General features: G+C 37.7%; 1 protein-coding gene across 1 annotated transcript; it reads right to left on the bottom strand.

Moving 5' to 3' along the window:
- Positions 1-4404: 4404 nt before the first annotated feature.
- ATERDJ3A (DNAJ heat shock N-terminal domain-containing protein) lies at positions 4405-52035 on the bottom strand. Its single transcript, XM_090015525.1, has 7 exons — positions 51815-52035; positions 44856-44911; positions 44647-44720; positions 6100-6641; positions 5658-5999; positions 5222-5575; positions 4405-4981 (listed from the first exon to the last, which is right to left on the bottom strand). Exons 1-7 carry the CDS (start codon positions 51902-51904, stop codon positions 4703-4705), a joined length of 1737 nt encoding a protein of 578 aa, XP_089871651.1. The 5' UTR covers positions 51905-52035; the 3' UTR covers positions 4405-4702.
- Between the last annotated feature and the right edge of the window lie 20054 nt (positions 52036-72089).

Consider the following 72089-nt stretch of genomic DNA (forward strand, 5'->3'; position numbering starts at 1 on the left):
CCGCTGGATTTGAGTATGGTTAAACACTGTGGACACATACCAGTTAACAGCTGCAAATGAAAAACTGGTTGGCTACAAACGGGTCGGGTCTTAATTTGATTCAAAATTTGAGTTGGATGTAGATATTACTATGTTTGCAGACTTGTAATAGGTTCAAGTAAATTAGCTCGCGTATAAATGAGTGGGTTTGTTTAATGCAACTAAATTCATAAGGATTTTCAAGTTTTTAGAGTTAATAAGAGTTTTTACCATAAAAGGAACCTGTTCGATTAACTAATTATATTTAAATTTCTCATATTCGGTATACATTAGGTTCGGGTTAGGATCAATGTGAATATTGGGCCCAAGATTGATTCGGGTTTGGGTCAGCTTAGGTACATATTGGATAGAACCATTTGAGTCGGGTATGAAAATGAGTCCAGTACGTACCAAACAGAACTGTCAAGGTCTGGTATAAAAACTGGGTCTAATCAGATTGGATTTATATTCTTTTCTCAGAACCAACTCTTTTTTAAACGGTTCTAGATTTTAGACCCAACCTGAACCCACGAGTCTTTCAAAATCGGGTATCAGGTCATGCTGAACATGAGCGTTTTTGCTCAGACGGCCACAATGTGCATGAGCAAAAACCCTCATGTTCAGCATGACCTGATCTGCTTTCGTGTATATATATATATATATATATATATATATATATATATATATATATATATATATATATATATATATATATATATATATATATATATATATATATATATATATATATATATATATATATATGTGTGTGTGTGTGTGTGTGTGTGTGCGCGCACGCGTGCATGGTTCATCTAATATTAAACATTCTTATATAGTTGTTAACAAGCACTACACCAAAACTGGTCTTTAGCCACAGCTAAAACCTTGGCTAAAGACCAGAGTTTGTCCTGGCTAAAAGGTTTCAACCACAGCAGCAGCCATGGGCAACACGACCCAAGACGTATCGTGGTTATATCCTGTACGGCAGATGGACATTATGTGATCTTTAGTCCACTGCTGTATGCCATGGCTATATATATATATATATATATATATATATATATATATATATATATATATATATATATATATATATATATATATATATATATATATATATATATAGAGAGAGAGAGAGAGAGAGCATAGGTGCTTGAACATTAGGTACTTGACACGTACTTGAACATGCTGGCCATTCATCACGTGCTTGATTGATGGTGAGCGTAAAAAATGAGTTTTTTCAGCAAACTAGAAATAGCGGCGACAAAAGTTGCCTCACTACTAAAGGTCAATAGCGGTGATTTTTGTCGTTGCTATTGCTCATTTGGGCAAAGAAACTTGTTTTTGACGTTAGAACTTGTCGGTACAGTGAAATAGAAAAGTATAGGTCAAAAATGAATTGGATTTAGCTTAGGTCCAACTGAGTTCAAACCTACCTCAAGTGAGCTAGACTAGGTCAGGTGAGTTAGACCTAGTCAAGAAAAAGATAGAGGAGGTCAAGTTGTTAAGGCTAATGGGTTTTGACCCAACTGAGTTCAGTTTAAGTCAGATGAGTCCAAGCTCACCTCAAGTGAGCTAGACTAGGTCCGGTGAGTTAGACCTAGTCAAGAAAAAAATAGAGGAGGTCAAGTTGTTAAGGCTAATGGGTTTTGCCCTGAGTTCAGTTTAGGTCAGGTGAGTCCAAGCTCACCTCAAGTGAGTTCGATCTAGGTCAAGTGGGTTTGACCAAAGCTAAGACCAAAAACAAAAGAAGAGAAAGAAAAACTAACCTGATAGGTCGAGTGGTTTAACTCAAGTGAGTGCATTCTAGGCTAGGTAGACTCAAACTCACCTCAAGTAGGCTTGGTCTAAGTCAATTGAGCTTAACCTAGGCTAGAACCAAGAGAGAGAAGAGAAAGATGAGAGAGAGAGGTCTGGACATTTTTTTATAAAAAAAGAAGGTTGTTCTTCTCTATTTATAGACTTTTATATGGGTCTTGGGTCGGATCCAATCCATCTACATCATTTGATTCAGATTCAAACTTAAGGCTAAAGTAATAAAATGATATGTATATCTCTGCGAGGCCCACTAGATATTTTCATGGGATATTTATATGAGGCCTACAAAATATTTATGTGGGGCCCGCATATTTTCAGAGTTTCGTCAATATTTTTGCAAAAAAAAGTGATTATGTCATTCTCTTTGTCTCAACAAGATGAAACAGATTAACTTTGTGAAATTCTCTTTGTCTCAACAAGATGAAACAGATTAACTTTGTGAAATTCTCTCATTTTGTTCAATGAGTGAGATATAGCTCCCTAAGTGTTTGAGCATATAACCCTTAAGATATACATGTCCTAAGTATAATTAGTTCTGCGAAATTCCTTCATTTCACATTCTAGGTCAATATGAAGAAATTACATAAAAATACCTTTTATTGTTATTCAAAAATTTAACAAAAAATGTGAATCTTACAAGAGCATCCCTCCCCTCTCACATTCGACCCATCATCTCCCTGCATCGCCTAATAATAGCTGCCGATAAGCATCGTGGAGGTGACGATGCCAGGACACAACAAGACTCGAGCAGCAAGATGGGGCAAGGTGTGAAGCCAGCGCTGATGACCAGCAGCATCATTCGGAGCACGAAGGAGGTCCAATCCTAGGAACGTCGGGCGATGGTGGCTAGAGAACAACCTTATCGACCGGATGGCATTGCCAAGGGGGGGGGGGGGTTGAACAACAGAGCCGTGTCTCGATTTTGGAGGACACGATAACTCACAACAAGGAGAGGTGATTCCCAACGCTAGGCGGAAATCCAAAATGAGGTGATGTGATGGGTCAGCCACATGACAGCAACAAAGGCAGCCCACAAGCCATGACAGCAATCAGGAAGGCTTATGCTCCTTTTCAAGAGTACCAGGCACATGGGAAACTGTTGACGTTAGCATGGGGAGACGGTTCACCAAACCAAGATCTAATGGAGCTAGTTCCTTATCAACCGGAGAAAACCAGCAATCCAAGTCTGAAGAACCTGAATTTTGAACAGTGTCATCGAAGGTCACCAAAGAGATATCTTATCATTCGAATTTCAACCCGAGTTTTGAAAGAAATAGAGCGGGTCTAAACTCAAAATGAAAGATACAGGTAATAGCCCCCCGATTAGAAGCCTAACATTAAAGAAAAGAAATGTCTATCCTCGATTGGAGCACCTAAGAGACAAAAGTAGCTTCAGAGAGAACCAAATTCAAATACATAACTATGTTATTCCTGGTAAGAAGGAAGGGCCTGAAGCTTAGTGGAGGTGACAGGCAACCTGGCTCGAAGTATGGGAGGATTAGGAAGGCGTTGGGCAAGAAGGCAAATCGCATGTGACTTTTAGAGAAAGTTGTTCAAGTGACTCAATCTCAATCTGTCTTTAGCTTTTTTGTTCAATAGAGTCAATAGCTTTGTATTTAAAACTTGTTATACTTTAGATTTTTGGGACAGACACCTAGCAAAACTCGCTAGGTCGGAGATGACCAGAATTTGGAAAGGATGACCCTCTCGACTGGCACCTTTAAGGGTATAGCTTTACTGTACGAAGCTTGAATTTAGTGGAATGAACTGATCATAGCTTGCCTTTCAAAAAAAAAAGTTTTAATCAGAGACTCAGATGAAGAAGGGCACCTCTACCGAATCCAAATGTGATTACCCATTAAAATACCCTATTTGGATACACGTTTCAGGTCGGATTTATTTTGTCTGATCAAAGTCGCTCAAATTTGATTTTTGATGCAGAACAACAGCAAGTCCAGATCCAGTTAGAAATTGGATAACAAGTTTCATTACCGAACCTCAAAGACGGATTCATCAGATACCTGACTTGAACCCAAACATCCCTATCCAAGTGGTTGTCGTGATCCCTTAGCACAAATTGATTTTTACATCTAAGATCAAGGTGTGCAGATAAGGATGGTAGTGGACCGGGACAGAGGACCCTCGTTCCATCTCAAAATTCTGCCTTCCATCCCCACACGGGTTTTGATTTTAACCTCCATCTCCACCTCCATCCCCGTTTTATGTCCTCCATCCCCGGTTCAAACGGGATGAGGTGGGGTAGGGCTCCATTTCTCCCCCAGTCAACTGTCGTCCCCAAAGATATTTTAGTTATTTTACTAACTCGGGGACAGGGTGGGGAAAAGTGTAAGTCCATCCCCGCACAGTTTTGATTTTAACATCCATCTCAGTTTTTATGTCCTCCATTTCTGTTTTATGTCCATCCCCGGTCTACATGCAGGCATGAGCACAAAGGAGAAAGTAACACGTAACATGCATCTGTTGTGACGAGAAGCTATGTAGAACCCCCCCCCCCCCCCCCCCAAAAAAAAAAAAAAATGCCAAGAGAGTTGAGATATCAAGGCATCATTTTTCTTGTTTATTACACTGAAACCACACTCGGGTTCGGAAACTTGGCTGCGCTGGTCTTACACTGCCGTGCCTACAGTTGCCAAGGAAGTGAAGTGTGTGACTTCCTGATCAGCACAACCAGCTTCTCATCTTACCAACTTCCCTGAAAGGTTCTCTCATTAATCTTTCAAATATATAGTTTATATACATGCAACGCATACTTTTGCAGCCAATTCATTTGGCGACAACATTTTGCATCTGCCAGACCCTGACCATCATCAGAATCAGCGGCACTGGTACAAAATGCCACCACCACCTACTTGAGTTCAGCTTCCCCAAGGATCTTTTTAAACTGTACGTCCCCACTAAGAACCAAACTGGCAAAATTCTCTACATTCTCCAGACTTAAATTGCTGGAAAATACTGCAAACCTTTCTTTCCGAGGCTTATAAGCCACCAGGATCCCATCCGAGGACTTGAAACCAGACCTGTCAAACGAGTAGAGAAATGAAGATTGCTTCCTTGCATCCAACAAAGAATAGGAAACCATGTCATGTGTTGAATCCTGGTGTCGGGTCATCCTCTTATGAGAGACCTGCAGGTAAAATGGCCATGGTAAGTTGAGCCCTACTGGTTCAATCAACTGAAATGGCTCTTGATAAATAGAAGCGCCTGACAACCAACTGATGGGTTATGCACCATTTCGGCAATGTCGTTCTATGATTGTTCGAATAATTTGCACAACCGCACATTTTTTGAAGAGCATGAACAGGCTATAACTGCTATAGAAAAGAGTAGGTTTCTTAATGTTTTTGCACATAGAAGTCATACTCACATTGGAAATGATGGAGAGTAGCTTTTCCTTTGTCTTTGGTGTTCTGAAAACACCAATTATGCACACAGATATCTTCTCTCCACAAAGGTCATGCAGGCTTGCCTTTGTAAGCAAGGGAACACGTTCATCACTGGAGCCGGAAGCTGATCCTTTTTTAGTTTGACTGGCAGCATTCTTGTACTTCTTTTCAAAACTCTCTAGAAGCTTTGCAATCTCTTCTATTCCAGATTTCACATCCTTGACAACCACCCCAGAACTCAAGACATGCTTTTCACCACTTGGGAGGATCCCAATTATTGCTGGAAGTAAGTTCACTTTCAACCTTTTCACAACTGGATCGGAGACATCATGAACCTGCACAAACAGCAAGCCTGCACGTCTGAACCATGTACAAAGGAGAAACAAAGAAGCAAAAGGATGGCCAGATGTTTGATACCTCTGAATCATAGAAAACCAAATGTTTACGACACAAGCCACTAAGTGCACGCCATATTACAGGTGTCTCCTTCTTAGTTGAAAGTAAAAGAACCTGAGGCATATTCTTCCCTTTTTTGGGAGAAAAATCAAACGTGTTCAAATTCACCCGTCTTGAAAATTGAGGAAGTTGTTCCTGACAGAATTTTCTCAGTTGTTTTGAGTCCCAGTCACCATTGTATTCGACCAATGTGCCTTCCTCCGTGCTCCTATAGGAATAGATGAATATACGGGGTATTTTGGAAGGCCAGACACCAATTTTTTTGCAGAATACTTGCTCACTTTGGCAATTTATGCTACCAGCCTGCACGAGAATGTACACATCGTTTTCATTCAAGTACAGATGACACAAAAAGGAACATTATGGATGACAATTTTCAAAAAGGGAAAAGATTAGAGCAGACCCTCAATGCTCCCTTCAGAGAGCCTGCAACCTCCTCCGAGATGGATTCTATCATTTGAAGACCTTTCATATTAGGTGTGTGGAATAACAAAAGCCAGGTTAAACCTTGAGCTGATACTTCTTTTTCAAATACCCTTCTATTGATGGGCTGGATATTTTGAAAGGTTTGAGTTCCTGAATTGGGACCATTTGAGTTACCAAAACTGCCAAAGCGATTCTTAGGGTTCTTGCTAAAAAAATTGTTCATGAGGTCAGAAAAGAAATCCCCTGAAAAAGTTGAACCTCCAAAATCAAAGCTGAAAGTGCTGCCGCTTCCACCTGGATTTCCAAAAGTGAAAGGCTCCGAATATCCATCTTTTCCCACTGTATGCCATTGACCCTGCCCAAAGTTAAATCCGCTGCCACCTTGGCCTCCATAGGTGAAATGTGCTGATCCTGACTGAGGACCTCCATAATTCATACCACCAAATGTTGGAAGACCCTTTTCATCACCATATAAATCATAATTTTTTCTCTTCTCTTCATCAGATAAGATTTCATATGCTGCAAACATAGCACATTAATATTACTGAGCACGATATTCATTTGAGACCAACAGTATCATTTGAAGATCTATGTCACAGGGACACGCCACTTTCCCCCATGACATGAGCAGATGTGGACACTGACATGTGCAGCTAATATTTTAATATTATTTTAATATTTTTAATGGTTTTAAGTATTATTTCAATATAAACCTATTTTCATATTAAAATATCAAAAAAATAGTTTTTTATTGATTTTAAAAAAAAAAAACATGTCCTAGTGTCCTATTTTTCAAAAAAAAAAATCAAACTTGTGCATGGAATCCATGTCATGGGTCCTCGTGTCTTTGTGACAGTTGAAGATCCCATTGTGACTACGCAAAAAACAAGAGGAAAAATCTTATGACCTAGCACATTAAAACAAGCTAAATACCAGCAAAATTAGTCACACGCAAAGTTGGACCAGAAATGCAATTTTAGTAATTAAAATAGATTACCTTACTTTTTCTTCTTTTACATCAAATTATGGTCAACGGCGAGGCACTAAGCTTGCATAAGCATTACTAAATTCACGTGTTATATATATATATATGTGTGTGTGTGTGTGTGTGTGTGTACATATTTGATAATAACGAAGCCAATGAAATGGAGTAGAAATCACCTTTTTCGTAATATTTTTGTAGATCAGGCACTATAGATGTGATTTACATGTCTTTTTAATTAAAATAGGTTTTAAAACATGTGATTACAACATGCAAACAAGTTTGCAATGGATTAAAAAATCAATAGCCTACAATGTACCAAAACTTCATGGTTCCAAAAATCATGTACTTCCTTTTAAGTATTCAGTGGTCTTCCTCTTTTCTTAGCCCTTTCTACTTGTACCATATCAACCTCTCACAGGCGCCACAAGAGATCTTCGTGCACCAACGACATTCACTCATTTTATCTTTTATTGGTCTGACTCTTAAATGCATTCTAATATATTCATTTCTAATTTTATCCTTTCTTGTAACCACAAACATGAAAGTTTTTCACTTGTAGAGAAAAGAGAGAGAGGGAGACGAAGAAGGAACTCAAGTTTTCTTTCAGCTGTTACGTTTTTTTTTTCTCATTACCTAAAATCGTGACCTAAAGGATGTTTTATAATGTTACAACACAATGATGTGGATCCGGGTCTGGTGTATCCAAACCCGATAGTTTAAGTGGGTTATAATACATGACTATGGATATGTGTACATGGCTGTACACAATCCATGGATCGACGTGGATCGGGTCCACCTTTTTCACCCCCCCTCAAGTTGATCATGGTTTTGGACCATGAACAACTTGCCTTTAAGCATCCAAAAACGATCCTTTGTTAACCCTTTGGTAAATAGATCTGCAACTTGTCTCTCAGTATTGACGAACTCAGGTTCAATCTCTTTTTCTTCAACCTTCTGTCTCACAAAGTGTTGGTCGATCTCAATGTGCTTTGCACGACTATGATGTATTGGATTGAATGACATGTTGATAGCACTTTGGTTGTCACATAGCAAAGTAGTATGGGAAATATTTTCTCCTACTTCGGTTAGTAGGTGCCTGATCCATGTGACTTCGGCAGTAGCAGCAGCCATAGATCTATACTCAGCCTCAGTGTTTGATCTAGCGATGGCCTTTTGTTTTCTACTGCTCCAAGAGACTAAATTTTTTCCGATGAAGACGCAATATCCTGATGTAGATCTTCGTTCATCAGGATCTCCTGCCCAGTCTGCATCACAATATACAGTGAGTCTGTGCTCATCTTTGCCATATGACTGTGGTGAATATATCAATCCATCTCCAATAGTCCCTTTCAGATATCTAAGGATCCTCTTGACCGCTTCCATATGTCCAGTACGTGGCGCATGCATAAATTGAGACACTTGATTGACTGAATAAACAATATCAGGTCTGGTGAATGTGAGGTACTGTAACATTCCTATTATGCTTCGATACCTGGTGGGGTCATCACACAGATCTCCATCCTGAGAGCTAAGTTTTTGATGAAGCACACTCAGAGTTCCCAGAGGTTTGCAGTCTTGCATGCCTGCCTTGCTGAGAACGTCTACGGTGTATTTGTGTTGAGTGAGTATCAAGCCATGAGCCTGGTTATCAACTTCTACGCCAAGAAAGTAACGTAGAACTCCAAGATCCTTCATTTTGAACCTCTGACCTAGTAAATCTTTTACTTCTTGGATGTGGGTCGCAGAGTTTTCTGTGATGACAATATCATCGACATAAATTAATAACAGAGTGCTCATAGTCTGACTTCTAAAGATAAATAATGAGTGGTCTAGCATGGAACGTGAAAATCCATGTTTCTGAATCTCTAGCGAGAAGCTATCAAACCATGAGCGAGATGCTTGCTTCAGACCATAGATAGCGCTTTTTAACCTGCACACATGAGTTTTACAATTTTGTTCTTGATACCCAGGGGGTTGCTCCATGTATACTTCCTCCTTTAAGTCCCCATGTAAGAATGCATTTTTTACATCAAACTGACTCAACTTTCATCCATGTTCAACAGCCAGGGAAATAATAATTCGGATTGTTCCCATTCTTACAACCAGACTAAAAGTCTCATCATAGTCTTGTCCTGCTTCTTGAGTGAATCCTTTTGCCACAAGCCTTGCCTTGTACCGTTCAATAGTTCCATCTGGCTTGTGCTTTATTTTGTAGACCCATTTACATCCAACAACATTTTTGTAAGGTGGTCTGGGAACAACTTCCCAGGTTCCACATTCATGCAAGGCTTGCATTTCATCATTCATGGCTTCTACCCACTTGGTAGAAGTGGTTGCCTGGTAGTACATAGTGGGCTTTTCTTCCTTATTGAGAGCAGTTAAGAAGAGTTGAAAATCCAATGAGAAGTTGTTATAGCTGACCCACCTGTCAATGGGATGTCGTATGCGGTTTGATTTTCTGACCTCAAGAGTACGAGAATGAGTCGGATTGCCGTCTGAGACATGATCTGAATGACTTTATGTTGTCGGTCTCTGTCTAGAATAGACAATGCCTTTGTATCTGCCTGGTACTTCTTCTGTATTCTGTGATCCCGACGTCCCAGTGTCTTCAAAACTCTCTTCTTCTTGCTGTACACAATCTGAGGAGCATGCTTCGTTGGAGTCAACAAAAAGTTCTGAACTCAACCACGGATAATAAACTTCAGTTGGCATATTCGTTGCATCAACTCCGTCATCAAAATTTTGTTCATCAAAGACAACATTTCTTGAGATTCTGATACGTTTGTTGATGGGATCATAACACCTATATCCTTTGTAGTCATCTGCATATCCCAGAAACCTACATTTCTGGGCTTTGTCCTGAAACTTGTTTCTCAGGGACTGATCAATATGCACATAGCAAACACAACCAAAGACACGCAAATCATGATAACTAGGATGAGCTCCAAAAAGACAGTGATAAAGGGACTTATTTTCCAGAACAACCATGGGTAGCCTATTTATCACATGCACGGCAGAATGAAAGGCTTCTGTCCATAGGTTGATAGGGAGATGACTGTCATGAAGCATACTCATGGCACTTTCAACAATATGTCTATGTTTTCGTTCAGCAATCCCATTTTGTTGAGGGGTGTGGGGGCAGGACACCCTTCTTCCTATTCCATTATTTCGAAGAAAAGAAACAAAATCACGGGATGAGAATTCCCCAGAAAAATTGAATGGACTCAGAAAATTGTTTTTAACCAAGGAAAGAAAATTTTGAAACAAAGAGAAGACTTCCGACTTATTCTTTATGAAATATATCCAAGTGTATCGAGAATAACTATCAACAAAGATTAGATAGTATATGCTCTCAGATCCAGAGACAATTGGGGCGGGTCCCCATACATCAGAACAAATAATCTCAAAAGGTTTTGAAGCTCTCTTATTAATGGAATGGAAAGGCAATACATGACTCTTACATGAAAGACAACTGGAACACTTATGACTGCTCTCATTCCCATTAAGACTTTCTTTTGGAATGAGATTATTAGAAACAAGTTTCTTAATGAAATGACTCCCACAATGTCCTAACCGACTATGCCATAAGAACGGCTTATTACATTCAGAAATACTAAAAACACTGGCAAAAGAAAATGAACACAACTCTAACGAAGGCTTTGAATTCAGATGAGCAGGGCAGACAGCATGACATGGAGCTTCTTCAAAGACATACATATTGCCTCGTCTTTTTCCTTCAGCGAATGTTTCCCTCGTGCGTAGGTCATTGACCTGCACAGAAAAGGGAGTAAATTCAACTGAAGCATTATTATCATCAATAAGCTTGGAGACAGAGACAATGTTTTTCTTAATGTCAGGAGCATGAAGAACATCAGAAAGAGTAAGAGTGGAATGTGACATGGGAATGACAGTTTTTCCAACATGAGTAACAGGATGGTGGGATCCATCTCCAGTAACAATCTTGCTTTTTCCAAAATAAGGAATAGGATTAGAAATCTTACCTGCATCACCTGTCACATGAGTCGCTGCTCCTGAGTCAACAAACCAAGTGCCTTCATCACTCTGTTTCAATTTCAACTCGGACAAAGCAGATATTAGTAGATCTTTGATGTCTCCACTATCTCTGGTATTTGTGAACTTTCTTTTCATTTCTGTCTGTGGGCCTTTTCCTTTATTCTCTGGATTGTGCCAACAATTCGCCTTGATATGCCCTTTTTTGTTACAAAAGAAGCAAGTGGGGACGAATCTTGATCCCTGCGCATGGGCAGACATATTTGGAGTGGGAAGCAAACCACGCCCTCTGTATCCATTTCGCCCTTGTCGTCTTCATCCTCGTCCTCTACCATAAGTCACTCCTGTGGCAAAAACTTCTTGAGAATTTGTGTGGATGTGAGTTTCTTCAGAGAATCCCTTCAGAGTCATTTCATACTGAATCAATTTCGCCCGTAACGCATCGAAGGAAGGAAGAGCAGGAAGGCACAATAGTGAAGCGACTATCATATTGTAGTCAGATCCCAATCCACTCAGAGTTTGTTGCACCATGTCGTTGTCGCTTACGGCACATCCTATAACTGCAAGTTGATCTGTGATGGTTTTTATCTTGTTCAAATATTCCATGATGGCCATGGATTCTTTTCTTAACAACTGAAATTCCCTTTTAAGGAAAACCATCCTTGCTTAAGAAACCTGCGAATACGTCTGAACCAGTCGCTCCCAGAGTTGTAGCGATGTACAATTGTCGGGAATGGCAACTAGAACTTCTTGAGACAGGGTTGAGGTGATGTATGCAACAACTGATTGATCTTTCCTTTCCCAATTGAGAAATTCTACATTTTTGACGTACACGATCGAACTCACCCCTTGATCATCTTTCTCTTCTCTCGGGACAAATTCTGGTGGAACAAGAATGGTTCCGTCCAGGTGACCTAAGAGACCTTGACTCCTTATAAAAGGAATAATTTGTCTCTTCCAAATTAAGAAATTGGAGGTATTCAACTTTTCAGAGACGAGTTGGTTGAGGAAGCTTGAAGAAAGATTTGATTGAGAGTGATAAGGGTCCATTTGAAAAGAAACAACGAGAATGTCGACCAGAGTGTTCACAAAAAGTTCAGCTTTTTTTTTGGGGGGGAATCGCAGGCTGTCGGATGCAGGGAACTCGGTTTCTGAACCTTTTCTGTGCAGTCCAGAAACTGAGATTAATGAGATGAAGGATGCCTTCACACGTTAAAGGAACTCCTTTTTTTTTATAAGAATAGAAATCGATAATCAAAGGATAAGTTTCACAGTATAGCAGTAAAGAATAAAAAAATCGAATGTGCAAAGACAGACTTAGAGGGGATTAGGTAGGGCTGATCAAGAAAAGAAATTAAGGAGATACTGTGGGTGTCTGTGTTCACGTAAACGTGAATCATAGATTCACAAAAAAATGAAACCCACGTGAATAGAGGTCACGTGGATCACGGTTTCACCAAGGGAAGAAACCCACGTGAGGTGTGGGTACACAGTAAATTTCAGAAAGAGGGGAGGAAATGGGGAAGAACACAAGAAAAAAAAAAACACGTGAGGTGTGGGTACACAGTAGATTTCAGAAAGAGGGGAGGAAATGAGGAAGAACAAAAGAGAAAAGAAAGGGAAAAGGGGGAACAGAAAAAAAAAAAGAGGGGAAAAGAAGAACCTCGATTTTCCGAACTCGCTCTTGCCGGAATCCTTCTCAGCCTCAGTCGGATCTATGCTCTGATACCATGGAAGTTTTTCACCTGTAGAGAAAAGAGAGAGAGGAAGAGAGAGGGAGACGAAGAAGGAACTCAAGTTTTCTTTCAGCTGTTACGTTTTTTTTTTCTCATTACCTAAAATCGTGACCTAAAGGATGTTTTATAATGTTACAACACAGTGATGTGGATCCGGGTCTGGTGTATCCAGACCCGATAGTTTAAGTGGGTTATAATACATGACTATGGATATGTGTACATGGCTGTACACAATCCATGGATCGACGTGGATCGGGTCCACCTTTTTCAAAACATCCATTTACAACATGCACTCTATCTTCTTGTCGTTTTTTAGTCGCCCAACATTCCACTGTATATAATAGTGTTGGTTCATAACAGTCTTGTAGAAACATCCTTTTAATCATAGAGGTACCCTTTTATCATATAACATGCCACTAGTCTGTCTTCACTTAACCAACCAGCATTGATCCTATTAGTGATATCTTCTTCAAATCCCACATTCTGTTGTAACATAGACTCTAGAAAAAAGGGCGGGTGTGAATGACTTAGGCATGCACTCCCTAACGGGTGTTAGACACAGTTTTTTGGTGATTCGATTGTATGGCTATGTCACAAGGGCATGCCATTTCGGTGGTGTGTCCCTAGTGACACGTACAGAACGCCCAGACACGTGGACACGTATGGTTAATATTTCAAGATTATATTCATATTTTTATTGTTTTAAGGTTTTATTTCAATAAAAATGCATTTTTAACATTAAAATATCAAAAAATAGTTTTTTATTGATTAAAAAATTATAAAAGTTTATGTCCTCGTATCCTATTTTCCAAAAAAAAATTGAACTTTGCGAGAAACTCGCATTATGCTTCCTTGTGTCTTTGTGATATAGTGGTATGGATGTGTTCAACATCTTTCATTTGCTAAGAATTGGCTCTTTGGTTATGTACTTTCACAAAAAAAAACATGATTTTATAACATTTTAAATTTAAAATATTATGGGTTGTTGATTTTCAACCCTTAAAAAGACCTACTCAGAATCAAATTATTCAAAAAGCCAATCCCTAGTTATTTGATTGTGTAGAACATATTTGTATGGTCAGAATTTTAAAAATATAAAAAGTCTTTGGTGAAAACTTGTGTGCATTTCTGTGCTCACAAATGTATATATATATATATATGGGCAAAGCTACGTTGTAGCTAGGGTGGTAAGGGGGTATCGGGTCAAGGTGGGCAGTGCCCACCCTGACCCACTATGTGCATGAGAGGCCGAGTTAGGGTAGGCCACCACCCTGTTCGGATCCACATTATAAAAACAATGTACCCCTGCCCAACCCTGACTCCCATATCTCTCTCCCTCTCTCTCTGCTGATTTCTTAGGGGTCAGGGCAATAAGCATGCCACTTGCTTATTGCGGCCTCTCCGACATATCATTTGTTCTTCTTGTGCTTTTCTTATTCTAGGGTTTAGAGTTTCTCGCGTTTTTTTTGTCTAATTAGCATTTGGATTTTTTATTGTGGTTTTTCCAATGAGATAAATGTTTAATTAGGTATTTTTATGGGTTTTTTTTCAATCAACATTAGATATGATTCCACATGCTTCACTTTAGTTATAATTTTAGGGGTTTCATTTTTTTCTCAATTAGCATGTACATATATGAATGATTTTTGTTAGTGCATAAGTTTTTGATTTATTTTTTTAAATAACATAAATATTTAATTAGGTTTTAGGGTCTTTTATTTTTTTAATTAGCATTTAGGTTTTTTATCTTAGTTTTTTAAATGCTCAATTAGCATATATATATATATATATATATAATGTTTGTTAGGAAATAGGTTTTTGATTTTTTTAGCAGCATGAATATTTAATTAGGTTTTATGGGTTTTTTGTGTTTTTTTTTCAATTAGCATTTTAGTTTTTTATTTTGTTTTCTTAATGAGTAGAATATTTAATTAGGTATTTTTGTTTTTTTAAATCAACATTAAACATGATTCCACATGCTTGTTTTTAGTTAGAGATTTAAGTTTTTTTTTATCAAATAGCCTATAAATGAGTGATGCTTGTTAGGATTTAAGGTTTTGATTTGTTTTTTTATAAAATGGCATAAATGTTTTTATGATTTCAAGGTTTTTTTTGTTTTTTTAATGGTAATTAGACATGAATCCATGAATAAACAATAATAAATGCTTGATTTTAGTTAAAATATTAACGGTTTTTTAATATAAATGCAAAATTATGATATTTGTAGGAATCAGGGTTTTTTTTGTAAAAGTTATGATTTAGAATAATTGATTTTTTTAGAAATTTTGTTAGTATAGATTATTAGGATTTATTTTTCCTTTTCATTGTGCCTTCGTGCCCACCCTAGTTTAAATTCTTGGCTCAGGCCCTATATATATAGATATACTATTGAGTAAAAATCACCATTATAACATATTTTTCATTTTTTACTGGATCATGTTAAAGAATGTAATGCCTATTTCACGTGTTATGTAATAACCTACTTTTCTTGTATATATGTATTTTTGTAACATAGCTGTAAAGTTATAGTTCATTTTTGTCTTTTGTGTAACAAGAGGGAGTGACCCTCATATATGGCGCAACCCTCGTTCTTTCAAGATTAACGAAGTTTCTTTCTCTTGCATTAAGTTTCGTTATGGTATCACGTGAAATAGACAAAAATACAACTGAAAGGAGAATTGAAACTGTGCTAGGAGAGGAAGGAAGCTTCACTTTGGTGTGGTGTGCAGAACCATCGCCTCGAGAATCATGCCAGAGGAGGCAGCGTCTCTAATGGTCTGGTACTGGTACGACTGTTTGGGTTTTACTTGATTGGCTTAGGGATTTGTAAGTTCTTGATTTTAGAGAATCGTCAAATCAAGAATCTTGCATTTTGAAGCCAGTTTGGATTTTCTATGAATGTTCGAAGATTTTCTGTGAAATAAGTATCATTCTGTCCAGATTTGATGCTTTACCTGTTCCTGATCTTATTTGGGGTTTTTGACGACTTGGATTGTTTGTATCTCGGTCGTTTTTTAGTATGCTAGATATTAAAATCAGTTGGGTGAAGAATCTTGAACTTTTGAGGAAGTTTTAAGGTGTTTTTAGTGGTTACTAATAGGCGGTACAGTGTTTTCCTTGAATCAGAAAATCGTGTGACCTGTGGGTTCTCCATAAACTGCATATGGATGTTGATTTTGGTTGTCTGCCATCATATCAACCCTGCTGACTTGGTGTTTCATTGATTTTGCCTCGGTGTGGTGTGCTTTCAACTATTTTATTCTATTGGCAGCATAGTGTGTGTGCTGGTCCTTGGCTTTATTGCAGAGAATATCTTAAAGTCGGTGATATCTTGCTAGTTTTGGGACTGCATATTGTGTATTTGGTTTTGTTGTGCTGTGTTTTCTGTTGTGTATGAAATAATTGTAATTTGAGGGATTGGGTGTGAAATGGAGAAGGGTGACCCTATTCAGCTCACTCCAGTGAAACTTGATGGAACCAACTATGCTTGTTGGTCTGATTTTATGACGGCTGTTATTGATGGAAAAGGCTTGGGAGAGTACCTTGATGGTACCTGTGAAGCCTAAGGAAAGTGACCCAAACTTTGATACTCTGATGGAGTGGAAAATGAACAATGTGAAGGTTAAGTCATGGATTTTGGGTTCTGTAGAGTAGATGGGGATGAATATCTACAAGTTTCAAGAATCAAAGGATGCATGGAGATAATTGAAACAAGTCTATATGCAGGAGAATTGGGCAAAACAGTATCAACTCATGCAAGATTTGAGATCTCTGAGGCAGGGGAATAAGTCCATCCAAGACTTTCATTTCGTGATGCAAGGATTATGGGACTCGCTTTGATAGAAAGTAGCATGAAGTGAGATAAATGCAAAGATTTTAAGGCATGTGTGGATGCTGAGAATCAATCTGAGACTGTGATGTTAATTGAGCCCCTTATGGGACTTTGCCCTGAGTATGATAACGTGAGAAGTGCAATTATTTACAGGACTTTCCTCCCTCCGATCACTCGGGCTCTCTTTGAGCTTATTGCAAAAGAGACCAAGATGAAGTCCCATCAGTCTTATCCTGCTGGAGACTCTGTTATGGTGGCATCTAAGCAAGGAGGGAGTTATGGTGGTGCAAAGGTTGGGACACCCAAGTTTGATATGAATAGAGTAAGGTGTCATGACTGTAAGGAGATTGGGCATATGAAAAAGAATTGCCCAGTGTTGAGAGAGAAGAATGCTAGGGCAGGTGGGTGTGTTTTTGTGTCAAATGATGTGAGTGGTGAGAAGAGCACTAAAAAGGATGAGGAAAGTGTGGTAGCAATGACATCTGCTTCCACATCTAACACCCAAGCATTTGTTCACTCAAGGTTATACCAATTGCAACAACAAATTCAGCAGCTCCTCTCCTTGTCAACTTCCTCAGTTGCCACTGCTTATTTGGGTTCCAATAGTTGTGCCTTGGCAGGTATCCCTAGTGTGAGTTCTGGTTAGTTAATAGATTCAAGAGTGTCATCTCATATGAATGCAAATGAATCCATATTGACCAATTGTAAACCATGTTGTAATACATTTCATACAGCAGATGGATCCCTTATGAATGTTTCTAAAGTTGGGTTGGTTACTTTTACATTCAATCCTAGTGAAAAACTTATTCTTGAAGTATTCTTGGTTCCCTCTCTTGCCATGAATTTAATCATTGTTGGCCAAATTACCCAGTTCAATTGTGATGTTTATACCCCTGATTATTGTTTTGTGCAGAATCGGTCGCTAGGGAAGATGGGGACTGGGCATAGGCAAGGCCACCTTTACTTCTTGGACGAGCTAGATCAATGTTGTGGAAGTATAGATAATCATGATGTTAGTGCTGCAGTTTTGGAGTATTTAGTCTTGTGGCATTGTAGATTGGGTCATGTGTCTAGTTCTAGGTTGAAGTATATGTTATCATCTGGTGTCTTGGGTAGTGACATATAGTTGTGAGGTGTTTGATGAAGTCAACTGCAATGAGTTAGTCATCTCAACGAACTGCATGCTTTGTCGAAGCCATCCTACAATGTGGCCAACCAATGGGAGGCCAAGGCCTTCCAGCCCAGATCTCGATTATGGAACAAATTCTCTTACCGGGCCACTTCACAAGTCCATTAGGCTGGCAAAGGCTAGCACAAGCAAGCGTCCCTAATTCCATTCCACCGGAAGATTTGCAAGCTATGGTGGGAAGTCTCTTTTCTCCCCAACCAATTACCTTCACTCATCATTCTTTGCCTGACATTCAACAGTTGTAAGTTGTCTAACATTCAAGCCCTTTCACTTGGTCTTAGAGAGGTTGAGTCTGCTTATCCTTTTGATTTGATTCACTCTGATGTTTGGGATCCATCCATGTTGCATCCAAAGGAGGGTTGACTTTTCTAGATATACATGGATATATTTTATAAAGACATAAGTGAATTGTTCAATATCTTTAAGAAATGTGTATGTATGTTGATAGTCTTGAGACTCAATTTGCAGTTAAGGTGAAATTTCTTTGCTCAGATTCAGGGGGAGAGTATACTTGAAAGTTGAAACCACTAGAACTCTTTGTTTAATAGTGGGATGCCCAAGGAATTTTGGACTGAAGCTGTAGGAGCGACAATTTACTTGATAAATTGGATGCCTTAAAGGGTTATTAGAAGGATATCATAATATAAAAAGTTGTTTGGAAGAGAGCCTGATTATGAGTTGCTAAGGGCCTTTGGCAGTACTTGTTTTGTTCATGTCCCTACTCAATTTAGAGATAAGTTGTCTTCTAGGTCAGTTAAGTGTTGTTTTATTGGGTTCCCTGAATGACAACAAAGTCATAAATGCTTTAATCGAGTAGGAAAGAAAGTCTAAACTTCTAGGCATGTGGAGTTCTTGGAGCATATACCATGTTATAAGGATGAACGCCAAGTTGAAAAACCTGAATCTACCTTCTCATTCCTTGTCCCCTTCCAAGAAGATTCTGATAAAGATAAGGAGTGGATTACTTATGGTAGAACTTCAAGGGTTCTTGCAGTCTTTCCTTAAGCAACAGGATCAGGAAGGTGAAGCCTCAACTGAGTCAAATCCCAATACTTCTCAGACCGATCTTGATCTAGAAGCACTTGTGCCTTCTTCCATTGCCTAGAAACACTTGTGCCTTCTTCCATTGCTCAGGTGCATAGGATTACTCGTCCTTCTGTCCCTCCTACTCATTTTGTTTCATATGAGTCTTTTTCTGCTACTCACTAAGCATTTTTAGCTATAGTCCAATTTTATCATGAACCTAAGTCCTATGTTGAGGTTGTGCTAGATCCCGAGTGGTAGAAAGCTATGTGTGAAGAGCTAAAAGCACGGGAAAGGATAAAAGCTTGGGAGTTGCTAAAGTTTCCAGAAGATAAAAACGTTGTTTGTTGCAAATGAGTATCAAAAATCAAAACAGGATATGATGGATCAATAGAGAGGAATAAAGCTAGTCTTGTAGCAATTTGTTATAGTCAGCAGTATGGGATAGATTTTACATAGATTTTACAGAGACTTTTGCTCAAGTTACACATATGACTCCCATCAGAACCTTGTTAGTTGTGGCAGTTGCTAAGAAGTGGGACTTGTGGCAATTAGATGTCAAGAATGCTTTCCTGAATGGTGACTTGGAAGAGGAAGTATACATAGAGTGGACTCAGGGAGTTGATAAGAAGGGAAGAGTGTGAAAATTGAAGAGAGCCTTGTATGGTTTAAAGCAAACTCCAAGGGCATGGTTTGATAAATTCAGTAATGTAGTTATAAGGTTGGGCTTCAAGCAAAGCTTTCATGATATTGCATCATGTGTCATCCTCCACTCAAGGGCAATGTCTATTCTTGTTATATGTGGATGATATGATAACTGTGGGAGATGACAAGGGTATGATTGAGAATGTGAAGTGTCGGTTGGCAGATAGTTTTGAGATAAAGGATTTGGGCAAAGTGAAGTACTTTTTGGGGCTTGAAGTTGCATATTCTCAAAGAGGCTACTTGTTGACTCACATAAGTACTCAACTGAGTTGATTAGCAAGGCAAGATTGGTAGAAGACAAGAAACAAGTTGATACACCTATGGAAGCCAATTGCAAGTTAAAGCACTTAAAAGGTGAACTTCTTTATAATCCTATAGTATATAGGCAGTGGTAAAGAGTTTGATTTATTTGACCATCTTTAGGCCTAACATCACCTTTGTTCTGCATGTGGTGAGCCAATTCATGAGTGCTCCTAGATCACCCTATTTGGGGGCAGTATTGAGGATCATTAGATATATTAAAAGTACAATGCATTATGGTTTATTCTTTTTTGCATCTTCTGCATTAGAATTAAAGACTTACTATGATGTAGACTTTGGGGGAGTGTCGCAGGACAGACATTTTACCACTGGATTCTGTGTATTTTTGGGAGACTCTTTGATATCATAGAAAAACAACAAGTAATAGAGAGTTGCTTTGTCCAGAGTTGAGGCAAAGTATCGTGCTATGGCCCAGATAACAACAATAATTACTTGGTTGAGATGGTTATTGCAAGGTATGGGTGTTTATTGAAGAAGCCACTACATTGTACTGTTACAATCAAAGTGTTATTCATATAGCTAAGAACCAGAGTTTCAGGAGAGAACTAAGTTACTAAGCACATTGAAATTGATTGTCACTTTACTCGTAGAGCATACTCGGAAGGAATCATATCATTGTCTTACATTGGGATTGCTAGTCAAATAGCATATTGCTTCACAAAGAGTTTACCTTTGAAGACATTCCAGCCATTTCTCTTCAAACTTAGAATGATTGTGTTTTCATCATCCCAAGTTTGAGGGGAATGTTAAGGAATGTAATGCTTATTTCACGTGTTATGTAATACCCTATTCATCTTGTATATATGTATATTCTTGAAAGGTATTTTTGTAACATAGTTATAAAGTTATAGTTAATCATTTTTTTGTCTTTTGTGTAACAAGAGGGGTCGACCCTCATATATGGTATAACCCTCATTCTTTCAAGATTAACAAAGTCTCTCTCTCTCTCTCTCTCTCTCTCTCTCTCTCTCTCTCTCTCTCTCTCTCTCTCTCTCTCTCTCTCTCTCTCTTGCATTAGGGTTTGTTAGATCAAACCAAGGTTGTCAAACTAGGAAGCAGAAGCGGGAAACGATACGAAAAGCGAGAAGCGAGGCATTTTGAAATTTATAGGAAGCGAGAAGTGAACTATCAATTTGAAAGCGAAATATAAATAAAAAATAAAGCAATATAGTAACTGAATAGGAATCGAACAAGCAAATAAAACCTAAAATAAAATTGATTATTCTTATATTTCATGATTTTTCAGTAAAAGAGTTAAAATTTTGTTAAAATCTAACAATGATGGTTACCAATTTAGAGAAAGTACATGAAAAGTGAGTGAAAGCATGAGAGAAAATACATGAAAAACATGAAAAGAAACATGAGAAAAGCATATAGGAAACATATATCATGTGTGTGGGAAGCATAGAAGAAGCGTGGGGGAATCGAGATTCCCATGAAGTGAGGAGTATCGCGCTTCCGAAGCGAGTTTCCGGGAAGCGTGCTTCCCACCTACCTAAGAAGCTTCCAGTAACTCTGATTAACCCCTATAGTTGTGATCTACATGGTCTGTTTAGTGGAAAACAGGTTTTGGATGATATGTTTGTGATGAGTAAGGAGGTTTTAGGAGGGCTTCAAAAATCAACAGCATGCAATATGCTAAAATTTCACAAGTCTAAAATGTGTTTTTACATCAAAAAGCACAATCAAAAGTGCAAGCCCCTAACAAATGATTCATTCTGAAGACATATGAGGTCAGATTGATTGGATAGAGCTTGGACGCAAGATTACCAACTAGCAGTTGACCGTGCAAGTACCTATGTCACATATATTAGGTCAGATTGATTGTAGGTGCAGGTTCAGGTGCGAGTGCGGGCACAAAGGGTGTGACGTAGGCAATTTCAAAAAATTTGGGTGTCGGGTATGTGGATATATATAATGAATTTAGAATTATACAATTATGTTTCCTTTGGTTTTCAAGTTTTATTTTACACTTGGACAATTTTGGATGTTAATGCACCCAGCCATGTCCAATGCCACACCCACACCCGACAGTGTCGATGTGGGTACTTTAAGGGTGCAGAAGAACCCACCACACACACACATTAGTTTTGGAACAATTGCTTGTATGTACAAACGACTTAGCAAAACACTCTTTTTGTTTAGGTTTCTTTTTTTCCTGCATCTCGACAGTGTCGACCTGGGTGCTTTAAGGGTGCAGAAGCACCCACCACACACACACACATGTATTATTAGAATAGTTTTGCAACAATTGCTTGTATGTACTGTTGAGATTAAGAGGTTTTAAGTTTTAAGTTTATTTGATATTGTTGAGAATAGGTGGTTTCAAGTTAAGTCTTTTTATATTAGAGGCTATTTGAAATTATGTTTTCATAATGGGCTTAGATGTAATTATCCTTTTTAGCCTCTCTCTATTTAATATAGAGAGAAGCCCTAATAAAGTATGTTAACGTGTTTTCTCTGTGCAGCCATCTCTCCCTCTCACTCTCACTCTCTCTTCTATCTTTCCCTCTATCTCTCTTTCTCTAGCTAGGGTTTGGAGCTTCTTTCAACATGGTATCAGAGCCAACGATCGTGGGAGCGTGATTGATCGTGATCAAACTATCGTGGGAGCGTGATCGAAAAGCATCTGTAAATAAGGTCAGCTGGTTAATTCCTGCTGAGATTTCCTGTTGCCGAGTTTTATTCCTGCCGAGATTTCCTGCCCTGATTTTCTGCCCTGTCGAGATTTCCTGCCTTGATTTTCTGACGTGATGCCTTGATTTCCTGCACTGTATTGTTGCCGAGTTCTTTTATTGTCGTGGTTTCTGTGATTTGGTTGGCTGGAAATCACGTGTCGTGATTTGGTTGGCTGAATATTAGCAGCCCAGGTTCCCTGCTATGTCGTGATCTGGTTGGCTGGAAAGTGTGTGTTGTATCTCAGATTCTATTTGGTGAGCAGGTGTCGTGATTTGGTTGGCTGAATATTAGCAGCCCAGGTTCCCTGCTGTGTCGTGATCTGGTTGGCTGGAAAGTGTGGGATGTGAAAGCAGCATGTTAACTTTTTTTTTAAGCAGCAGGCGTGATTCCCTGCAGTGTGGGAAACTATTTTGTTTGTGGGATTTTTTTTTGTCGAAAGATTCTCTGTTGAGTACTGCTACTGGATGTCTTAGTGGCTGATGCGTGATGATAACACACGTTATTCCCTGTGTCGCTTGAAGCCTGTCCAGATTTTATCTCTGGTGTGGAAAACTGTGTAGTCGCGGAAAACTGATGTGTGATAGTCTGAACAACAGACCTCATTGCTCTGCTTCATACTGAGGCGATGTGGTTCTGACAGTCGGTTTTCTGATAAATCGCATGCCGTCAAGCTCTGTAGAAGACCAGATCCCTATTCAAATTCTTCATCCAGAGGCTCCTCTCTTTCCTATCCCCCCTAAAGTTTTTGGATGTGTGTGTTTTGTGCATAAGCTGGGTCCGAATCGAGATAAACTTGCTGCGCAGTCTATTAAATGTGTTTTCCTTGGGTATCCTAAGAACCAAAAAGAATATCGTTGTTACGACCCTATATCTCATAAAGAGTACGTTAGTGCGAACGTTACCTTCTTTGAGTCTATTCCTTATTTTTCAAGTACTACTCCCAGACTACAGGAGAGCCTTGGTGATATCCTTCCTCTGTCGATTCCTCCCTTTCCGTTAGAGTCGCTTCCTCCTCAGTCCTTGGTTCCAGTGTCGGGTGTGTCTCGCTTCCGAAACCCTTCCATAGTATACACGCACAGAGTGCCTCCTACCTCCATGCCGCCATCACCACCTTCTCCTCAGGTAAGTATTTCTGAGCAAACTGTTGCCCCTACATCTGATGTTGATCTTCCCATTGCTCTGCACAAGGGAAAGAAACAGTGCACTCTTTACCCTATCACGCAATTTGTATCAGAAGCTAATCTTGGGGCATCTATGAAGAATTTTATTTCTGCTCTGTCTGCTTCTTTTGTTCTGCTTCATCACAGTCAAGCTCTAGTCGACTCCAACTAGATGCAGGCTATGCGTGATGAGATGGATGCCCTATGGTCTCGAGGGACTTGGGACTTGGGACTTGGTTGATCCTCCCACAGATGCAGATATTGTAGCCTGCAAATGGGTATATAGCATTAAATATAACTCGGATGGGTCGATTGAACGGTACAAAGCCCGGTTGGTTGCAAATGGCTACACTCAGACTTATGGGGTTGACTTTTTTGAAACTTTCTCCCCAGTTGCTCGTCTTGGCACTATTCGTCTCGTTCTTTCTGTTGATGTGCACCATGGATGGCCCTTGTTTCAGTTGGATGTCAAGAATGTCTTTTTGTATGGGGATTTGCATGAAACTGACTACATGCAACAACCCCCAGACTTCGAGGTTCAGGGGGAGTGTCAGAGGGTGTGCAAGTTGAAGAAGGCTATTTATGGCCTGAAGCAGAGTCCGCGGGCATGGTTTCACAAATTATTTGAGGTAATGTCGAGCTTTGGATTTGTCAGGTCAGCTTCAGATCATTCCTTGTTTATCAAGAAAACCAGTACTGGAATTGTTGTTATGGTGGTATATGTCGATAACATCATATTAACAGGGAGCAGTGCCCAAGATATTTCTGCAACAAAAGATCATCTTCAGAAGCACTTTGTTACTAAAGATCTTGGTCACCTTCGATATTTTCTGGGTATCGAGGTTGCAAGAAACAGAGAGGGCTTAGTGTTGTCTCAAAGAAAGTATGTGTTGGACTTATTAAAAGAGACTGGAATGCTAGGAGCTAAGCCAGCTAATATTCCAATAGATCCCAAAACTCACATGTTCGATGAGAAGTCTGACTATGTGGATAGTGTCAGCTTTAGATCCTTGGTGGGTAAGTTGCTATATGTGACTGTTACTAGACCTGACATTTCATTAGCCGTGAGTAAAATCAGTCAGTTCATGGACAAACCTACAAAAGTTCACTGGGATGCAGCTATGATGGTTCTTCGATATTTAAAGTCATCTCCTGGTAAAGGTTTGTTGTTTAAACGAAATCCATCTTTGGATATGGTTGCTTACACTGACGCAGATTACGCAGGATCTGTCGAAGATAGGAAGTCAACATCTGGATTTTGTGTGTTTGTGGGAGGAAATCTTGTTATCTGGAGGAGTAAGAAACAAACCATTGTAGCCAGGTCGAGTGCTGAATCTGAATACCGAGCAATGGCCCAGACTGCAACTGAGATTATGTGGGTAAAATCAGTCTTGACCGAGCTTCAGGAGAAAGTATCCATACCTATGTTGATGATGTGTGTGTTAGAAAGTGACTTGAAATACCTTGGGTTCAATAATGAACCCATACTTATGCACGTAAAGTGCAAATATACCCATTAAAGGGAAACAACACACGCACATAATGTGCCAATACATAAAACCCATAAAAAGGGAAAAATATGACTTAAAGTCATAAGTTACATATCATTGAAGAATAATGGAGAAGGGGTGAAAACCCCATTACAATGGAGCATAAGCTCCCTCAAGAATTAGAAAATACAAAGGGGGAGACCCCTATTTATAACACAAGAAATGAGCCACTTAGGGGGCTCCCAAAGGAGTCGTTGGGAGCCCCCAACGGTCACATTTGTGACCGTTGGGGGCTCCCCAACGACTCTTTGGGGAGCCACTCGAGGTTGCGCAAACCACGAAAAAAGGAAAAAATAAAAAATAAAATAAAAGATAAAATTACAAACATATTCCAATTGGAATATGCGTAAAACTGGAAATGTCTAAACTACCCCTATGCCTATAAATAGAGAAATATATATTTTATATATATAATTAGGATAATACATATGCATATATACCATATATGAATATGTATTATACTTTATATATATATATAATATATATAATATTACAAATGTTGAATGATACATTTTAACACCCCCCTCAAGCTTTGCGTGGGGGAACGAAAAGGTTGAAGACGGCAAGAAGAATCTCAAAGCTTCAAGAGCCTTCAGAACGAATGCCATAGTAAATATCTTCCTCCAATGTCTTTATCGATGAGCACCTTCTATCCAAGGGACTTCCTTTTCTCTTATCTTCAAGATCCTGAGAAAAGAAAACAACAAAGAACAAGTAAAAAATACCTTTGCACTTTACTCAAAAAGGAACATTCCTAACAAGGTGCAAAATTTATGTATAATATGATAGTTACTTTAGCATGAAACGAAAAATTTAGAAAACCAAAGTTTCTAAATCATACATTATGTTAAAACAAAAATGAGCGGAAGCACATTATGCAAAAATAAATTGCAAGAATGCATAATGCATTCATAAGGTCCAACATTGGACAAATATAACCCCATAATGAGGAATAACAAAATGATCCACGAAGGGATACCACAAGAAGCCTACGAAGAGGCATAAAATACATATGCTTTATTGAATGAGAGCCCAAAAAAGGCCATAAAGAGCATATGCATATACTTATCATGAAATGAATTAATACTCAAAGAACTCATTAATGAACATGCTTCAAACATGCAATGAAGTGCCAAACAAGAGAAACAAAGTCTCCAAGCATACTTTAGGCAAAATAAACCCAAGAGTTTACAAGGTTTTAAAATCATTTATGAAAGACATACTTAATACACATTTTGCATATAAGGGTGGCAAAAACCATAAGCACTTAATATATAGATTAAATGCTAAGAAATCAACTTGATATGCATATCAAAAATATGATTTGCTTGAAAAACACAAGTCATGAATGAAATTTTGCAAATTTCAACAATAGTTTATCCATTACAAACATCTTCCTCATTAGTCCTCCAAAACCCATAAATCAAGTGTATAAGCTACTAGATCAAGAATATAAAACCATTAAAGGCCAAAGACACACACAAAGATGTGTAAAAGAACTTCTTGTCTACATATAATAATACTTAAAATAAGTGCATCTACGACAAGAACAAGAGAATACATGTCAACATGGACTAAAAAGTATTTCTTGTCTACGTAAAAAATACACTTAAAACCAAGTATGTTCAGCTACTAGAACAAGAGTAAAAAAGCCAACCATGGGCTAAAACATAATACATCTCTTGTCTACATATGATAGCACTTGAAATGAGTGAAATAAGCCAACCATGGGCATACATCTTAAGCGACTAGAACAAGGACACAAACGCCAACATAGGCTAAAAATCACACACCATGGTGTGAATCAACGTGCCTTGTCTACATATAAAAACACTCAAGACAAGTGTGTTCAGCTACTAGACCAAGAGAGCAAAAGCCAACAAAGGGCTAAAAACACACGAAGGTGTAATAAAATTCTTGTCTACATATGATGACACTTAGATAATGGGCATACAAGGAAAAGACTTTTGAGGCAATAAACTTGTAATGAAAATAAACCTCGAATGAAGCAATATTCCTTTTAAAACATGAATACTCATAACAATAACATTTTGGAATAAATGCATGTAAAAGTATCTTCAACAAGATGATAAAATAATATTCTTTTAGAACAAATGTGTGAACATACACACACCAAGAACACTTGTGAAAAAACACAAGAACACATGTGCACAATAAGCACAACATTCAGAATCACAAATGTGCAAATGCACTCATAAGATTCATAAATAAAAGGTTGGGCTATAATCCCATAACACCTTGATTTTAAATATACCTTAAAGCATTTAAGGTTTCAAACACCATATGTCCATCACATTTACATAGAAGCATCCATAATATCAATGGCCACAAGAGAAAAAATGAGTGACCCACTCATAATTATAGATCAAATAACAACTCATTTTAGAGTCCCAAGGTGCCCATAACTCACCTCAACAACCATCTATAATATGGAAGGTGGACAATCTAAAATGATACAACACGAGGTGCCCATAACTCACTTCGACAAACATCTCTAATATGACAATAATAAGGCCAAATAAACGATGCATTAAATAACATGTGATGGACAAATATAAATGCCACAAAGGGGCAATAAACACATAAGGAATCATTTTCCAAAAACTTTTTACAAAGAGGACCGATTAACAAATTGAATCAAAGGTCCAATATAATCCATCAAAAACAATTTTGCATAAACACGAATTATGCCTAATCTTTAAAAGAAGTCTTGTATCAAAAAGACCACAACATAAAGAATTCATCAAGACAATCAAGCTTTTAATCAAAGAAATCATAAGAACCGTAATGGTTCACAAAGAAGGCTTTAACACAATACTCAAGGAAAAAGTACTTGAAAATTTATAGATTTGGGATTAAATCCCATACAACAAGTTTTAAATATTCTTTGATTGAGATGAGATATGCGGAAACGTACAAAGTGCTATAAGCACTTACAATGATTTAAAAAGGACTCAATATCTAAATTCACTATGTTTTTCACAATAAGAAATGTGCATAAAGGCTCCATAATGCAAAAATGTCTACGAAGAGACAATACACATGTAAGCACACAAGGCTTTATAAAAGATGTGCACGAAAGCACTCATACAATACTTGAACAAATACACACCAAGGTGTCAACAAACATGCACTAAGGCATGTATATCATAAAAAAGAGGGAATGCATACAAGCGCAAATATTTTGAGAAGCAAATGTGCACAAAATACAAAAATACACAAAAGTGAGCAAGTATGCACTTTATAAAAAGAGCAATGCTTGAAATTCTCAAGTTTTAATTATGTAATTACATGCTTGACAAGTGCAATTGAGGACAACTAAAACTATATTATGGCCAATGTAGGCATTTTTAAAGATATTATTAAGAGATTTCGAAACCTTATGAAAAATACAAACCAACAAGTTTATAAGGATGAAAAATGAAATCATTTATACCAAAAAAGGATGCAATAGATGAACTATGCATTCTATGTGGGAAATTCCCTTTTAAAAACAATCTTTCCTAATGGTTTATCATAAATAATTTTTCAAAAAAGAAACATTGAAAAACTTTTTAGGAGTTCTTATAAGTTATCATTAACAAGAACTACTTTAGGATTCAACAAAGATTTTAGATGTGAGAGATTCTCATATAATGATTATATCAAATTTTTCAAAAATGCACTAAAATCCATAATCAAGAGAGGAACTCAAATCAAATTAGGGTTCATATGAGAGTTAAGAAATTTTAAGCAAAGATCATTTTTTTTTGGCAAGAGATCATATATAATTTTAAAAGTTAACTTATAGGTCAATCATGAAATACTTATTTAAGAGCTATAAATCTCACATAATTGAAGGTAATTTTTAAAAACATAAATTACTATTATATGCTATGAGTAGTTCGATAAATAGACACGAATTTTATATTTGGACAACAAACGATTTCACCAAATTTAGAAGGAGATATTTTCAAAATATATGAGCACACGAAATGTGAAAATAAATAATTCAACTATCATGACCATCAAACGAACAAACTATATGCAAGAAACATACTTTCAAATGCATAATACTTTTTGAGAAAAGGGATACATACCGAATAACTTCAAAAGCATAATACTTTAGGAAGAGCAATGAATACTTCACCATTTCTTGAGCGACACGCTTTCCGTTGCACCAAGAGACAACCCCATCGTAACCTTGCTCTGATACCATGTTAGAAAGTGACTTGAAATACCTTGGGTTCAATAATGAACCCATACTTATGCACGTAAAGTGCAAATATACCCATTAAAGGGAAACAACACACGCACATAATGTGCCAATACATAAAACCCATAAAAAGGGGAAAATATGACTTAAAGTCATAAGTTACATATCATTGAAGAATAATGGAGAAGGGGTGAAAACCCCATTACAATGGAGCATAAGCTCCCTCAAGAATTAGAAAATACAAAGGGGGAGACCCCTATTTATAACACAAGAAAGGAGCCACTTAGGGGGCTCCCAAAGGAGTCGTTGGGAGCCCCCAACGGTCACATTTGTGACCGTTGGGGGCTCCCCAACGACTCTTTGGGGAGCCACTCGAGGTTGCGCAAACCACGAAAAAAGGAAAAAATAAAAAATAAAATAAAAGATAAAATTACAAACATATTCCAATTGGAATATGCGTAAAACTGGAAATGTCTAAACTACCCCTATGCCTATAAATAGAGAAATATATATTTTATATATATAATTAGGATAATACATATGCATATATACCATATATGAATATGTATTATACTTTATATATATAATATATATAATATTACAAATGTTGAATGATACATTTTAACAGTGTGACAATAGGGTTGCTACATATATTGCCAACAACCCAGTGTTTCATGAAAGGACTAAACATATTGAAGTTGACTGTCACTATGTTCGTGACCTGGTTCAAGCTGGGTTTATCTACACCGATCATGTATCTTCTGAAGATCAAGTAGCAGATCAAGTAGCGAGACCAAATTTCTCAAAATGTTGTGACAAGCTGAGCATGATTGATATCTATGCTCCAGCTTGAGGGGGAGTGTTGAGATTAAGAGGTTTTAAGTTTTAAGTTTATTTGATATTGTTGAGAATAGGTGGTTTTAAGTTAAGTCTTTTTATATTAGAGGCTATTTGAAATTATGTTTTCATAATGGGCTTAGATGTAATTATCCTTTTTAGCCTCTCTCTATTTAATATAGAGAGAAGCCCTAATAAAGTATGTTAACGTGTTTTCTCTGTGCAGCCATCTCTCCCTCTCACTCTCTCTTCTATCTTTCCCTCTATCTCTCTTTCTCTACCTAGGGTTTGGTGCTTCTTTCTTTCAACATGTACAAACGACTTAGCAAAACACTCTTTTTGTTTAGGTTTATTTTTTTCCTGTATTTTTAACCCTAGAGATTTGATCAACATGGTCCATTTAGAGTGGATTGGTGTCTAGACTGCTGGAATCCAATTTGTAAGCATGATTCATTGACGATGCAAAAAATTGACATTTGTAAATGCACCAAAACTTGTTGACAAAAAAAAACATGATCCAAAAGTCAGCCCCTAACTAATTGACCATGTTGAACTCATCTATGGGGTTGAATTGAGCCAAAACAACTAGAACCATGAGATCCAACATCTTCTCTACAAACAAATGATTATAGCAAATATGTCTCCCGTAAATATTTTTTTGTCTTACCATTTGCAATACTACAAATATAAGCCTGGGTTAAGATAAGCTGTTTCAAAATGATAAGTTCATGGTAGTTTATGGACATCGTCAAGTCTATTGTAAATTGACTATTTTATCTATCTATTGTTAAATGGTAAAACAATCAATTTTAGTGAAAGTGAAAATTATTCATCTAGAAATATCCATCTCTGATTTGGTGAGAAAAAGAGAAAGAAAGAAGGGTTTAATCGATTACCACAAACATAATCACTGACCATCTACGGATTTGATCCAGTGAAGGCATCTAAATTTATGTTCATCTAACTATGATCATGGTGGGGATGATGAAATGGTAGATGGGCATCACCAGAATTTTATGGCTTTGTTGAACAATAAATATTGGTAGAAGAGGGGCACATGTCTTTGGATCATTTCCTGGCCAGAATAGCCAAAATGGCGGCCAACCAGTTTCCTCTCTTTTGTTGTCGTTTCCACTTTGAAAAGAGCAAACTTCTTTCTTCTTGACATCATCAATGCCAGATTTCATTCTTTCTGTTATTGCCATATCCACATTGAAAAGAGAAAACTTGCTCTCATCTTGACATCACCACCACCAAGATGGTGTTCTACATCTGCTTGATGTCAATGAGCTGAACTGTTTTCACAAGGATCCAGCAAAAGATGCTGGATTTCTTTCCTTTGAACCTCAAGTATATGAAGCTTGTGAATCTTACTGCTTCCTACTAAGCTGTATAGGACACCACCAGAAAATGTGAAAGCTATAGAGAATAAAGGGAACCCAATGAAGAATACTGAAAAGAGGGGACAGAGATTAATGGGTAAATTTTTTTGTAAATCTAACCTGTAATAACCTTAATTTTTAGGTTTTTATTTAAATATATTATGATATATATTTCATAACAATGTGATTTGGGCCCGGGATCCAAGTCGCGGATCCGGGGCCCATAAAGGGATAATTATGCCTAAATATTTGCATTATACTAAAATAATATTAATATTAGTAATAAAAGGGAAATATACATAAACACATATGTATATATATACATGGATCCGGCTTGCGGATCCATGGGGGTCAATTGGTATGGATAGGGTAAATTTTAAATAAAAACCAATAAGAATAATAAGAATAAGAAGAATATATAAATAAAATTTAAATTTTTATTTTTTTATCCGAGGATCCACGGTTGGATCCATTCGGATCCAACTGATGGATCCATATAGTTTGGGGGTCGGGTTACGGGCCTCGGGTCCGGACCTGAGCCGCACCCCTGTGTAACCCCTTTTAAAGAAAGGGGCAACCCGATAAGGGTTGCCCGATAGGTTTGTAACAGAACAGAAAAGGGGCAAGAGGGGGGGGTTACGCAGGCGTAACCGAAACCCCACCCATCTCGGCAAGAAGGGGGGGGGGGGGGGGTCGGCGATAAATGGGAGGTGGAAGAGGGGGTCTCACCCTCTTCCCTCGTCTCTCCCTTCCCTCATCTCTCTCTCCCTCGATCTCTCTCTCCCTCTATCGCTCTCTCTGTCGAGTTGGGTGAGAGGAAGTCGTCGGCGAGCTGCGGCAGCCCACATCCACCACCGCCGACCTCCAGCGACCTTCCTTCATCACGGTTGTGAGAGGAGCATCACCAGCCGGCCCTGCTTTGCGTTCCCAGCCTCCGATCGCCGGAAAAACTTAAAAAGGTATGGGCTCTCTCTTTTGAAATCGGGTGAGAAAGGGGGTATAAACTGGATCTTATGTAAAAAATTTTGGGAAATCTCATTTTGATATTCTTGTGGGTTTTTTTGGCTTTCGGTGGGACGAATCACAGGGAGTTAAAGTGCGAGTTTTTCACATGCTAATATTTCACATGCTCGAAGGATTTATTTTCAGCAAGCAAGGGAAGTTTCACCTCGAATGGGTTTAGGGTTTCAGGATGGCTTTTTGAAACCATTAAGAATCGGGTTCCTGGGTGTAAAACTGATTTTTAAATTCGATCGGTGATTTAATATGAGTTGGGTATCACTTGTTTTGTTGGGAGTTCATGATTAGGTTATGAATACATTGATTTTTCTTGTTGTATGATGTCCAAATTTGTGGATTTACCCTGATTCCAATTTAAAGCTATTCAGATTTTTTTTTAGCATGTCTCAATATACTTGTATGGGTTCACGATTTGAGGTGGTTCAACATACTAAAATTTTATTTGTTTGTTCACCTGTTAGTTTGAATCCCTTGTGGCATAATGGACTTAGGGTACGTATGAGTAAGGTCTGCCAAGAATGTGAAGTAATAGGATGCACGCATGGTAGGATCCTGTTATGACAGGATATACTGATTCTTTTTATCTCATGTATTTGGTACCAAGCTCTTTACCCAGCAGGGTGATCTGTGGTTTTGGTAATGGAGCGATTGTTGTCATAAGCTCTCTACCCTAGCAAGCTACAGTGACTGTTTTATCGAGATATGCAGGTTTATCATACTTAATGAGCATCCGTAGGATTTAAATTATGCCTTCTTGCTAATACCTTCATTTTATTGTTTAAGATGCATACAGATCTATTTATCATCTTCATATAAGGGGTTCTCCAGTAGGTGTTATTTAACACAAGCATGTAATTAAATTGATTCTGAACTTTTGTCTATGGCTATATACATTGACGTGGAGTTTTGAGGGGATTTCTTTTTCTAATTATGCATAAGCATCCCTCATGTTCTGAAATTTTTCTTTGGTCTTTCTGTTGGTTGTGTGCCAAACCCAGCTGATCGGGTTGGCTGGGTCATTGCTTCTCAAATAAGACTACATTATACATGTGTTAGTCCAGCTTTGTATGGTTATATTTTTTTTTATATACTCATGTGTAAGTGGTAATTTGCTTCAAAATTATTATATTGCTTAGTAGCATGATTGATTACTGTCATGTATCCTGTCATACCTATTTACAAGGTGATTAAGAGGCATATGGACATGCAAAGATTGTTAGGCATACACCCATGTAATTTGTATGACGCAAACGTCATGGATGTTATCATAATTTAGCTAAACATGTAAATGTTTTCGGTTGTTGTCGTACAGGCTGTTTTCCACGGCTTAAACTAAATATTATAGGCTGAGTTAAATTAGCTTGTGTAAGGTTCAGTTCTTCTTGAAATTTTCATATTTATGCTTACCTGATATTCAGACCTATGTGTGTAAGAGCATGATATGTTTTGTTTTTCTGCATTTCACACATTAAGCCAAAATCAAAGTAGTTGCTGCAAAGCTACATCTTATGCATATTGTACACTAACTTGATGTATTGACACTTGCACCACCACTTGAAGGTTCACATGCTGATTTAGATGTGTAATTTCATCAAAGTGTGTATGTGACATGAGCATGTATCAGTGTTGTTAAAAGCGCGCCTCAAGGCGCAAAAAGCGCGCCTCGCCTCGAGGCGAGGCCCTTTTCGCCTTGAGGCTCACTTAAAAAGCGCAACTGCCTCAAGGCGTACGCCTCATGCGCCTTGAGGCGTACGCCTTGAGGTGAGGCGCGCATTAAACATCGGATGGCTCTGCCAAATTGTCGTTGCTAAAATATGTTTTTCAAATGTGGTGTTGGGAATAGAATTGCTGAATGGTGTGCAGAGGATGTTGGGGAAACCGCAACACATCTCTAGTTCAAGGATCCCAAACACAGCATTGATGGTTAATGAGATTCAGGATTTATGTTTCGTATATACTGTGAAATAAGAGCTCGCATCCTGTTTAATCGCAGTTTGGTTAGATTTTCCCTTTGTTCAATTGTATATCCACAATCTAAAAGCTTTTATGGATTTCTGTGGATCCCCACTTAAATCTTTTCCTTCTTTGAATTGTCTTGCCTATTTTTATGCAAGCCATCTGAGCCATGTTTCAAATATCTGGCCAAGACATCACTGAGATAACCATATTCCAAGTTATAATTTGTATCATAGAGATTATTAAAGTGTTTGGCTTGCAAGTAATAAGTTTTAGCGTTCAAATCTTTTTGGTTTTCTTTTTTTTTTATCTCCATCTACAGAAATAGTATCCAACAATTTACACAGCATCAAATCAGGCCGCTTCTTCCATAAACAACAGTGCAGCATTAAGAGTTTTTGAACGATCTCACTCCTAAGAGCACCCGTGTCCATTCATTGCTTCCTCCATATAGGCAAGCCAAATAGAATTGTTGGACAACACCGACAAATGAACCAGCCGGATCCTCATCATTTAGCATATCAGACAACACATCAGTCTCAGGCAGAATGATATCAAATGGGCTCTGCATTACACCAGCCACCCTGATAAAACTGGCAGCATCATGAAGGGCATAAGCAACCCGAATGCACCCGAACAGACTACGCTACCTGAAACTCTAACTGCAAAATGTCGGGAGGCTCCCAATCTGATGGAAACTCTACCTGAAACTCGTGTTGGTTGGCGCTTCATCAATAAAGCATTTCTTATTTATTTATAATTTTAGATCATTTTTATAGTTTTTTTTAAGTTTAAAAAAAATATTTTTTTGAGGCTTACGCTTTGCGCCTCGAGGCTTACGCCTCGCCTCAGATTTTGGTGGAGCGCCTCGCTACCCCTCAACGCTTTTCACAACACTGGCATGTATGTTAAAGCATGCATTGACAGGCTAAATAAAATCATACATGGGATATGAGCATGTGTATAGAATGAAAGCATGAAATTTAAATTAAAGTTGTGAACTCATGCATATGTATATGTATGTTATTGTTTCATGCACACCTTTAAATTGTCCTAAATGAATGCGCATTGAAAAACATGTGAAAAGAATGCATAAGTGACATACTCTTTATGATTTTTGCTTATGCATGTGGTAATGATCAAATTGGATCATCAGGGGCTGGGTGAGCCTCGAGAACTAGTTGTTCTCCGTTTTAATTATTTTTGATGCATTGCAATAAATCAAATGTGATATTGTTATTTTACCGCACTGTTTTATGTTGTCACGGACTGTGGTCCCCTGAAAAGCTTAGCATGCTGATGTGCAAGCTTATGTTATTAATTCTGCATGTAAATTCGCAAATGTAAAAGAAATAAATTAATAACCAGATAAAAGAAAGTAGAGAACAGTGTAATTCACTTTCTCCTTGATGTCCCAGCTTTAGCGTGGGAATCTTGGATATTGCGGTTTAGGGAAAACCGTGAGGATACAAAAACTCCGTGTGCGTTTTGTTGCCCCTGAACCCGATATTGAGGTTCCTCTCCTGGCCACGGTTTTAGGGAGAATCTGCCACTTTACCCGGGAGTGGTGTGTTAGTCACAGCTGTGAGTTTGTTTTGGTATACCAAGAAAGTGGCGCCAGTGGATGTTGTTTTCCCTGGTGTCCCCGACTTTGGATGTTGTTTTCCAAGATTCCGATGGATGGTGTTGTTTCCTGATATCGGTCGAGGGCTAAGTTTGGAACCCGGTAATAAAATACAAATTGTGTGTGAAGCTACCTCAGGAACCCTACTTGACCTCGGGGATTGTACCCGTTTGATGTATCCCCGAGCAATGATAAATTAAAAAGAGTAACTTAAAAATTGTGTGCATTTAATAGGTCATGCATATGGAAAGAGGGGAGCTTTAATGAAAGATAATAAGGGTTCATGCATCACACATAAATCATGCATATTCTTGCTATGCATTAGTTCATGCATGTTTACCTATTCACTTGATTGTTTCATGTTGATCATTGCATAATGTTATCTCTGTTGCATTTAATTTCCTTATTGATTAAGTTGTGATTAATGTTAATTACTTTGTGTTCCCTTATGTTCAATTCTGCATGAATGGTTAATTGTCTTATGAATTGATTATAACCATATTCCTCAAAATATTACATGGATCTTATTTATGCTCTTTTTCTTATTTGATTCATTAGGGAAACCTGTACGCAGAATTCTTCGGATTTCTGACCCTCTTATTTTATTGGTTTTTTCCAGACACAGGTGATCAGTGAATTGGACTCGCTTCTGAGGGGATACGAGGGCCACATTTGTTTCAGACAGCTTCACTTACAGACAGAGTGGCTCTACTTGTGTTTTCTTTTAGTTCTTCTTAATTCCTGCAATTTGATATTTCACTTTTGACATTGGATATGACTCTTATTGATTCATTAATAAGAGAGTTCAGTTGATTGGTTATGAATGATAAATGTAAGTTGGTTTGTGGTTTGTGGTTTGTGGTGTGTGGTTATCCAACTGAAATTAGAACTGTAGGGACCCCAGGTCTCTGGGAAGTTTTCCGCAACTCTTAGAAAAAAAAAATTCCGCATTTTTTAAAGGTATGAGTTGGGGTCGTTACATAACCACACAGATGTGTTTAACATGATTTATTTAGTATATTAGAAGGTCATGTTTAACTCACCATAAGATTCTATTTTTTGAGATGGTGAAAATGAATGGCTCAGAATTCATGAAAATAAGGGTGGTTTAAAAATTGTATAAAACATCATATTTGAGTCAACTTTAACACATGAAAATAATAAATAGAATATGTTAAACATGATCCAATGGTCAGATTTTGCTTTTGGAGATTAGATACATATAAATCAAGTGTGCACTGTAAGTTTTTCTCTTGTACCTGTCTTGTGAGAAAGAGAAGAGAAGAAGAAAAGAGAGGCTGCGGCTGTCACGATTTCAATTAAAGAAATCGTGACCTAAACATGTATTTAAGCTTATATTACATTATGGGTCGGGTCTGGTATATATATCCAGACCCGATAACTAAAATACATCTTTACATACATGGACGGTGACATGGATCGGGTCGGATCCTGCACCTTTTTCACCCCCCCTCAAGTTGATCATGGTTTTGGACCATGAACAACTTGCTTTTAAGCATCCAAAAGCGATCCTTGGTTAACCCTTTTGTAAATATGTCTGCAACCTGTCTTTCAGTACTGACAAACTCAGGTTCAATCTCTTTTTCTTCAACTTTCTGTCTCACAAAGTGTTGGTCGATCTCAATGTGCTTGGCACGACTGTGATGTACTGGATTGAATGACATGTTGATAGCACTTTGATTGTCACAGAGCAAGGTAGTGTGGGAGATCTTTTCTCCTACTTCAGTTAGAAGATGTCTGATCCATGTGACTTCGACAGTGGCAGCAGCCAAGGATCTATACTCAGCCTCAATGCTTGATCTAGCAATAGCCTTTTGTTTTCTACTGCTCCAAGAGACTAAATTTCTTCCAATGAAGGCACAATATCCTGATGTAGATCTTCTTTCGTCGAGATCTCCTGCCCAGTCTGCATCACAATATACAGTAATTTCGTGCTCGCTTTGGCCATGGGACTATGGTAAATATATCAATCCATCCCCAATAGTCCCTTTCAGATATCTAAGGATCCTTTTGACCGCTTCCATATGTCCAGTACGTGGCGCATGCATAAATTGAGACACTTGATTGACTGAATAAACAATATCAGGTCTAGTGAATGTGAGGTATTGTAACATTCCTATTATGCTGCGATACCTAGTGGAGTCATCACACAGATCTCCATCATGAGCACTAAGTTTTTGATGAAGTACACTCGAAGTTCCTAGAGGTTTGCAGTCTTTCATGCCTGTCTTGCTAAGAACATCTACGGTGTACTTGTGTTGAGTGAGTGTCAATCCATGAGCCTGGTTGTCAACTTCTACACCAAGGAAATAGCGTAGAACTCCAAGGTCTTTCGTTTTGAACCTTTGACCTAATAAGTCTTTTATTTCTTGAATGTGGTCCGCAGAGTTTCCTGTGATGATAATATCATCGACATAAATTAATAATAGAGTGGTCACAGACTGGCTTTTAAAGATAAATAATGAGTGGTCCAGCATGGAACGTGAAAATCCATGTTTCTGAATCTCAGATGAGAAGCTATCAAACCAAGAGCGAGATGCTTGCTTCAGGCCGTAGATGGCTCTTTTTAACCAGCATACATGGGTTTTACAATTTTGTTCTTGATATCCAGGGGGTTGTTCCATGTATACCTCCTCCTTCAAATCCCCATGTAAGAATGCATTTTTAACATCAAGCTGACTCAACTTCCATCCATGTTCAACAGCCAGGGAAATGATAATTCGAATCGTTCCCATTCTTACAACTGGACTAAAAGTCTCATCATAGTCTTGCCCTGCTTCTTGAGTGAATCCTTTTGCTACAAGCCTTGCTTTATATCGTTCAATGGTTCCATCTGGCTTGTACTTGATTTTGTAGACCCATTTGCATCCGACAACATTTTTGTCAGGTGGTCTGGGAACAACTTCCCATGTTACACATTCATGCAAGGCTTGTATTTCATCATTCATGGATTCTACCCATTTCATAGAAGTTGTTGCCTGATAATACATGATGGGCTCTTCATCCTTATTGATGGCAGTTAAAAACAATTGAAAATCCAAGGAGAAGTTGTTATAACTAACCCACCTGTCAATAGGATGCCGTATGCGGTTTGATTTTCTGACTGCGAGGGTATGAGAAGGAGTAGGATTGGCGGTTGAGACCTTATCTAAATGACTTGATGTTGTCGGTCTCTGTCTGGAATAGACAATGCCTTTGTATCTGCCCGGTACTTCCTCTGCATTCTGTGACCCCGACTTCCCAGTGTTCTCAAAAACCTCTTCTTCTTGTTGCACGCAATCTGAGGAACATGTTTCATTGGAGCCAGCAAAAAGTTCTGAGCTTAGCCAAGGATGGTAAATTTCAGTTGGCATACTCATTGTGTTAGCTCCGTGATCAAAATTTTGTTCATCAAAGACAACATTTCTTGAGGTTCTGATACGTTTGTTGGTGGGATCATAACACCTATACCCTTTGTAGTCATCTGCATATCCCACAAATCTGCACTTTTGGGCTTTGTCTTGAAACTTGTTTCTCAGTGACTGATCGATATGCACATAGCAAACACATCCAAAAACACGCAGATCATAATAACTAGGATAAGTTTCAAAAAGACAGTGATAAGGAGACTTATTTTCCAGAATAACCATAGGCAGTCTGTTTATCACATGCACAGCAGAATGGAAGGCTTATGTCCATAAGTTGATGGGAAGATTACTGTCATGAAGCATACTCATGGCACTTTCAACGATATGCCTGTGTTTTCGTTCAGCAATTCCATTTTGTTGAGGGGTGTGAGGACAAGACACCCTTCTTCCTATTCCATTACTTTGGAGAAAAGAGATAAAATCACGGGATGAGAATTCCCCACCTCCATCACATTGGAAAAATTGAATGGACTCAGAAAATTGATTTTTGACAAGGGAAAAAAAATTTGAAACAAAGAGAAGACTTCCGACTTATTTTTTATGAAATATATCCAAGTGTATCGAGTATAGCTATCAACAAAGATTAGATAGTATTTGCTCCCAGCTCCAGAGGCAACTGGGGCTGGTCCCCATACATCAGAACAAATAATCTCAAAAGGTTTTGAAGCTCTCTTATTAATGGAATGGAAAGGCAATACATGACTCTTACATGAAAGACAACTGGAACACTTATGACTGCTCTCATTCCCATTAAGACTTTCTTTTGGAATGAGATTATTAGAAACAAGTTTCTTAATGAAATGACTCCCACAATGTCCTAACCGACTATGTCATAAGAACGGCTTATTACATTCAGAAATACTAAAAACATTAGCAGAAGAGGATGAACACGACTCTAATGAAGGCTCTGAATTCAGGTGGACAGGGCGGACAGCATGACAAGGAGGTTCTTCAAAGACATACATATTGCCTCGTCTCTTTCCTTCAGCGAATGTTTCCCTCGTGCGAAGGTCCTTGACCAGCACAGAGAAGGGAGTAAATTCAACTAAAGCATTATTATCATCAATAAGTTTGGAGACATAGACAATATTTTTCTTAATGTCAGGAGCATGAAGAACGTCAGAAAGAGTAAGAGTGGAATGTGACATGGGAATGACAGTTTTTCCAACATGAGAAACAGGATGGTGGGATCCATCTCCAGTGACAATCTTACTTTTTCCAAAATAAGGAATGGAGTTAGAAATCTTACCTGCATCACCTGTTACATGAGTCGCTGCCCCTGAGTCGACAAACCAGGTGCCTTCATCGCTCTGCTTCAATTTCAACTCTGACAAGGCAGATATCAACAAATCTTTAATCTCTCCACTGCTTGAGAACTTCCTTTTGTTTTCTGTCTGTGGACCCTTTCCTTTATTCTCTGGATTATGCCAACAATTCGCCTTGATATGCCCCTTTTTATTACAAAGGAAGCAGGTAGGAATGGATCTTGACCCCTGCGCATGAGCTAACATATTTGGAGTGGGAAGCAAACCACGCCCTCCGTGTCCACTTCGTCCTTGTCCTCCTCGTCCGCGTCCTCTACCATAAGACACCCCTGTGGCAAAAACTTTTTGAGAATTTGTGTGAACATGAGATTCCTCAAAGAACCCTTTCAGAGTCATCTCATACTGAATTAATTTTGCTCGCAACTCATCAAAGGTAGGAAGAGCAGGGAGACATAATAGGGAAGTGACGATCATGTTGTAGTCGGATCCCAATCCACTTAGAGTCTGTTGTACCATATCGTTGTCATTCACCGCGCATCCTATAACTGCAAGTTGATCTGTGATAGTCTTCATCTTGTTCAGATATTCCATGATGGTCATGGAATCTTTTCTCAACATCTGGAATTCCCTCTTGAGAAAAACCATTCTCGCATGTGAAACTTGTGAATATGTTTGAACCAATTTTTCCCAAAGTTGCAGAGCAGTACAGTTGTCGGGGATGGCAACAAGGACCTCTTGGGACAAGGTGGAAGTGATGTATGCAACCACTAATTGATCTTTCTTTTCCCAGTTGAGGTAGTCAACATTCTTGACATACACAATTGAACTTACTCCTTTGTCGTCTTTTTCTTCTCTCGTAACAAATTCGAGTGGGACGGGAGTGGTTCCATCAAGGTGACCTAAGAGACCTTGACTCCTTATAAAATGAATAATTTGCCTCTTCCAAATCAAGAAGTTTGAGGTAGTTAACTTTTCAGAAACGAGTTGAATGAGAAAACTTGAGGAAAGATTGGATGAAGAGGAATGAAGATCCATGAAAAAAAAAATTTAACAGGAAAGTATTCACGAAGTGCCCAGTCTACAGCCAGAGAGATTTGTTGATCGCCCTTTTTTTTTTTCGGCTGTGCAACTTTCGAGAAACTAGTGATCAGAAATTTTCAGATTCAAAAGGAGAACCAGATCCAAAAAAATTTGTTATATTTATGGGGTTTATGATTAACACGATAACAAGTTCTGAACAACTCACGTTGAACTGAATTTAAATTTGACTGTGTTTTCAGACAGAACACAAATGAGCATGATATCAACAGAGGATGGGATATACGAATATCAGATTGATAAAAAGGAGGAATGTCTTGCAGCCACTAGATGGATTAGATGTAGATCAGAAATCTGATATAAAAAAATTGGACAGTATATAAAAGGAAAACCAATCAGAGACTTAATATATCAGATTTGATGCAATCTCACGCACATATCTGAATATTTCGGTTTAAGTGAGAAAATAAGAATATGCAGAGGTGGAGTATTTCAGACGAAGAAGATGGGTCGGTTTTGGGGATTCAAGTGAAACTAGGGATTCACGTGAATACAGAAGGTGAAGTGATTCAGATCTGGTGCAAAAACACAACCAGATCTGAATGTTCCAGACGAAGAAGCAGATGGGTTGATTTTAGGGATTCACGTGAAACGTGAATCCTTCCAAAAAACTAAGAGAAGAGGTGGAAGGAATAAGAACCTTTCTTGATTGAAATAGTCAGGTCGCACCTTTTTGGAAGCCACTTCAAACCCTACGTGGATCTTGGCTCTGATACCATGTAAGTTTTTCTCTTGTACCTGTCTTGTGAGAAAGAGAAGAGAAGAAGAAAAGAGAGGCTGCGGAGAAATCGTGACCTAAACATGTATTTAAGCTTATATTACACTATGGGTCGGGTCTGGTATATATATCCAGACCCGATAACTAAAATACATCTTTACATACATGGACGGTGACATGGATCGGGTCGGATCCTGCACCTTTTTCATGCACCACCATAAGCTACGATCATACAGTATCACCATAGAAGCACTCATATATATATATATATATAGAGAGAGAGAGAGAGAGAGAGAGAGAGAGAGATGCAAAACATGTTAAATTGGTTTTTGTTTTTGTTTTTGTTTTTTGTTTTTTGTTTTTAATTCTGAATGTACAGATGTGATTTACATACTTGATTTCACAGGGATCAGCTCTTCGAGCATTCTATTCCAACACATGGGTGGGTTTTATAAGGTTCGAAAAATCAATGGTCCAAAATATTTATAAATTTTCAAGTCTCCAAATATCGTTTTTCATCAAAAACACATGATCTTGGTTTCAATTCCTAGTAAATTGACCATGCCAAACACATCTATGGGGTTGGAATCGCGAAAAGAGCAACAGAAAAGCCAAAAACCATTTTAGCATGTATATATATATAGATATATATATTTTACTTCAGTTAACCACAAGTTACCCAAGGTTAACTTAACAGAGATGGAATGAGGCAGTAGTCTTTACATGGAAGCAAACTTAGACATGTAATTGTAATATTTCACAGGTTGTCTTCGCAAATACCCCATAAGTTGCACAAGTATATGTAAATCACTACATTTTATGATAGTTTTCTGTGTTTTTTATTTGTATAGTTATTTGTCTATTTTTTTCTTAATAATGTTCGTATATAATCCTTAATACATATACTTACCCTTAAGAAATGCATTTTTACATATTAATATATCAAAATATATTATACTAAAAATAGGTGTCCTCATCAAAATTTTCATAAAAACCATGTACTTGTGTCACGAATCTGCATGGCATTGATATCTGTGTAGCTGGTTTAGAACCCTGACATTCCCCACTATATACGGAGATAGCTGGTTTAGAACCCTGGCATTCCCCACTATATACGGAGATCGAGTAGCGTAAATGAAGGATAGGAATTCTCTTCACATCAAGCTTTTCTTTGTTCTTCCCACCTTTTACAACCAACCAAAATTGCTTGAAGCATCCATGTGACACAATCACTTGAAGATCTCAGCAAATAATAGGTGACGGGATAAACCCTCAAGATAGTTATCAATAACCACTAACTGCATTTTATTAAATGCATAAAGCATTCTGAGGTCACCAAAAAGGTCTAGAATCTGTTGAATGCCGCAGTCAATATAATGTATAATATTTTATATATCTTATTGGAACCTTTAACAGATATCCACACTAATATGGGCATTATCTCTCTTTCTTATATAAAAGTAATGCAGTGGTCCATCAATACCATTCCCTCTGGATACTATCAAAATAAAAGATGTATAAAAATAAGTATACTTGCACTTTGTTTGACAGCATGCTTTCCCAACTATGTATCATAATAAAAGATGTCAAAGTTGACCGAGTTCATTTTGGAGAAATATAACTCGGGGTGCGGGTTGACCGCACTCAGAGGTATTTGACTGCACCGGGTGCCGCACCTGCACCTGCGTCATGTCGACGCGATAGCAGCGGCCTTTTTAACACATCTGTATGACATAGATGATCATACTGAAAAGTGAAAAACAACCAACCAACTGTAGGATATACCAACCATTGCTTATTTCTGCGAACTTTGCTTGTGTGTCCTTATCTTTGTTCTTATCAGGGTGATACTGGAGGGAGAGCCTGAAAACAGGCACATATTAGATTTCATAAGGAAAAAAAAAGTCCAGGAAGAGACTTGCAACTTATGCATATGCAATTTATAAGCTCTTCTTGAGGAATAAAAGTGTAGAGGTGGGCTTTTTTGGCATCACATACTTATGAAAAGCTTTCTGAATGTCACGCTGACTTGCCTTCTTGTCAACACCAAGAACCTGAAACAATATTTTCAGATAATCAAGTTCTCCTTCTAAGCATATCATCAACATGGATACAAGAGCACCAGTACAAGTCACCAGAAGAACAAGATAAACTGATCAAAATAACACATCAACTTTCTATTTGAGTCATAAGGAAGTTGTAGCATATGCAATACAAATATCCAAATACATAAAATATTCTCATTGCCAACCAGGAACCCTTTGAAATTACTGGAACATTTCAAAGATATTTCTTTTTCTTTTACATTCTAATTCTAGTTTTCTGTACATGTTCTATCTTTTAGACAACTTTGCCTATAAACAGAAGCCCAGTTGACTCTCTTCATGTCCAGTTTTACTCCAATATGCTGCCAGTGAAAGAAAAGGTTGTATCATCAATGGCGATATGAGGCTCATGAATTGATTTACATCACCAATATAGAGACTAGGTTTCACCTCAAAGGTGACGTAGCATCGGTCTAGTAATAGCGCAGGTTCCTCAACAGAACCTTCACATGCAGATGCTCTTAAACAAGGTTATCTGAGTTGTATCGGATACGCAAATTGAAGTTGTAAACACTTCCCCCAAATACATCGATTTGGGAGATCCAACCACTATCTCACAAAAGGCTTTCCAAATCTGTTTTAAAAAACTATACGTTTCGAAAATAGGTTGATGCCTAAAAGTCATCCTTTTTTAAGAACCAAGTGCATAAGTGTGCATCGTGTCTTTTAAGACAAATGAACAAGTTGAAATACGCTCGGAGTTGCGCTTAGTGAGAGTAAGCTAAACAAGAGCAAGCCTGTGCACGTTACAGTGCGACGATAGAGTACGATCGATCTGCAAAGTGTGAAACTGCATGTCGAGCGCAAACCTCGTAAGCAGTGCACAAAGTGCAAAATCGTACCTCAGCTAATCAATCAAGCAGATACGTGAACACTCAAAGGAATGCATGAGATACGAAACCGTACATCGGCCAGATTAAACACGCAAGCAAATGAGTACACAAGACAATGCACGAGATACGAAACGTACCTCGGCTAAACAGACATGCAAGCAAATAATATGCAAAATAAGAACATACAGAAAGGAAAGCCTTGGCGCATAAAGCGTGGGGCAACAGAAAGTAAATGCGAAGCAAAAGCCAAAGCACATAAAGCGCAACAACAAAGTAAAGACAAGTAAAAAGCTATGGCGCATAAAGCGCGGGGCAACAACAAAATAAAGTGCAGAAAGATAAAGAGGACAAGGATCGCAAAACCACGTCCTTGAATTAAAAGACATGAAATGTAAAGACTTGAATTAAAATCCTAAGTACATATAGCGCGGCGGCAACAGAAAAGAAAAGTGCAAGAAAAGTAAAGAGGACAAGGATCGCGAAACCGCGTCCTTGAGTTAAAAGACTTACGTATATATTTTATATGTATACATATATCATTGTCATCTTTCATTTTTAGTTATCTTTTCTTATTTTAGCATTTATCCGTTCATTGTCCTTTTACGTAAGAATCCCCTACCTTGAGGGGTTGCGGGTCTCGTACGCCACAGGCATAGGTAAGCACGAGCTCAAGCTAAAGAGAGCGAGCCGGCTCCACCGTTCAACCAGCGAGTGTAAAAAGCGTTAGCATGCCAAAATACAAACGAGAAGCAGGTCCGATAAAACCTGCAGCAGTACCGCACCGATCAGAGAGCTCAGCTCCCTGCAGAAGAACAACAAAGGCAGCAAGGCAGGGTGCCCTAAGTTCCCGGCCTGCTGGAACAGCAAAGGCCCCCCCGACAGGGCCTTGCTGACCACCGACAACAAGCAGTGGCAAAGGCAGGGAGCCTTGCTCCCTGCATGCCCGAACAGCAGAGAGGGCTAGGAGGCTCAGAGGTGCAGAGGCAGGGACTTCCCCTGCATGCCAACCCTGTGGAAGGGCACAGAGGCAAGGGTTATGTCCCCTGCTTGTTGGAAGGGAGCAGAGACAGGGGTTAGGCCCCTGTCTGCCCAACAAAAGCAGAGAGAGTGAAGAGGGGAACAGGGAGGGCTCGACCACTCCCCGCCAACCAGAGTGCAGGGAGACGGTAGGGGTTGGCCCTTGGCGACCCATCTGAACACAGGGAGGTGGCAGGGACTCGACCCCTGCCCACTCAACGGGAAAAAGAGAGGGAGACAGCGACAGGGCTTGGCCCCTGCCGTCGTTCCCGAACTCAGGGAGGTGGCACGGGCTCGACCCTTTCCGACCTACCGAGATCCAGAAGAAAGGAGGTGGCAGGGGCTCAGCCCCTGGCGACCTGCCTGAACAAGAGGCAGGCAGAGGGGGCCTTGCCACACTGGCGACCAAGGCACGAGCAGCCCCTTCCCCGGAAGCCCTACGCCCGAGAGAAGAGGCGACGCAGAAGGCAGCCCTGTTGCCTGCCGAAAAGGAGAGGGGGAAAGAATGAGGGGAGGTGCTCAGCACCTCCCTCCCTGGCAGACCCAGAGCCACTACGATGGTGGCTCTGGTCCACCGACACCTGAACAAGAGGGTCGAGGGAGACGAAGAAAAGAGAAGGAGACAGCGAGGAGGGGTGCTCGGCACCACCCTCCTGATAGACCCAGAGCCACCCACGATGGTGGCTCTGGTCCACCGACAACAAACAGGGAAAAAAGGGAGAAAAGGGATGGGGTTTACTTGGGAAGACTGCGGCGACGGGGGAGTCCACGGATGGCACAGGTGAAGGCGATGGCGCCGGGGACATTGGCCGAGCTGCTGGAGCAAGGGCGATGACAGTCGGTGGTCGAACGAGAGGGGGAGATAACGAGAAGAGGAAGGGGGACGATGACGTTGTCACTGATGTCTTCCTGTCGCCGGTCATAGGTGGCGATGGTTGGACGAGCCACAGAGAGGGAGCAGAGCGACAGTGGTGGCGTCGACCGGACACAAGGGGGAGAGGGCGACGAGGACAGGGGGTCGCCGGCGAAAACGGGAATGAGAGACGGGAGGAGAACAACGGCAGTGGCAGCCGGATAGGAGAAGAGGCGGCGAAGGTGGAGTGTTGCCGGCGACTCCGGTCGTCGGTGGCCGCAGATGAAGGGGGATGTGAGATGGGGACGGGAGGCAGAGAGGAGAGAGAGAGAAGGGGCGAGGGTTTTGCCCCTCGCCTCACCACCTGCGTCTTGTCTTTAAAAGACGCAGGCTCTCAATCCTTCGAGAAGTCGGGTTATAGGTCCAGGTCGAGGTCGGGCCCGGATCCGATCCAGGTCCGCTACCGCAGACCGGCATCAGCATGTGTCTAACACGTGCCTGGCACGTGTCCGACACGATTTTTTTTTAAACGGGCTTTATATGAATAATTGTAAATATATATATATATATATATATATATATATATATATATATATATATTGGTTATGTATATCAATATATTTTGTGAAATCTTGTGTAATTTTGTACTTGTGTAATGAAATCATCTTATTAGTAAAAGAATTAAACATATTTTTATATATATTTTGTGTACTTTTTATATTTAATTGGGGTACCGACTAGTCCTGCCTAGTCCTCGACTAGTCCCGCCTAGTCCTCGACTAGTCCTTTTAGGGGTCTACCGACTAGGCACCGCCTAGCGCTTTTGACTACATAGGATGGGAGGGGAGTGAAAGCATCACTAGCTCATGCAATACAATATATCCCCCCCCCCCCTGACTCAGAAAACATTGTGTATTGGACCATATCATACGATACATGTCATATTGTAAGATACTACTATTTTTCAAATTTTTTTGTCAAAAAATTTTAGGTAATTTATTTTGGATCCTTTTCACTTTACAACTAAAATGCCAATCATCCAGAACTATATTACTCTAGACATTCATATCCTTATGAAACCCATTGTATGATGAGATCTTGGAAAACTTTGCATTTCACCAATAATTTCCTTGCCATTAGATGGACCTCACATATTTGTTTTTCAAAACAAGTTACAATACATCTTGTTTCAAATATCACTCTTTGAGTGCTTGAGAAGTTTTCCAACCATGAGAAGGTTCATATGGCAAGTACCTCTTGCAAAATGTTACCATTTTAAAAAGTACAAACTTCCCTTGACAGAATTGGCTTTATTTTTCTGAATAGTACATATTTATTAAATTTGAAAATTCTTAGTTTATATTAACATTACATTTAGTTCATCAACAAGGTTGTATTTTTATCCTTCATAATGTGCCTTTTTTGAGGTTGATCAAAACACTTGATTGTACCCATCAACAGCAACATGCATTTATCCTTATCATTCCATTCTAAGATCTCTTCTTCTCTCATCCCCCCCCCCCCCCACACACACACACCATGTACCATAACTTTTGCAAATTATGACATGTAGAGTCCTATGCATATTGTATTCCACTCTATGTCACATGGGTGCGGGTGCGGGTGCGGGTGCAGGTGCGGGGATTCGGCACTTCCAAAAAACCCGGGTGCAGGGGTGCGGCAGGGGCAAAAATGTAAAAAAAATAATATATATATATATATATATATATATATATATCATGTATAGTCTATATATGTATGAATGTATGGTAGTTGTTAAGGTCCATGACATTTATGCCCAACTTACTTTTTACCATTTTTTTATCCTATATGGTTGTCCCCAAAGATGAAAGTGATGAGTTGTGGAGCCTGATTCATTGTTTTCGCCCTTGCAGGAAGGGGGTCCGGGGGCTCCCCCCGGCGCGGGTCCCGTTGCACGGTCAGCGGGCGGGGGTCCAGGGGGGGCGCCCCTGGCGGGGGGATATACGGGGGCAGCGCCCCCCCAAAAGATTTTTTTTTAATTCCGCAGCCCATTTCATAGGTCAAAAAAAAATTGTAAAAATCCAAAAAAAAATGGACAAAAATGACCTTAGGTACGGTCAACACACCCAGGGTCGGGTTGACCGCACCCGCGTCGAGTCGCGTCGACATGAGTGTGGCACCCTGCTAGCCGAATCCCTGTGACATAGATTCCACTTCATCTTCATCTCTTCCTAAGTCACACGGACTCGGCTATAAGGTCGACGCACCCGCGTCAACACACCCGGACACGAGTGCGGCTTCGAACACAGGGCGAACACGGTCAACCAAGTGTCGGACTCGGTCAACGCACCGGGGCCGAGTCCATCTACATTTTGAACTCAGTCAACTTTGACCAAGTCTATTTTTGTCCATTTTAAGGGCAAAAGACATATAAAAACTAAAAAAGCCATGTCTCTAATTTTTTAGCCTGCACAGTCTGTCTTTAGACTAAAGACAGACTGTGCAGTTAAGCAGACTGTGCAACTGCACAGTCTGTCTTTAGCAGTCTCTAATGCTTTAGCAGAATGTGCAGCTGCACAGTCTGTCATTAGCAGACTAACGTCTCTAATGCTTTAACAGACTGTATAGCTGCACAGTCTGTCAGCACATTCTGTCATTAACTAACAAAAAATACAAAGTAAAAATAAACAAAAAAATAAAGTAAGAAGTAAAAAATAAAAAAATAAAAAGATTACAAATATACGTATATATTATTTTCTAACACTGTGTCCCCTAATGGGCACAACTTTGACCTAGTTTTATTGTTGTTATATATATATATATATAGTTGTGTCCCCGTGTCCAAAAATTTTGAAATTGCTCCGCACCCATGTCGCACTCGTAACCGTACCCGCACCCATGTGACATTAACATAGATCTCTTCCCTTCTACACACATGCAGTCAAACCACCACCTGAAAACACTACACCTACTTTCTCCTTTGCCATCATTGAGCAGCATCTTATAGTCTAATCGGCCACCCACGGAGCCCTAAACCAGTATCAAAACATGAGATGGGAAATTCATACTAAGGCTTTTGACAAGTCAGCATCTGAATTAATGAGATCAGGAATGGACTAGGCTCTAAAAGGGGCAATAAGGCGTCCCCACAGCATAAATCAATCCTAGAATAAATTAATTTCAGCAATTTCTTAGCATTGAAAAACTAAGTTTAATATGTTTTAATAAGTTCAGCTTCAAGTAACTGCTTCAGGAGAAGATAGCAGATTATTTGCAGACAAACATGGATCTCAAGGTAAAAGAAAGTAGGGGTACAATGAGATAGCTGGATGGTTAGGTTGCACTATCATAACCGAGGGGGGTCCTGGGATCGAATCCCACGTGTGCTATCCCCAAGCTTGCCTATCAGAAGAAAAAAGTGAAAGAAAGTAAATAATAGTACCCAAGAGGCCAAGGAAGCTTCACAGACAGCAGAGACAAGTACAAAGTATTAAACAGGGAGCAACTGTCCAGACGCTAATTTCCTTAAAAACATCAGATAACCCTACAAAACAGTTGTTTCAATTCTTCAAAGGCAATGAACCCCATGTCCGTGCTAAGGACGCGTCCTTTCACCTCAATATGCGCAAATGAGGCAGTGGTGAATATCCACCAAGGTCGCAAAGCCTATTCTCAGGCACCCCTAGGGCCATTATTATCAAACCTCACATCATCCACCGGAAGAAACTGATCACAAGCTACATCTTCCACCGCCCCACCCCGAAAACCCCCCAAAAGAAAAAAACACTCCGCACTACAAACACCATCGGCTGTGACACCGCCTCCTCCCGTCATTAACTCGACAAACTTGCGAAGAACACAAAGAGATTTCGAGGAATTAAATGTGGTCGTTTCATGTATTGTTAGCCTATCATCACTGTCCACTTCTCTAAACACTTTCACAATTAGCTCGCAAAATCCATTGTTCGATAAGTTTGACATGTCGACTTCCACAGGCCATTTTACCTACCTGGATGTACTCGCGATCAAAGATCAAAGGGAAAAAGAAGTAAAACAACGATTTCGGAAACAAATTGACAATTGCACAACATATATCATCAAATTGCAGGGCCTAACATACCCAACCAAACTAACGAACCAACCGAACGAAACCAAGAAATTGCGTACCTTGTAGGGGTCGATGGAATCAGCGTGGTAAGAGAGGAATGAGAAGAAGAGGAGGAGGAGGACGGTCAAGAAGGGTCCACGAAGCAGCATCCTTCTCTCTCTCTTTCCCTCTCGCTCCTCTTGCTGCCGTTTCTCTGGTGCCGCTGTTTGGAATTCAGGGAAATCGCGTTTCGCTGCCGGAAAGAGAGTTTCTTTCGGAAGACACTGATGGTTTTGGGGATGTTGGTTGTTCGTTTGGTTTCATCTTATGAGTCAAATCAGGGGAAGGGGGACTCTAGACGGCTCGCGTCGCATCACTGTCGTAAACGTGGCTCCTCGTGCTGCCTCCAACAAATCCAGCCAATAGAAAACCGCAAAGAGAACGTAGGACAACGCGTCGGTGATATGCCAATCACCGTCTATTCAGTGTTTCAGCATCGCCACCGTCCATTATGTTCAACGGCGCTGTTCACAGCAGGGGCCCACAATGATGTCATCGTCATCACCTGCTCCCCTGTCTGCCGTTGATTGCTTGAATGGACGGTGATGAGGCTGAAACTCCAAAAAGTCGGGATGAATTTGTGTACCGTAGCAGATGCAGGTTTGCATCAGAGCAGATCGGGTCACACGATATCATTTATCATATGGATAGCCATTACAAACACGGACGGATATAGGTTCAAGACACAAATGTTAAGGCTATGTTTGAGAGCGTCGAATCGGAGGTTGTGTTGCAATGTTGTCAGTATCGGAATTGGACTGGTATCTTTTTGGTCAACGATTCAGGTGTATCTACCGTTAAAAAATTATTAAGTGTCAATCAGAACGTGACAAGTGTTAAAAGCTATTGAAATAATATTAAATTTTACTTTTAAACTATTTTTATATTTATTAAAAATAGTCTATTCAGGTCGTATCATTTTTTCTGGCAACCGATACATGATGATACGCACCGATACTGGCAACATTGTTGTGTTGTGGTTTTGGCTTACTCTCTTGCTATTTGGTTGCTGAAACAATACATTTTTCTTTTCAAGGCAAGAGACCCCTGTCACTTATACCACTATACCATTGGGTTTTGAACCTGCAAAATCCCAACACAAGGTGACATGCACTAGCTGCTCTTACCAGACAAGCAAAGCATGCATTGAGATTGGTGTGTTATCCCAACACCACACTTTAACACATTGGAAAGTGAAAGCTCCCAATCTACTACCATTTGTCCTAGCCATGAGTTCCTTCTATCATCTCAATTATGGCATCCACCTTGTCATCCGTTCTCTTCCTTCTTTGGTTGAATTCAATGATATGTTGTCCACTAATTCTTAAACTCTTGTCATCATCATTTAGGCTAAAATTTGAGTTTTGTAAGATCCGTATTTTTCTAAAAAAATTTGAATAAATTTAAGAGGTATTTATGTAAAAAAATTGTATTAACTCAGGATGAGAAACAAATGAATTTCACAAAGTCAATTATACTTATGACGTATATACTCAAATAGTCAAGAAGCCGTAACTAACTCCCTAGACAAATTTATGAAATTTTGCAGAGTCAATCTGCTTCGTCTCGTCAAGACGAAAAAAATGATGTACTTATATTTTTTCTCGAAAAATATCAGTGAAACCCCAAAAATACTCGGGCCCTAGAAAAATATCTGGCTAGCCCCACATAAATATCTTACAAAAATATCTTGTGGGCTCCACATAAATATCTCTTGAAAATATCAAGTGCGCCCAGCCCATAGAGACATGAGTGTCATTATATTACTTTTCCATTAAGTTTGGATCTTGGATCAGGTGAACTAACTGGATCGAAACCAAACCACATATGGATCCAAAATCCACAAGTTTTCTATGAATAAGAGGAGACTTCTCCTTAGAAAAATTTTCTTCTGTCTTTCTACATTTTCTCTCTCTAGCCTCTCTCATATCTCTAACACCCCAATTTTTATAACCCAAAAAATGATAATTTTTTTTTTGAAATGCTTTTAAATATTTTAATAAATAACAGCGGAAAAACATATCGGGCCTAAAATTTGACGTGCTACTTCACATAAACTTTTACAATCATACACTTATAAAATTTAAAATTTAACAAATAATCAACCATGTATAAAATAAATCAAATATCCATATATGTTCAAAATTTAATTACATTTATCCTTGAATTGAATTTAGTTGAAATATAAAATCAGAGTCCAAAAATCTTGTAAAGACAAAGGAAAGATAGACTTAGTCTCTGTCACAACCTTCCACATTTGCATATAAGCAGCTACTCATTACCTGAAAAATATAAAATCATATAGAGTCAGACAAAACATGTCTCAATAGAGTGAAATATACTAAACCTGTGAAATAGAATACGAAGCAGAAATTTCATCAGATTTTTCATAAATTTAAAATTTTAAATAACAAGATTAACAAGTGTGCATCTATTAATTCATTCAAAGCAATTAAAATGCATGAACATCTAATATGCATGAGCGGTTAATATACATGAACTTACCAGATGAAGAACATGTTGAGTGCATAAACAAATTTTTATCTTTAATTAGGTATTCTTTCTTAAATGATGCATGCAATGCCTAACTAATGCACATATATATTAAACTATCACTTATTAGTCTTGTGGGTACAACAGAGGCTGAAAACTAGTTTAGGAACATGGCTCAGACAGTATTTTACATATAGGGATGACTTTGGCCTGGTTGGGCACATTTCACTAGACCGGGTATAGGATGACAAGAGCGAAAGAGACTCCTAACACCACCAACCCAATGCATGAGATTTTCACTCATGACTTTTTTACCCTCTGTGGTGCAGTCTATTGCAGAGGTTTTTCCTATCTTCGTGGGTGGGGAGGAGCAATCTTCTGTGCTCAAACATAGTTTCACGAAGCCAAATGTACTGCTTGCCCTCTCTATACAAGACCTTATTTTAATGTCACATGTTTTAACTTGAATATTTTAATGGCTTTCATGCAACATTAGGAATGAATCTGTTATCAAGATTCAACCACTTTCTGGGCAATGGATGCATTTTTGAAGGAGTAAAACATTAATTTATACTTTCTGGGCAATGGATGTATTTTTGAAGTAGTGAAACATTAATTTATTCATTCTCTTAAACATAAGTTCATGCACATGCATGTTTATAAATAACACAATGAAGAATTAAAGTGTTCATGCATCCTCATAATTGCAATATTAAACAACATCATCATCCTCATCATTATCATCTTAGCATGATCATATATGCATCCAAACAATATTTACAATTAAACCATATGTCTTGCATCTTTGGACCCCTTTTGGTCCCTTAATTAGTGCTTTTGTGCACTTAGCCCTCTTTAGGCAACATACTTAATTTAGTTTATATTCATTCATGCCTTAGGTTAGGCATATCATAACCTGCTTGAAATCAAACATTCACATGCATATACATTTTGTTTATTGATTAAAATAAATGGATTTATGATATACATAAATATCAACACTCAAATTAGGTTTTGGTCCTTAGATTGGTGTCAATTTATGAAACCCTCAATTTTGTTTGACTGTTACAGTATTAATAGAAAATTCCAAATTCGGTAAACAAAGTTGAGATTTTCACAGATAATAGAAAATTTCGTCAGCTTTTCTTAAGCACAAAACATTCATAAAAATTCTTCTGTATGAAGACTATATTTTAACTATTGTAGAAGAGTGCTAAGAGCATGAACAGAGCTCAAAATTTCACATAAGGTAGAAAATTTTGTTAGCTTTCCAACTCAATAAATTGTTCATCAAAACTCCTCTAGACGAGAGAGTTATGAGTGTTTTACTGGTTGGATGTCTGACCAGAAAACTGTAATTTCTAGGTCTATGCATTCGGGTGGGCCCAAACCAGGTCACCAAAATATGTATATCCGTAATTTTTTGATATAATTTAATAAAAAACAATAATATAAATTCATATCTAGGTATGATCTATTTTAAATGAGACAAATTATATTTTTCCTCAGTCATTTGGCTGGAAGATTGACCCGTCTCTCATATACACTATTTTCTCAGAAATTAATTCAGTAGAAATATGAAATAAACAAGTAAATCATGAAATTTACAGGCAATTAAAACTCCAAAAACTCTATAAAAGTTACAGAATATCCACATGTATATATTCTACCAACTACATAAAAAATTTTAATGATCTTACTTACGAAATTCATGATTTTCCTAATTTACTGAAATCTTTTTTGAAAAACCTAATTTAACTAAAATTGCAATATCTCAAAATTCTGAGCATGGAAATTCATAAAATTTTTACAGAAGGATCAAAACATTATATACTACTAAAATTTGAAATTTGCATGAAAATATTAGCCAAATCTTCGTATTAGAAAATTTTATGGTTTTACTTTCTGAGAAACCAATTATTTTTAAGCAAAACACATTTTTAAGAGGAGTTTTCTCTGAGAAACTCATTCTTTTTCCATGGTTTGATAGCTCTATACCAACATCACATGTGTGAGGGTTTGTTTAGGGTCTATGTTCATGAAAAATCTATGAAATTTGTACCATAATTTTTGTTTTACAAGTAGAGTATAGATCACCTACCTTTTTCGTCAAAAAAATTGCTCCTATATATGTCGATGGGTCTTTTCGTATGATCTGATTACTCTACTCATACTACGACACCGTAGACTCCTTCCTTAAACCCTCCTTAGTCATGTTGAGGGTTCTCTTATAGACCCAAGAGAGAAAAAGCTATGAGTTTGGGTGAGAAAATGAGTAAAACCAAGGGAAAAGAGAAGAGAATTTGGGGGAGAGAGAAAAGCTAAAAAAAACAAAGGGAGTCAAAATGGCAGGACGTGAGCCCCTCCATAGATTTATAGATTTTCTAAGGAGTGGTCAAAGGTTGGATTGATTTCTAGCCCTTGATCAAGATAAAAAAATTAAATTTTCAAATCCTATGGCATTGCCCTTTACTTTTTTTTGTTTCTCCTTTTTTTTGTTAGCTTAATCCATATGCTATGTATTATGTATAACATATAATATACTATATATCTAATATATTATATCCATGAGGTCTGGTCGACCCCTCTATAGGAGCCCTCTTACTATTTCTCATGAATTAGCAACTTGCTTGCTTGGCAAGCAAGTTGACTAATGTAACACCCTTTTTTTATTAATTTACTTTTTTCCTTGTCTTTACTTTCCTAATCCTAAAGGGAGATCCAGCCCTTGCTGGACCTTCTAGGGTCTTCCAAAATTAACGCCTCCTCCCGCCCCCCTTATGAGGCTTCTTTTTTTTTAAATTTTTGGTAAGTTTTGACTTTTTCAAGCTCTTCTTTGATTTTTGGAAACTTTTGATTTTAACCTTAATTTTAAGTTTTTTTTTAACATTTGAAAACTTTAAATAGGATGCCACATAGGATGGGAGGGCCCACCTATGGACTCCTACCATTTTATAAATTTTAATTGATTTTTGAAATCTATTCCAGAAAATTCAAGTTAAATTCTTTCTAAATTAAATTAAAACACCTTGTAAATTAATTCAAAATTCACATAAATTCTAAATAATGTAATTTAAGTAAATTTACACCTAACTAAATTTTATTAGTTTATTTTCAAAGTTTTAAGCATCTAAATTATTTATTTTGATTAATTTCTCTAGGGTAAAAATCTGAATTTTACCGAATTATAACTCAAATTTTCAAAAGCTTTAGGCATGTAGGGTTAAACACGTTTTAAATAAAAAAAAAATCCATTCTTAAAATTTCTCAACTAACTTTACAAACCCCTTTAGTGCATTTATAGTTAAACATTTAGAAATTTAAATTTTATCGCATAATATAAAAATTCAAAAATTCATGAAAATGTCTCAAAAAAATCATGGATATTACACTATCTCTCCTCTCTCTTGGTTCTAGCTTAAACTAAAGCCACTTGCAGTGAGCTTGGATCTGCCTAGCCTAAGTTGGGCCCACTTGGGTCAAGTCAACTTGACCTACCAGGTTAGCCTTTCTCTCTCTTCCTTTATTTTGGTCTTACCCTAGGTCAAGCCCACTTGACCTATATTGAGCCTACTTGAGGTGAGTTTGGACCCACCTGACATAGACCGAATCCAGTTGAAACAAGATCGCTTAGCCCTTACTGTTTGATCCCCTCTACCATTTTTTTGACTAGGTCTAACCCATCTGACCTAGCCTAGCCCACTTGAGGTAGGTTTGACCAGTTGGACCTAAACTAGGTCAAAAATTTTTTTATCTAAAACTCAACATTTCGTCGAGCTGTCAAGTTTTGCAAGAGACACTCTTGGTTGTGACTATACCAGACGTAATGGACGTGTCAGCCATGACCCAAGAGTGCCTCAACCTCGCATTGAGTCATCACAGTCGATTCTTGGTAGGTTTGCACATCGATCTCTCTCTTTCAAGTTATTTGGGAAAATAACTATTATGTATGGCAAATTTTTTTTCATGTATACCTTTCTAAAATAATATTTGGTCTTAGTCCTTGGTTCATGCTCTCTAGGGCACCACAAGCTTGATTTGGTGCCCACGTGTATAACCTTGTGATTATCGCTTGATATTTATGGTAAACTAGGTGTCATAGAGTCTTAGTCTTTAGATTATGCCCTCTAGGACATCACAAGCTTGCTTTAGTGTCAATGTGTGTATCCTTACGACTAATTCACTATTTATTATATATATATATATATATATATATATATATATATATATATATATATATATTGCTTATGCATTTTGTCTTGCCATCGAGCTGAATGGCGCCAAGGCTCCTGCTTTCCGCAATTTACTTAGCCCAATACATGGTTTCATCATCGAGGCATTGCTTATATATTTTATCTTGTCGTCGCGCTAAATAGCACCAAGGCTCCTACTTTTCATAATTTACTTAGCCCGATATGTGGTTTCACCCATTGGGCCTTGCTTACGCATTTCACATTGTCGTCGCGCTCTTATGTGCATAGGCTCCTACTTTTACTAAATATAGTTACGCTATAACAAGCGTATAAATGGTGATTGCTCTCTATCACTAAAGCAATTCCAAATGCCCTGCCTCATTCAAAATATTGTTTGGCGAAGAAACCCTTATTGGAAAGGTTTTGCATTTGCGCAAAACCACTTTTATGTAAACATCTAATTCACCAACTTATGACCTAACTAAGGCCTCAATTTTTAATAAACCATGGAATATGCAAAGTATCCACAGCAGTGCACATCTATCCTAGAATGAAAAGGGTTCTTGCGAAAAAGATAAAGAAAGTAGTTGCAAAAAGAATGAGTTATTTTAAACTCTCCCTAGAAAAAGGGTGCTTTGCAAAAGATAATAAAATGATTGGAAGTATTGAGTCATTTTGAGAATTGGTTCAACCCGAAGGTAAGATCTTTGAAAAAGATTGGCAACCTGAGGGTTACAAGGTGAAATTGATAAAAAGATCAACCTAAGGGTTACAAGTTGAAATTGATAAAAAGATCAACCTGAAGGTTGAATGGAGTTAAATTGCAAAAGATCAACCTGAAAATTGGATGGTAAAGAACCAGCATGAAAGTTGGATTTGAAAGTCCAACACAAAAAATTGTATTTTGAAGGATCAGCATGGGAACTAGATTTTGAAGGACCAGCATGAGAATTGAATTTTGAAGGACCAGCATGAGAACTGGATTTGACAAAAGGACCAGCCCGAAAGCTAAATTTGGTAAAAGGACCAACCCAAAGGCTAAATTTGGTAAAAGGACCAAACCAAAAGCTGGATTTAACAAAAGGACCAGCACAAAAGTTGGATTTGATAAAAGGACCAGTACAAAAATGAATTTGATAAAAGATCAGCACGAATGCTGGATTTGATAGAAGAACCGGTTTTGATAAAAGATGATCAACCCGAGGATTATATTTGAAAAAGGGCCAATTTTGATAAAAAGTGATCAACCTAAGGGTTGAATTTGAAAAGGACCGGTTTTGATAAACAATGATCAACTCGAGGATTGATTTTGAAAAAAAATCGGTTTTGATAAAAGGTGATCAACCCAAAGATTGGTTTATAAAAAAGATCGATGCAAAACTAGTTTTGACAAGAGAAGCTCAACCCAAAGGTCGAATTTTGAAAATGATCGCTGAAAAAAAGTTTTGTAAAAAGAAGATCAACCCGAGGGTTGATTTTGAAGATGACCGGTAAAAAGAAGTTCAACCCAAAGGTTGAATTTTGAAAAGGCGAGTGAGAACTAGTTTTCAAAAAAGGGGCTCAACACAAGGGTTGACTTTGAAAAATCTGATGAAAACTTGTTTTGAAAAAAAGACTCACCTCGAGGGTTGATTTTGAAAAAGACCGGCACTTTGAAAGCTCTCGGTGATCGTGATGGGGAAAAAAATTCAAAAAGGTTCACGATTTTGGACAAACCCCTATAGGTAGTCCTGTCACTCTTATGAATGATCTCAGGATTGTCCCTTATCCTGAATGGAGAGGAAAAGAAATTAGTCACAAGATATCATGATGCCTCAAAAGTTGATGATAAAAGAATCTCTCGATCCTGCCATATTCAAAAGATGTTTGAGGCAAAAACAAGATTTCATAATAAAAATGCCCCAGTATAACAAAGGAAAGGGATGTTGAACAAAAGAAAGAAGGATAAGTGATCATCGCCAAGAAATTTTTTGAAGGAAAGACAAAGAATAGGTGATAATCTAGACAATGTTCAAAAATATCCATATAGACGAAACAAAGTGACAAACAACAAGGGTCAGGTTGACAATTTAGAAAGGATATCCCTTTACCAGGGATTGGGTTGTCACGGACATTGTGACAATTGCGTTGTTGTTCCTTGAAAGAAAACAAACAACTAAAGGAGGCCTTGTTACCTAGGCAAGGTCATCGATCACAACGAAAAAATAATGAATGAGTAAGAGAACAAAAGATTCAGGTTAAAAATTAAGCAAGAGTGTTCCATTACCTAGAACGGGGTCGTCACAGGAATATGACAATTGTGTTGTTACCCTGATAAAGGAAGTAAACAACTTAAGTGTGCCTTGTTACCCAAGCAAGGTCATCCACCATGATGAAGATGCCATTTTTTAAAGAGGATGTCTTTTGACAAAAAAGATCCATATGAAGGAAAGAATTTCATTGAATGATCTAGAAATACAAAATTATGGACAAAAAGATTGTCTTGTCTCATATGAGATGTGGTCCTCAAGGAAAACTGTCATTATGGTTGAACGACATTGAAACACACTGGCAAATATGAAGAGAGTTAGAACATGAAGACGACAAGATTTGAAAAAGACTAAAGATAATAGATGGCAGGATCAAGATCTGATTGAAGAAACGAGATCCAGGATAACAAGGAGAAGAAAAAAACATACGTTTGAGTTTATGAAAATAAATGGAGAATTAAAGACACTCAGGGTTTTGAGAAAATTATGTTAAAAAATACAAGAAAATATAGGAAGCAAATAATAAGGATTGCATAATCAAATTCGCATAACAATAATGTTGCACAAGCAAGAATGTGCATACAACACTCCCTAAAAGTTGACTCTAATATGCAAATATTTTGAAAAAGTTTATAGGACCCTACCCTAACTCTAAGGGTTTAGATTAGGGGTGGCAAAATCTGACACGACCCGCCAACCCACTTCTTAACCGGGTTCGTGTCGTAAATGGGTCGACTCGCCTAACCCGTTTATTAAACGGGTCGGGTTCATGTTAGGGGTATGCCAACCCGCCAACCGGCAAACCCATTTAATAAACGGGTTAGGCGGGCGGGTCAACCCATTTACCCAAACCTGACCCGCTAACCCGCTTGCCAACCTGTTTACCTGACCCTGACCCGCCCGCCAACCCGTTTACTCGAACCCGACCCGCCAACCTGCCACCAACCCATTTACCCGAACCCAACTCGCCAACCCGTTTACCCGACCCGACCCATTTATTAAACGAGTTAACCATGTCGTGTCGGGTTACCCATTTAATAAATGGGTCGGGTTCGTGTTTGCCACAACCAACCCGTTTAATAAACGGGTCGAGTTCGTGTTGAGGTATGTTGACCCCCCAACCCGACCCAATTGCCACGCCTAGTTCAGATCATCTGTGTCCAATCATGATATGCCTAGATACTCGAGCCGAGACTCAATATATGTAGCATAAAATATCTCCAGGGTTCTAAGGGTATGTCTCTTCGACATCCTTGGGCGCCTACCGATACACTTTGAATTATGGCCCTCAGTACGTTATAGGGGGGTATTAGCCCAGATAAGTGACCCAGTTGTGAGGCTTTGTCTCGAAATATGGTTCAGAGAGAAAGCCCAACAATGTGGTGCCTGGGACAATATACGTAGAAGATGTTTTAGAAATATGAGTCAAGCATGCAAGAAATCAGATAGCTCTAATGCAATTTGACCTAAGATGGAGCTTTAAATAACATAGAGCATACACTTGCATACAAGGTTTGCATTCAAACCTAGATTGAGGAGGGTTGTATTTGACTTAGGTCTAAGTGAGCATGAATAAATATCCTCAATTATTCCTACCAAACCACGCCTAAGTCTACATACACCATGTTAGCTAGGTCAAATTATAGGCTCTTAGGTTCACAAATAAAGGATAATATTATAGAATAATAATTTAGACAGTTAAACAAGGCACGATCGCCAAACTTGTTATCATGCAAAATTTTACTTTCGCAAGTCAACTGACCTTTTGAAAAAGTTTTTGAAAACTCGCCTCTGTTTTGAAAAATATGAGAAAAATAGAGAGAGCGGACTCGCTTGTCGGTACGAGATTCAACTATTTCTGGAGCCTTAACTAGGGGTAATTGAGTCAAGGATTGAATGATATGCCTTGCTTTGTTTAAATGTCTAAGATATTATTCTAAATCCTAAAATACAGAAACAATCAAACATACATATGAGATGATTTTGAAAGGAAGTTTATTGAAAACATTATGCATGTCTGGAATTGTTGAAAATCACTTTAAAAGAAGAATATTTTGAGAGATTTTGAAATCAATTTTATGAAAGGTGCAGATGACTGGGCGTGTAGCCTTATGGGCTCATGTATGATGCAACCTAAGCTAAATGATGCATGGATGCAGTTTATGAAAATTCTTTTTTCGAAAAAGTTTTAGAAAAATCAATTTGTAAATCCTCTTGTTTTATAAATTCTTTTGATGAAAAGAGGTTTTTGTGTGCCTTATAGAATTCAAAAGAAATAAATTCACCATATATCCATGATTATGGCCACAAATATATTTTGAATATACTTCATTTGATTCCTAAAAAGTGAGTTTTGGAAAATATCTTGAAAGATTTAGAAAATATGCAATGACTTTGGAAAATAGCTTAAGAGTATAGGCTTTTTGTAACTTAAAAAATAATAATAAATCTGAATTTCATTTGTATTTTGACTGTGACCACAAATGCAAATTCAACTAAGTTTATCAACTTCTTAGAAGAAGGTGCATGTGTCTTCGTGTTTCATCATTATGGATTTAGAAAAGTGCATATGCATGTGTTATCATTGCAAAATTTTACTTTTGCAAGTCAAACTGACCTTTGAAAAAGATTTTGAAAATAACTCGCCTCTGTTTTAAAATAATGGAAAATTCCGTAGAATGGGACTCGCTTGTGAGTACGAGGTTCAACCATTTTTGGTGCCATACCAAGGGGTAATCGAACCAAGAATCAATCAAGTGCTTTGCTTTGCTCAATTTGTATAAATTGATGTTTTATTCCTAAATGCACAACAAATCAAACATGTGGTATGAATTCCTGAAAATGCAGATTAAAAACATGATGTTTGCTTCAAATATTGAAAAATACTTGGAAAATGGATGATTGGAAATCGTGAATTGCATTTGGAAAACATTTTTGAAGAAAAGGAAAATCAATTTCTGAAGAAATCCTGATGTTTTAAGAAAATCGATTTTGAGGAAAATTTAGGTGACTAAGAAAATCAAATTTTTTTTGGAGATTGAACCCTTGAATTGATCAAAAGAATGGACGTGTGGCCCTATGAAAAACTATTCATGATGCAATCTAACCTAGATGATGTATGAATGCAATTTGTAAAAGTATTTTCTGAAGAATTTGAGCAAAATCTTTTAAAAAGAGATTTGTGTGCCATATAGAATTTAGATGAAATAAATTCTTTACATATCCCTGACTATGGCCATGAATACGTATTGAATATAACTCATTTGATTCTAAAAGGGGTAAATACTTAGAAAAGTTTAGAAAATATGCTATAATTTTTTAAAATGCCTAAGAGTATAGGCCATGTGTGGCTTAGAAGAAGATGATAAATCTGGATATTGTTCGTATTCTAACTATGGTCACAGATATGAGCTCAATCGAGTTTATTAACTCCTTAGAAATGAGTGCGCGTGCCATTCGTGTAGACCATGGTGAATTTGAATATGCATGAATCATCATTCATCACACATTAACATCATTAAAAAATACACTATATGCAATACAACCCTATTCTAAATAGGAAATTAACTTCTTATTCCAAAGTTTACAATTTACATCAATAATAATTTGAAATAAAGAAAAAAAATAAAGCAAATACAATCTTGAATGTTCCTGCAAAACTAGAAAACTTGTTAGTGAAGATATGTCAGCTTTTCTGGATTTATCTAATAATATCTAGAGATTGTTGGATTTATCTAGATATAAGCTCTTTTCCATGTTCTCCTGATATAAACACAATAAAAGATTATATAAAATTGAATAAATAACAAAAATAAGCAACTTTGAAATTCAGAATTTTAGAAAAATGTCCAAAATGCCCCTGAAAACAAGACTATGGCCTTGAAATCCAGGTTTTCAGAAAAGATTTTTGTAAAACTTTTGATTTAAGGATCAAACGGATTCAAATCAACACTAAATCGGATATGAAGCACCCTAGCATGATTATGAACATGATAAAACCCTAAAAATCTAAAACTTTTTCTAAAAAAAATGGAAATATCATGAAAATAGCAATTTTTGCCTATGTTTCAGTTGAATCGGGACTCCGTGGGCATCCTGTTTTTGTGATTTAATCCAACAAAGCCTCAAATGAATTCTAAAATCTGTAAAAATTAACATGGATACTTATAATAACCCTAAAATTAAATTATAACAAAAAAATATACTTTTGACATTATTTTAATATGAAAATTTAATAAAACCTAAAAATATGCGATTTTGTTCGCGAGCACATACCTGTCACAGTGTCAGATCCAAATCGAATATCAAACCACCATATAAATTTATAAACTTTTACAGAGAGATACTAGACAGATAAACAAAAAATTTTCTTTTTACAGATTGAAAAAAATCATCTTCGGTTAGGGAGATATTATTCCGGCAATATACGCTTGATTCTGGCTTATACGTAATGAGTTGAAATAAATAGATCCGGTTTTGGGTGCAGATAAATATAGCAAATAGTGTTAAAAAATTATAAAATTTTTGCAGATTACAATAAACACATAGATAAAGATACTCCTTTTTACGGATTATCGATTGGATCTTTGGTTAGGGAGATACAATTTGCACAACTTGATCTAGGGTTTAAACAAGGCATGACGGGCTCTGTAAAACATATTCTACTTTCTGACAGAGGAAAAATAGAAAATGACCATAAAAAATCTAAAAGTTTTAAAGAATATACTAGACCTCATGACAAACACACTGCAACTTACGGATCATCGATCGAATCTCCGATAAGGGAGATATCGTTCCGACAACCCGTTCCTGATTCCACGTAGCATTTTCACGGTTTAAGAAGCATGGTTCGATTTTCAATTTTTTTAACAGGGTTACAGAACTCAAAATACTCCAATTTTTTTTAAAAAAACCACTAACACATGCATGATTCTACCCTAAAAAACATATTTTTTACAGAAAAATACAACAACAACAACAACAACTACGCCTTCATCCCAAAACAATTGGGGTCGGCGATATGAACCAAAAAAGAAAATCATATTTATTTTTTTACAGAAAAATAAATATGAAATAACGTCATTCATGCATGCCCAGAATCGAGATTTACAGATTATCAATAATGCATAAATAAACCTAATCTAAACATGAAAAATAATAAAGAAAAAGCTACAAATAATATAACAAATTTGGATATGATGCTTGAATGAACAAAACAAACACAAGCCTGATAGAATAATAATAAAAAAAATCTGGGAAAAACATGGTTGAAATTTGATTTAGCCTCTAAAAGAGAGATTCGACCATCGAACGATCGAATCTCGATCTTTTTTGGGCATTTAGCACAATAAACCCATCAACAACGATTTCAATGGATAAAAAATGTGTAGATGATCATGGGTAATCTGTAGATCGCTTTCTTGAATCATTTATATGGTTCTTGAATAAAAATAAGGCTTAAATTCATCATCAATGGGGCGACATTGGCTAAAATAACAAATAAAGCATTAAAAGTTAAAAAAGATAATAAAAAAAATATAGAAGAAGTCTTACCTTGGGCTGCAGCTCCAATGGAAGAAGGAGAGGATGCTGGAGGAGAGACAAGGAGCAAGAAAACAAAGAGAGAGAGAGATGAGGGGTCAACCTTCCATATGCCCCCTTTTTATAGATTATTTTTTCGGATTTGGTTAAAGAGAGTTTTGATTATTTTGGACTCTTTTTAATGGATTTGGATAAACCACATGGGGGCGATTTTGGTAGAGTGCTAACCTAGGTAGGATACTAACTAATTGACTCCTAGCTAAACCCTAAAAACACCCTCAAATGTGGTGCCACCCATGGGGCCCACGTTTGGTTTTTAAAGTCTTTAATTTAAAAGTTAAAAATGAGGTTTGAAAATACTAAAATAAAATAAAGTTTTAAAATTAATTTGGACTTTTTCAAACTCCTAACCTAATTAGGACATTGTCTAAATCTTAAACTAACCCAAACACTCTCAAATGTGGTGCCACCCAGAGTGGGCCCCACTTGGTTTTTCAGAAAACGATTTTGAGACTTTGAAAATAAAGGGGTTAAAAACGTTTTTTTTTTAGAAACTTCAAAAGGTCATCTAAACTAACTAATATTTTTTTGTATTTTTGAAATATGAAAGATTTAAAATAGAATGAAATAAAAAATTAGGGTTTTTCACCCCTGCAGGGTGGGCCCCGTTTGAAGGAAGTTGAAAACTGATTTGAAAATCAAGTTTTTGAAATGAAGGGTTTTAAGAAAGAAAATTTTTAAAAGAAAGTTTGAAAATAGAACCAAAGTTCTAAATCAACTAGAGTCCTAAATGGATCGAAATTCTTTCAGATGTGGCGCCAACTGCGTGGGCCCCCCACCAGGGTTTCGAAAAAGTTGAAATAAAGACTAAATAGGGTTTTGAAACAGAGTTGAAATCACCAGATAAAAATTAGAAGTTTTGAAAGGCAAACGAAGAGATTTTGAAAGATCTTCTCAGAAATTAGTGAAAATGAGCAAAATACGAGACCAGGATCATAGTCCTAATTAACTGGGACTCTAGAATAGAGTCTTAGGATTTTAAAACTCTTAGAACTGAATTTGTTTTCGAAAAATAGGTGAAATAAAAGTAAAAAAGGGATATTGGAGCAGAGTTTTGGACCGATTGAAACTCTGAGACATAGTCCTAAAATTTTGAAACTCTACAATGAAGTCTTAAAATTTAATTATCGAAAGATAAATAAAGAAGCTTTTGAAAGATTTTCTAAAAAAATAAAGTCAGGGTTAGAGTCCTAATCCAATCGAAACTCTGGAACAAAGTCTTGATCCAACGAAAACTCTAAAATTTTGACTTTTTTTAAAAGATGTTAAAATATTTTCTTGAAAACAGGTAAAAATAACAATAAAAGATAGATCCCTGATTAGACTGAAACTCTAAAATAGAGTCCTAGTCTAATTGAAATTTTAGAATTTTGACGAAAATGAAAGATTTTGACAGATTTTATTGAAAATAGGTAAGAATAGAGATAGAAGACAAAGTCCTAGTCCGACTCAAACTCTGTGATAGAGTTCTAGTTCGATTGAAACACTAAGATTTTTGTCTTTTTGAAAGTAATGAGAAGGTTTTTGAAAATAAGTGAAAAACAGGAATAAAGGATAAAATCGGGATAGAGTCCTAATCCGATTGAAACTCTGCGATAGAGTCCTAGTCCGATTGAAACTCTGAGATTTTGGCCAAAATGAAGGAAATGGACTAGGGATAAGACTTCTTCTGATTTAAAACCAAAATGGAATTTCAAAAATGTAAAAAGATGGAGTCCTAATTCAACTAGGACTCTAAAATTTAAGAAATTTGAATGAAAGAAGGGATCCAGAAGCGACACCATCTAGATGGGTCTCATCTGAGAATTGAGATCAATTAAAAATGAGTTAAAAAATGAATCCAAATTACTTTCTGAGGAAGATATTTTGAAATATAAGATCCTAAGGGTTGATAAATGCCAAATATCAATCTAAAAACCTAGGTTTTTTTAAATTGATTTCGAAAAAAAACTTTTTTTAAAACTCGAATCTGGATTGAAAGATTTTATACAACAAAAGTGTTGGATCTCGAAAATGCCATGCAATGCGATAAAATGATATGGAATGTTAGGAGATAATTGCAAAAGGCAAACCCTGGATAAGGGATTTAAAGTCCCGACCCCCTAGCAGAGATAAAGATTTGAACATTTTTGTTCAAAGGCAAAAATTGATGATTGAAATTGAGCCAAAATAAATATTGAATTTTGATTGCGAGATAAAATATTTGGATTTTGATATAAAACTTGGGCCCCGAATAGCCCTGGTGCAGATAACAACCAACTGGTTCTCTAAAGACTTCAAAAAGTGGATCCCCAGTGGCAGGAGGCAGGTGTTTGTAAATGAAGGTGAAAATTTGGGGTGTTTACAGATGCCCCCCTTTGCTACTAAGCCTGTTGAAAGTCAAGCTTAGTGACAAAGAAAATACACCAAATTTAGACTATAAAAATGCTTCAGTTAGAAGAATCTGACTGAATATGAAAGAATTGTCTCTGGTGATAATGGTAGATATGACATGGAGAACAAAGAAAAAAATTCACCTCATAGGAATGAGGCTCAGGCTTAGCCCTTAGCCTGAACGGGAAAAATAGAATGGAGAAGAAAATTCACCTCATCAGAATGAGGCTCAGGCTCAGGCTCAGGCTTAGCCCTTAACCTGGATGGGATGAAAAATACCTTGTGGAAGAACGACGTTCAGGCTTGACCCTTAACCTGAATGGGGAAAACAGAATTCTCGAAAGGAGAAACCATGATGGAACCTTCGGATTTTGCATAATAAATCCAATAGGGGTTTGCAAAAGGATGAAAATGGGGTTCCCTAAAGCTTGAAAAGGGATTGATCTTGGGAATCTCATTGTTGAGGCTGAATGACTTTTAAAACAATAACCTTTCACAAAAATGATTCAAGTTTAACCCTTACCCTGAACGGGAATTGTCTATGGTGAGAAAGTGGGGAACACAGGAAAGTCTGTGAATCTAAGAGTTCAGGCGCTCAAATTAAAAACAGAAAGGGAAGTATCTTGAAAATTCCTGTTATCAAGTCATAAAGAGGGATAATAATAACATCGTGATATATCAAAATAGACATCGAGCTCTCACTTTATGTCCGAATAACTTAAATATTATCAATAAGATAAAAATTATAGTTGATTAAAAAATGATTGAAATATAAACACATTTGTTTGAAAGATATTCCCTCTTTTACCTAGAGTATTACCTCCAACCGGACTAACTCTATCAAATTTAGAATCAAAATTAAATTATTTACTGTTGAGGTTTCTTCAAGGAAGCTATCCATTTCCATGATATGAAAAGAAAGGAATTTGCTATCAGTATCATAAAAGTAATTTATGAAAATAATATTGATAAAAAAAATCTGCATGAATAAAGAGGATTCTTCGCAGTTCAGGCATTTTGATATCTGGGGTTTACCCATGATGATCTTTTTGCACTCTTTTGAGACATAGGGATTGAGCTTTCTTGGGGTTTGGCGAGAATTTCATCACATCAGCCTTTAACTCGACTATGTTCTGATTTTCTCTATAGCATATCACATCCTCCTTTAACTCCGAGATGATTCGAGTCTTCTTTAGTCCCAAGAATTATATTAATGATGTTGTCTCTTTGATTGAAATTTCTTGATGATCTTTTGCTCTCTTTTGAGACATGAAAAGTAAGTTCTCTTGAGACTTGGCGAGAATTTCATCACATCAGCCTTCATCTTGGCAATGTTCTGATTTTCCCATGAAGGATACGTCAAATACTCCTTCAACTCAGAGATGAAATGAGTCTTATTTAGTCCCAAGAATTGAATTGATAATATTGTCTCATTGGATTGAAAATCTCTTTATGACAACAATGATCAAATATCTTTTAGGGATTGTCGGGAGGTTCATCGCATCAACCTTCAACCTGACGATGATTTAAACTTTCCTTGAAAGGACACGACACATACTTCTTCAACTTGGAGATGATCTAAGTCTTCTTTGGCCCCAGGGGTCTGACTCATCCATCCGTCTTCAACTTAACAATGATTGAGAGATCCCTTTTGTCGATAGTTGATTGTAGTTTGATTGATTGGAGAGATATTGAAATTGAGATTAAGTGAATTCTTTTATATCACCCAGTATATTTTCATTGCCTTATTAACAGAAGAATGGTCTTTAAAAATAAGCCATAGCTATGATCAATATCAGTTCACTTATGACTTTCCAACTTCATTGAATTTTTCTTTTACCAGTCATATTGAGGATTTTTCTTCATCCTTTTTGTTGACCAACAGAAAAGAGCTTGAATTTTTTTCTTTCTTCGCAAAAGCTTTGTCCTTTTGGAGGGAATACAAAAACAACAACTACGCCTTCATCCCAAAGTAATTGGGGTCGGTGATATAAACCAAATAAGAAAATCATTCTGGGTCTTCCACATGAATCCTTCTCCTCCAATCATTTCTATCCAAAGTCATGTAGTCGGTGAGGTTCAAAGCATTCATATCCTTTCCTATCATTTCCATCCAGGTCTTCTTAGGCCAACCCGACCTCTTTTAACTAATATATTTACCCATTTCTCCATCCTTGTAATTGGATCATCATTAGGCCTTCACTGAATATGTCTAAACCACCGTAAACGATTATTTCTCATCTTATTTTCAATGGATGCAATGCCTACCTTCTTACGTATCTCCTCGTTTCGAATCTTATCTTTTATTGTATGTCTACACATCCATCTAAGCATATGCATCTCAGCTACACTCATTTTTTGAATATGATGTCTCTTGGCAACCCAACATTTCGTACCATATAGTAAAGTGGGCCTAATTGTTGTCCTATAAAACTTTTCCTTCAATCGCAATGACATTCTACGATCGCACAACACTCCAGTTACACTTTTACATTTCATCCACCCAACCTTTATCCTATGATTTACATCTCTATCAATTTCTCCATCCTTTTGAATGATAGATCCCAAATATTTGAAACAGTCCTCCACCAGTATTTCTTGCTCATCAAGGTTCACTACACTCCCATCACTACTTCGTTGCTTACTAAACCGACATTCTATATATTCTGTCTTACTCTTAATCAACTTAAAACCTCTTGCTTCTAATGTCTGTCTCCATAATTCTAACTTAGCATTAACCCCAACTCTAGACTCATCAATCAAAACAATATCATCAGCAAACAACATACACCATGACACATTTTCTTGAATTGATCTCGTAAGCTCAATCATCACTATAGCAAATAGGAAAGGGCTTGATGTAACCAAACCGTTATAGGAAAATTGGTTGTCACTCCTCTACAAGTGCGGATATTGGCTACTACTCCTTTGTATATATCTTTAATTATACTAATGTACTTGAGAGAAACACCTTTCTTCATCATTGTCCACCAGAGAACATCCCTAGGTACTCTATCGTATGCTTTCCCCAAATCAATAAAAACTATATGCAAATCTTTGTTCCTCTCTCTATATCTCTCAATAAGTTGTCTAAGAAGATGTATAGCTTTCATAGTTGATCTTCCAGACATAAAACCAAATTGATTCTTCGATATCATGACAACCTTCCTCAACCTATACTCAATCACCCTCTCCCAAAGTTTCATAGTGTGGCTGATGAGTTTTATACCATGATAGTTTGTGCAATCTTGTATATCACTCTTATTCTTATATAAAGGCACTAAAGTACTCTTCATCCACTCATTAGGCATCTTATTTGTCCGTCAAATCTTGTTAAAAAAATTTGTCAACCATTCTAAACCTTTCTCACCCAAGCATTTTCAAGC

Source organism: Nuphar pumila, chromosome 8 (genome assembly GCF_984573655.1).
Source record: "Nuphar pumila chromosome 8, dmNupPumi1.hap1.1, whole genome shotgun sequence".
Lineage (NCBI taxonomy): Eukaryota > Viridiplantae > Streptophyta > Magnoliopsida > Nymphaeales > Nymphaeaceae > Nuphar > Nuphar pumila.

Bases quoted from the DNA above. Each gene is read 5' to 3' on its own strand.
- ATERDJ3A (XM_090015525.1), bottom strand. From the start codon at position 51,904: ATGCTGCTTCGTGGACCCTTCTTGACCGTCCTCCTCCTCCTCTTCTTC. The intron at 6,000-6,099 runs GTCTGCTCTAAT...ATTCTCGTGCAG, and splicing joins CTCTGAAGGGAGCATTGAGG to GCTGGTAGCATAAATTGCCA. The intron at 4,982-5,221 runs GTGAGTATGACT...TTTTACCTGCAG, and splicing joins TACTCTCCATCATTTCCAAT to GTCTCTCATAAGAGGATGAC.